Here is a 72,089-nt window from a genome sequence, read left to right as displayed (position 1 = left end):
CGGGTGTACAAGGTCCTCAAAATCTCTCCCAACATTTGTAGGCCACTTAAAGTAATGGACGGTTTGTGTGGGCTGTAACAATATTACGCCATCTGGAAAAGCAGGTTTTGAAAGTCTTTAAGGTGCTGAACAAAAAACCCCACTTCCTCTTAGTCTTCACAGACGGACGCACTTTTTGATAGATGTCCAAAAACCTTCAAAGTCATTCCTGTGAGTGACATTTAAAGCCTGTTACTGACAACACACTCACATGCTATTTTCATAAACACTGCGCGAAGAGAAGCACAAACAGAGGAAGAGAGGAACACAAACATAAGGCAAAGCTCATATAGCAAACATGAAGAGAATGCACTTTAAATATTTGGCTGCAGGCACATGAACAAGTCCTCACACCTACAAATGTGTTTTTTACACAAGGAAAACTCAGCTGCTCATTTTAAAGCTCCACTATACAACATTTACTGGTACTCAATAATTATTCCAGTAATCTATTTCCCTTTCCGGCTCCTCAGCCTTTCCTGGAATCATTGCAGTATAAATGATTGCCTTTCAATATTTCCATATTTGGACTGTAACGCCTAAAGATATCATATTCGGTAATAAAGTACAGGTTTACTGGAAAGGGAACAAACGTTACATTTTTATTTTTGTTGTTGACAAAAGTCAATAATATAGAAAAAGAAAAGTTTTATAAACTCACGTTTTAATGATCCGTTTAGCTAACGTATAATATTTTAGTAGTTACAAATAATAGTGCAGTTAGGAAATACCTTATTCAAAAAAGTACATAAATTAATTACTTTTTTTTTAAAAGTCATTGCTAAATAAATAATTGACACATTTTTTTATTTTTTTTTGGAGAAACTATGAATACATACAAATTAAACATTTAAAGTTTAGATTTATAATAATTAATGGACATTATTTTACAAAATGGACAATATAAAATAACTCCTATGAATTAGAAAAGGGCTAGGATTAAATAAGCTTTGCTTCTTCCTACTCATTTTCAACAAATTTGTAAATTATATGATTTATTATATTTTAACTGTATACGTGTTCGAAATAAATTCAAGTCTTCACCATATTCCGATACAACGAAAAAGCTTTTTTTTTTCAACAAAAAGATTACAAAAAGTATTTTTGTTTTTGTTTTTAAGTAACCAACCTTGAAAGGTGACACACAGGAACAACTCAACGAGGTCAAACTGGTTCAGCACAGCACACTGCTGACATCTGCTGGTGAGAGGCTAGGATTGCAATTTGAAAAAACTCATTAAATCAATCAACCAATAGGGGGAAAAAAATTCTACATAAATGTCGATTTATTAAAGTAAGACCTATATTTTCTAATTGGCTTAATGGTTTACAATTATCAATCAAATATTGGAGGATGCTTAAGAGTACAACAGCCCTTAAATTGGTATCTTTGTTAAAAACATTTAAAGTGATTTAAGTAGCCCCTTTTGTCTTTTTTCATATTTTTTTTATTATTGTTATTTATTATTATTTAATACTCTGTATTTGCTTTTGTTTTCTTTCCTTGACATGTTTCGGTGATGTTGAAAGTGCCTTGACTTTTGTGTGCATTATATATGTGTGTTTGTTGTTCAATAAAAATAAAATAAATTAAATAAATCAATAAAAAATAAATACATAAATAAATCAACCAATCAATTAAATAACTACATTTCATTAATTAATTCTCATTTTTATTCATCTCCTTCATTGATGTGCATTTTTGATCAACAGACAATTAAACTTTAGCAACTAAACACATATTTACACACCTATCCTTGAGAAGGAACAGGATGAAGAAAATCTTATATTTCCTGCAACCTTCAACATAATAAGTAGTCTTACTTAATGGACAGCCCAGATTCACAAGCATACAAACCAAAAAAAAGACATCCAAATATAATGAAAACAAACAAAAAAAAGCAAAACTTCATGAAGTACAAAGCGAACAAAAAAAGTAATATACATCTCACGGAATGCTCCAAAACCAGACAAAAAATAAGTAAAATAATAAATATAAAGCAAAATGTAGACACTTACGGCTGTCCATATGATCTTATTGTTCTGTCTTTATATATTTTTTTCAATTGGAATATATTTCTACAATCTTTTATCTCATTGTAAAGAGAATTCCATAGTGTAACCCCCACCACTGATATACACCTTTGTTTTAAAGTTGTCCTTGAATACTGATGTTGGAAATGACCTTTTCTTCTATGCTCTTCATTCTCAGAAGTGATGACAAACATTTTTTGTAAATTTGCTGGTAATACTTTACTTTTAGCCTTCAACATAACACATAATGTCTGTAACTTTACTAGCTCCTGTTGTTTCAATAAACCACAATTAATAAATATGTTAGTGTGTTCTAGATAATCTGCTTTATGAATAATCCGTATAGCTCTTTTCTGTAGTTGATACGATGCCTTTATGTTACTCTTATATGTGTTCCCCCACACTTCCACACAGTAGCTGATATATGGCAATATAAGTGCACAATACTATAATCTAACACATATTTTACCTTATTTAAAATAAAAATACTCATAGACATCTTTTTCCGTACATGTGCAATATGAGATTTCCATGTCAGACCGTCATCCAGTATCACTCCTAAAAATCTAAGTTCAGAAACCCTTTCAATATCAATTCCATCTATTGAGTTTGATCGTTTCCTCCCTTTTCCTCTTACAAAAAATCCTAAACTTTGTTTTTTTTTAATGTAATGATAATTTATTGACATCAAACCATCTCTGAAGTTTAATCATTTCCTGTTAAATAATGTTTGATAACGTTTTTAAGTCATGTCCTGAACTATACTCCGGGTTGGGGAGGAGATCTTGCCCCAAGTGGAGGAGTTCAAGTACCTCGGAGTCTTGTTCACGAGTGAGGGAAGAGTGCATCGTGAGGTCGACAGGCGGATCAGTGCAGCGTCTTCGGTAATGCGGACGCTGTATCGAACCGTTGTGGTGAAGAAGGAGCTGAGCCGGAAGGCAAAGCTCTCAATTTACCGGTCGATCTACATTCCCATCCTCACTTTTGGTCATGAGCTTTGGGTTATGACCGAAAGGACAAGATCACGGGTACAAGCGGCCGAAATTAGTTTCCTCCGCCGGGTGGCGGGTCTCTCCCTTAGAGATAGGGTGAGAAGCTCTGTCATCCGGGGGGAGCTCAAAGTAAAGCCGCTACTCCTCCACATCCAGAGGAGCCAGATGAGGTGGTTCGGGCATCTGATCAGGATGCCACCCGAACGCCTCCCTAGGGAGGTGTTTCGGGCACGTCCGACCGGCAGGAGGCCAAGGGGAAGACCCAGGACACGTTGGGAAGACTATGTCTCCCGGCTGGCCTGGGAACGCCTCGGGATCCCCCGGGAGGAGCTGGACGAAGTGGCTGGGGAGAGGGAAGTCTGGGCTTCTCTGCTTAGGCTGCTGCCCCCGCGACCCAACCTCGGATAAGCGGAAGAAGATGGATGGATGGATGGAACTATAAAAGTTGGTGTCGTCCGCAAATAATACACATTTCAATACCTCACATATATCATTAATACATACTTGCCAACCCTCCCGTATTCAGCGCCTCTCCCGACAACCTCCCTTCTCCCGACAAACTCCCGGTATTCAGCCGGAGCTGGAGGCCACGCCCCCTCCAGCTCAATGCGGACCTGAGTGGGGACAGCCGTTCTCACGTCCGCTTTCCCAGCAGCTTGCCTGCCCAATGACGTCATAACATCTACGGCTTTTAGAGAGTAGAGTGCACAACAAGCAGAGAGAGTTCTTGGTTTCTTATGTGGGTTTATTGTTAGGCAGTTTCATTAACGTCCTCCCAGCGCGGTAACAACACACAACAACAGCAGTCACATTTAGTCTACTGTAAAGCAGTTCGTCTGCCATAAACAGCAATGTTGTGACACTCTTAAACAGGACAATACTGCCACCTACCGGATAGCCTGCAGAATACTGAAATTCAAGTATGTCTTTTATTTATATGTATAATAAAATTAAAATAAAATATATATATAGCTAGAATTCACTGAAAGTCAAGTATTTCATATATATATATATATATATATATATATATATATATATATATATGTATATATATATATATATATATATATATATATATATATATATATATATATATGTATATATATTATTTATATATATATGTGAAATACTTGATTTGGTGAATTCTAGCTGTAAATATACTCTCCTCTTAACCACGCCCTTGGCCACGCCCCAACCACGCCCCCGCCCCAAACACGCCCCCCCCCCCCCCCCCCGACCACGCCGCCCCCCCACCTCCCGATATTGGAGGTCTCAAGGTTGGCAAGTATGCATTAATATATCAAATAAACAATTTTGGTCCCAAAACCGAACCTTGTGGAATTCCACATTCTAGCATACTACGCCTTATGATCATAGGTGGATTAATGACCGGGCCTACCGGGCCCAGGCCCAGGGGGCCAGAGGCCCCAAGGGGCCAGGCCAACTTGGCCCCGCGGCCGCGACCCAAGCAAAACTACTTTTGCAAAAATAATAATCTTAAGCCCCAAGGGGCCAGGCCAACTTGGCCCCGCGGCCATGATCCATAGAGGGTAAGAGGCCCCAAGGGGCCAGGTCAACTTGGCCCCGCGGCCGCGACCCACAGAGGGCCAGAGGCCCCAAGGGGCCAGGCCAACATGGCCCCGCGGCCATGATCCATAGACGGTCAGAGGCCCCAAGGGGCCAGGCCAACTTGGCCCCGCGGCCACGATCCATAGAGGGTCAGAGGCCCCAGGGGGCCAGGTCAACTTGGCCCCGCGGCCACGATCCATAGACGGTCAGAGGCCCCAAGGGGCCAGGCCAACTTGGCCCCGCGGCCACGACCCACAGAAGGCCAGAGGCCCCAAAGGGCCAGGCCAACTTGGCCCCGCGGCCGCGAGCCACAGAAGGTCAGAGGCCCCAAGGGGCCAGGTCAACTTGGCCCCGCGGCCACGATCCATAGAGGGTAAGAGGCCCCAAGGGGCCAGGTCAACTTGGCCCTGCGGCCGCGACCCACAGAGGGCCTGAGGTCCTAAGGGGTCAGGCCAACTTGGCCCCGCGGCCATGATCCATAGAGGGCCAGAGGCCCCGAGGGGTCAGGCCAACTTGGCCCCGATCCATAGAGGGTCAGAGGCCCCAAGGGGCCAGGCCAACTTGGCCCCGCGGCCACGACCCACAGAGGCCCCAAGGGGCCAGGCAAAATTGGCCCCGCGGCCATGATCCACAGAGGGCCAGAGGCTCTCAATCATTATTATCAAAGCTAATTCTCAAATTGGATGGATCACACAACCTCACTCACATATTCTTTATCAATTATTAAAGGTTGTTTCTGAATTTTGATCACAGAACTTAATGCAAATATTCTTGATTGATTGACAAAGCTCATTCTCAAATTTTGATTACACAACCTTACTCTGACAAATTATCATTATCAAAAAGCTCTATCTCGAATTTGGATCACAGAATCTCACTCAAGTATTCTTAGCTGTGCCCCTCCCCCATCAAGTCTTTCATAAACCGGTCTGTTCTTTTAGAATCTCCTCATTTGGTATTTTGAACTCGTGAGAGACTGCTCAAAATTTGGTTTCCTTTCCCTCAGTTCAGACTCAGAGATAATTTGAAATCATTCAACAAGAAGTTTAACGCGCGCACACACACACACACACACACTTGAGTTGAGCATTACTTGGAAATTCTTATATTTTCCATTTTGCTGTTATTATCAGCATCTTCCCATTTTGTCCTTTTCTTTCGAGAAAGTTTACAGTCTGACATTTGTCACTGCTGTCAGTTAATAACTTTTTGGTCTTTGACCCATTTTGTCATTTTCTCGATTCGATCGTCACTGACCACTCTCTCCTGTCTGGCAGACATCGTTGCTGCCATCATAGCTAGCAAGCTGCCTGCAGCGGGTCATCCCTATGTTCCCCGTCCCTATGTTACCCGGGTCCTATGTTCCCCTCTACCGGGGAACTAAGGACCCTTTTTTAAAAAAAGGGTTCTATGTTCCCCGCTGCGGGGAACGTACAACACTTTTTCCAGAAAAGGGTTCTATGTTCCCCGCTGCTTCCAATGCGCGACTAAGTAAGACGCACGCAGACACGCATGACAGAGACGCGTTTAAGTTGTCGAAGGAAGGAAGTTCGCGTTTGAGTTGCTCTATCTGCTGCCGCACGCCCTGTGACAGGTTAGGTTTAGGGATAGTTTTGGTCAGGGCACAATTTCGCCAAAAAAAAGTGCTCCACAACGCCCTGTGACAGGTTAGGTTTAGGGATGGTTTTGGTCAGGGCACAATTTCGCAATTTCGCCAGATACAATGCAGGGAACATAGGACCCTTTTTTAGAAAAAGGGTCCTAAGTTCCCCGGTCGCATACAAAGACCCAGGAACAACCGGGGAACATAGGACCCGGGGAACATAGGACCCGGGGAACATAGGACCCGGGGAACATAGGCACGCTCCCGCCTGCAGATAGCAACATTTTGGTGTCCTTTGGGAAAATATTTAGAAAGAAGACAAAAGTACACACAGTTGTACAACTATTATCTTTATGATCTTTTTTTTGTTAGTTTCTCTGTTACTGTGTGTGGCCAATTAAGCGACTTTTGGCCATACCTGGCTGGTGACATTTAGCGACTTTCTGGTTGATGTTAAGATTAATAATAGCAACAGTTCTCTTCATCTTAATGCAATTTATTGTGTCTGTCTCTCCACATTTTGCCATTAGGTACTTTGAGCTCTTGTTGGTCAGTCACTCTAAGGTACATTGTTGCTGCCATCATAGCTAGCAAGCTGCCTGCAGATAGCGACATTTTGGTGTCCTTTGAGAAATATTAAGAAAGAAGACAAAAGTACAAGACATTGTACGATTACTATCTTTTTAAAATTATTTGTTTCACTGTGTGATTGACCGACTTTGCCGCTAGATTTCGCGTCTTTTGGCCATACCTGGCTAGCGACTAAAAACATCATTTAGCGACTTTTTGGTTGTGAAGATAAGTGGTAAAAGCAGCTCTTCCTGTTGGTCTTCCCACATTTTGCCATTTGGTACTTTGCACTCTTCTTGGTCACTCCAAGGCATTTGTCCCTGCCTTCAGCTAGTCACTTGGCTCTTTTGGAATATATTTCACTGTAATTGGCTCTCTCTCTCTCTTTCTCCTCAGTACAAATCAGCCTGTTCCCTTGCCATTCATCACTGACCACTCTGCTCTCCTGTCTGTCAGACATTATTGCTGCTTGCAGATAGCTTGGGGTCCTTAGAGAAAATATCAGAAGAGAAAAGTACACAATTATCTTAATTATCTTTTTTATTCAGTCAGTCCTTCAGTGAGTCCCAGTGTGTTGGCGATTAAGCAACGTTGGCATTCAATTAGCGACTTTTGGCCATACATGGCTGGCGACTCAAAAAACTAGAAAAAAAGTACAAAAAGTTGTACAATTAATATCTTTATTATCCTTAATTCCCCTGAATCCTAGAGTGTGTTGCAATTAAGCAACTTTGCTGCTAGGTTTAGCGACTCTTGTTTTGGGCATACCTGGCTAGCGACTACAAACATTATTCAGCAACTTTTTGGCTGTTAAGATTAACGTTAATAAATTAAATCCTAATACAATTTATTGTGTTGGTCTCGCCATCTTGCTATTAGGTACTTTGAATTCTTGTTGGTCTCTGCTAAGGTATCTGGCTGTTGTCTTTGCCTTCAGTTAGTCACTTGGCTCTGGAATATATTTAACTGTACTTGGCTCTCTCTTTCTCCTCAGTACAAATCAGTCTGTTCCCTTGCCATTTAGACATTTTCTTGATTGGATCATCACTGACCACTCTGCTCTCCTGCTGTCTATCAGACATTGTTGCTCCCATCATAGCTAGCAAGCTGCCTTGGTGTCCTTTGTGAAAATATTTAGATAGAAGACTAAAGTGCACAAAGGTGTACAATTATTATCTTTTCAAAATATTTGTTTCACTGTCAGTGTGATTGACCGACTTTGCCGCTAGATTTCGCGTCTTTTGGCCATACCTGGCTAGCGACTGAAAACATCATTTAGCAACTTTTTGGTTGTGAAGATAAGAGGTAAAAGCAGATCTGCCTGTTGGTCTTTCCACATTTTGCCATTTGGTACTTTGCACTCTTGTTGGTCACTCCAAGGCATTTGTCCCTGCCTTCAGCTAGTCACTTGGCTCTTTTGGAATATATTTCACTGTAATTGGCTCTCTCTCTCTTTCTCCTCAGTACAAATCAGTCTGTTCCCTTGCCATTTAGACATTTTCTTGATTCGATCATCACTGACCACTCTGCTCTCCTGCTGTCTATCAGACGAATCAGTTGATTCTCTGCTCTCAATTGTCTATGCTAGTAAGCTGTTATTCTCTGCTTTGGAGTGTTGATGCTGGGTTGCTAGTTTTCTAAATCACCTCACACACTTGAAGGAAGCAGCACCGATCATAAACACACAAACAAACTCACACACACACACACACACACACACACACACACACACACACACATAGTTGGTTTATCTGTTGTGATAGGCAAAGAGCCAATGTGCAAAGAAAGAAGGGAAATATGGATCATAAACGTTTAAGTGGAGGAGCTAGAAAAAAAATTCAGCAAGAAAAGAAAAAAAAGGAATCAGTTTTACGAGAGTGTTCCAAATATCTCCAGCTTCTTCAGTACAAAGACATCTGCTGAAAGCAATTCTATAAATGCTACTGCAAATTCAGCTAAGGTTAGCAATGCACCTGAGCTAGCATGTAGCTCCCAAGATCCTGAGACCACTACAAGTGTAGACACTGAACCAAATGCTTCTGATGCTTATGATTCAACCAATTCAGCAGTAGCCAGTTGCTCGGATGAATGTGAGGTCACTGCACCTCTGGACAGCATAGAAAATGAGCTGAATCTTTCTTCAACACCATCTACAGTGACAACTCTACCTAGTGATCCCGCTAAATGGGCTGAGACCCTCACTGAGTCAATGAAGGAAGTTCTTATTCAAAGAGGTGCAAAATCATTTCACAACCGTCACAGCCATTATCCAGCTTCTGTGAGGAACAGTGGGCTAGGAGGCAAAACCCGATGCCTAAACAATGAACATTTTACTTCACACTTGCCCAATGGACAACGAGTACAAAGAGAGTGGCTGATGTACTCTCCCTCTACTGGTAATGTTTACTGCTTTGCATGCAAACTGTTTTCCCCAAAAACGCATTCTTTTGTGACAGGCTATTGTGATTGGAAACACTCAGAAAGATTTGGTGAACATGAGCGAAGTGCTGAGCACATAACCTGCATGCAAGCAGTCTTGAACCGCGCCAAAGGTGCCACAGTTGATGCAGACCTGTTCAAACAGTTTCAGGCAGAGAGCAGCTATTGGAGGCAGGTGTTACAAAGAGTTGTTGCAGTCATTAAATTCCTTGCAGAAAGGGGCCTTGCATTTAGGGGTAAAAATGAATCGTTAGGGTCTCCTCTCAATGGGAACTACCTTGGTATTCTGGAGGTCCTGGCTGAATTTGATCCCTTTCTAAAGGATCACATCAGAAAGTTTGGGCAGATGGGTCGAGGTAATACCTCATATCTGTCCTCCACCATTTGTGAGGAATTCATTGAATTGATGGGTGCAAAAACCAAACAGGCTATAGCAGATGAACTGCAAGCAAGCAAATACTACTCTATCATTGTGGATTCAACCCCAGATTTATCTCATGTGGACCAATTGACATTCATATTCCGTTTTGTTAGCAAAGAGGGCAGTGTTGTTGAACGCTTTGTGGGTTTTGAGCCCATTACTAGCCATACAGGTGAAAGTTTGGCTAACTGTGTCATGTCTGTGTTGGAAAATCTAGGGTTAGAGCTGTCAAATTGCAGGGGGCAGGCTTATGATAATGCCAGCAACATGTCAGGGAGGTATAATGGGTTGCAGGCTCACTTAAAGAAAAGCAACCCATTAATACACTATATTCCATGTGCAGCTCACTCTTTGAATTTGGTGGGAGTCAACAGCATTGACAGATGTGGAAATGAAGTCTCTAAGTATTTTGACTTGATTCAGTCTATTTACAACTTCACAACTGCATCCACACACCGATGGGACAGGGTATTTGGCAATTCCAACATAGATCTCACACTTAAAGCTTTATCCAACACGCGTTGGAGTTGCCGTGCAGAATCTACCAAAGCACTGTGGCAGAACTACAGTAAAATAAAAGCAGCACTACAGGTTATTTCCACTGATGACACAGAGAAACGAGACACACGAACTGAAGCTGACAGTCTAGTGCGGAAGCTGGATTCACTTGAGATGGCCTTCATGGCAGGCTTTTGGGACACTGTTCTGTCCAGATTTCAGGCCACAAGTCTGCAACTTCAAAAAGCAGACATGGACCTTGGTACAGCAGTTAGATTGCTGGAATCTCTGCGCACCTTTGTTCTCTCCCAAAGAGATCTATTTGATCATTTTGAGCAGAAAGCCTTAAACATGTTGGGTGGCACCCCATCTTACAGGGCTGAACGGACGAGGAAACGTAAAAAGTTTGCTGATGAATCAGCATCCCCAGATGTTGTGCTTGAGGGAAGGCAACTGTTTCAAATAGAGACATTTATTGCCTCTATTGATCAACTGAGTTCAAGCCTTAATCACCGTCTGGAGGCCTACAAACATCTGAACAATTTGTTCAGTGTCCTTTTCTCTTTGGATACAGAGTCCAATGCTTCAGTCCTTCACAAGGCCAAGATTCTCACTGAATCATACCCATCTGACCTCAATGAAAGTCTTGGACAGGAGCTTATACAGTTCAAATATTTTATACAGCTCAACAACACTGATGAGGAGAGGACCCCTTCAGGACTGCTCAAAACAATAATACATTTTGGACTACAGCCTACGTTTCCTAATACATACATTGCGCTACAGATTTTTCTCACTCTACCGGTCAGTAACTGTGAGGGAGAACGCTCATTCTCTCTTTTGTCAAGAGTAAAAAATGAGCTGCGCACAAGAATGACTCAGAAAAGATTAAATGCGTTATCTCTAATGGCAATTGAGAGTGAGCTGACAAGAGAGTTGGACTTCAATGATGTGGTGGATGATTTTGCAAAATTGAAAGCACGAAAGAAACCCCTTGCTTAAAGGTGCACTGTGTAAGATTTTTAGGTTATTTCCAGAATTCACCCATTCACTAATGTTAGGCTACCTGTTTTCATGAATACTTACCACCACCATAAAATTCTAAGTATCCATTATGACTTGGAGAATTGCACTTTTGCCATTTCTGGGAAGTGTCACCTGGATTGTGAAGATAGGATTGACTTTAGGCAGAAGCTTGGTGCTTTCTCTGGCAAACTGAACCTCAAGCTTCATTCTCTGCAGCTTTGCATTCTTGTGCAGACTTTCATCCACAAGGAACTTTTCAACTTCCCCACTATCGTGAAGGGGCCATCAAAAGATTTCAGTGTGTCCAGCATGTCTAGTCTCTTACTCTCCTTTCTTTGAGCCATCTCTTGTTTCTCATCTGCCCTACTCTCGAATTTTGCCTTCATGAATTTACTCCAGTTGAGTTCAACCTCCCTTTTTGCTTGTGCTGCTGCCTTGAAACCTCTGAAGCTCCTGGCTCTTCTGTAAAATTATTGACCTATTGACTGCGTTCAGTGTGCCCAACTTCTTCAGTTTGTAGTCCACCTTGCCACATTGTCTCTCCATCCCAATGTTGTGCACAGGGGTGCCATCAATGTTACTAGCCTGTTCACTGACAGGGTCCATTGGGAAGGTCTCCTCATCCATCCTCTGCCTGGCCAGGACAGTCTTCAGATGGGGCAGCATGAGATCTGTCAGCTGCTTCACTTCATCCAAGTATTCGGCAGCCACGTCTGACACTGAGTTCAGGACATGTCCAGTGCCTGTCCAGCCACTATAGCATTCTTGGAAATGGGCTATCTTGACCTGCATGCAGCCCTTGTACCATGAACTGGCCTACACCTTTCTTTGTGGTGCTCTCCGATGCATGTTATCATTTTACCTTTCTCCTTCTCCTCAAGCTTAACCACAAATAAATACAGACTTTGAGCCTCAATTTGCTGCACAGCTGCCGTTATGCCAATGTGTTTTCCTAAGATATTATTTTATTTTTAATGATAGAAGGGAGGAAAAGGGGGCAAAAATCATGTCCGATTTAGTTTTTTGGGTGGGTTGGGGGGTTTATTTCATGATAGCTACCAACTTCCAATACATAATATCTCTCAAATGACCCAATGCACCATCACTGAAGTGGGCGTAATCATTTTCAAAAATGTTTATTTTTAGGCCATTTATCCCCTCCCCCTGTGTCTGTGTGAAACCTGTGCTTGTCAGTGTCTGTGTGGTATACCTAATAGTGTGTGTGCAGTATGTGCACTCTTCTGTACAGTACAGTGTGCATGTCTGTTCACAGTATACAGTATTTCTTGCATAGTGCGTGCGTGTGTGTGCGCCCACACGCGCGGGGGGTTGAGGGGCCAAGACCATGTCAGGCCCAGGGGGCCAAAATTTCTTAATCCGCCCCTGCTTATGATGTCATTTTAGTATATTTTGCCTTTTTTTTTTTTTGTATAAAATGTGCAACGTCCCCTTTAAGGACTCTAACCGGAAGTCTCCCACCCAATATATAAAATAAACAATTTTGGTCCCAAAACCAAACCTTGTGGAATTCCACATTCTAGCATACTACGCCTTATGATTTAATTTTAATATATTTTGCCTTTTTTTTTTTTTGTATGAAATGTGCAACGTCCCCTTTAAGGACTCTGGCCGGAAGTCGCCCGCCCAATAGCGGCGCGGAAACTAAAACGTTGTTGTTGTTACTAAGCTAGTCTACCTACCAGCAGCTAACGGTAGCCGGTCGACGGCTTCGTTATCTATCTCCTTTAAGCACCGTGTCACTCCTAAAATAACACATTGAGGTGTCTTCTTCCTTCCAGTAGTCCTCGCTTGGCTTCCAGCAGCAGACATGATGACTTCTGTTCTGGTAAGTTCTGTTAAAGCTGATACTCGATAGCTAGCCAGCTAGCTGCCAGCCTGAAAGAAGTTACGTTTGTTGTTCGTAGCGGCATAAAAAACGTTTTCATGTGTAGCTGTGTTTGTGAGGCATTTACGTTTCTGCGTAGAAATGTTCATTTGGGTATTAACATGGAATTATAAGACACTACCTAATGGCAGAATATTCGCTACAGTCGTGTATTTATACGACATACAGTGCAGCTGTTTGTGTGTGACGTCACCTTTATTCCGTTTATCCAGCCATCAATTTTTTACACCTTGTGTGGTGTTCGGGTGTGTGGGACCCGTTTTCATTTTTTATTCAAAGAAAAATTATACAATTAATTAATTTTTCAAACTGAGACTCACTGACTTTGGCTAATTTTCTGTGAAGAACATATATCAGAATACATATTTAATGACCACACACCATACACCCCCCTACACATTTCTATTACATATAAGATGTCCGGGTCCACTGGACCCGGGGCTAAAAGAAGTGTGGAAATTGATGTTCTGTGTACCACACACACACCATTCTTGCCAAACCTCCTGATATTCCCAGGAGACTCCCGAATTTCAGTGCCCCTCCCAAGTCACATAATATATGCGGCTTTCACACACACACATAGGTGAATGCAACGCATACTTGGTCAACAGCCATACAGGTCACACTGAGGGGGACCGTATAAACAACTTTAACACTGTTACAAATATGCGCCACACTGTGAACCCACACCAAACAAGAATGACAAACACATTTCGGTAGAACATCCGCACCGCCACACAACATAAAGACAACAGAACAAATACCCAGAACCCCTTGCAGCACTAACTTTTCCGGGACGCTACAATATACACCCCCCGCTACCACCAAACCCGCCCACCTCAACCCCCCCAAAACCCTGCCGCCCCCAACCCAACTCCCGAATTCGGAGGTCTCAAGGTTGGCAAGTATGGCACGCACACACACACACAGTAGGCCTAGACAGGAGGAGGACCGAGTGTAGGTACACAGAACATCAGAGGGTCAAATGTGTGAGAAAATGAGAGCAGACAGTGTTGACAAACAATGTTGCAACCTTGTGTGGGAACCGCAGGTGCAGAAACACAAAAGAAAAATCCCTGTGGGATGCAGAAACTGGCAGAGAAATTTTCTGTGCAACATTCATATTGTTGTTACTCAGCCAGCGTTTGTGGGTCTGATGGACCCGTTGCATTTTGTGGCTTTTAATGCCTCACAATCAAACACTTTTATGGTAAAATACTGAACAGATGTTTATTGGGATAAGGCGCTAACCGCGGCCCTTCTGGAGCAGGGGTGAAGTGTCTTGCCCAACGACACAACGACCATGACTAGGATGGCGGAAGCTGGAATTGAACCTGGAACCCTCACTCCTGATTTCCACAAGACGCCTCTCGGACCGGCAACACCATCTGCCGTCCGGCAATCCCCACGGTCGTTCTGTTGCGGCTTAACCCTGCAGCGAAATAGTGCAGACTTTTACGAGATCTAGCAAATTTGCTCATAATTCATGTGATAAAGTAAACACTGAATTAAACACCGCGGAACATCTCAAGTTTTGCCGTCAATCAAATGCACAGGTGGGCGCGTCTGTGACTGCATTGACTTGACTAGTGAAAAAGACAAAAGTTTTGCCTTGCAGGACGACCTTTTTTTTTGTAGCAGGCAACAACACAACAGTAGACACAACAACCACAAACCAAGCCCCTGCCTCCCCGGCCCCCGTATCACCTGGCATTTGACACAGGACCCTATGTGCCCGGGATGTGTCTAAATATTCTTTAATTTTGGACCTCCAGAATCAGCATTTGAGTCAACAAGGTGAAATTATGTCTGAAAACCTTTGACAAGTTGACTTCATGTCAGTCCCCGCCCATCTGGACGTTTAAAAGTGTAAAATACGATCCACCATGAAGACGGACTATTTTATTTTAAAAGCAAACCGGATAATTTATTTTGTGTTATTGCATGACTTACTGTCCATCACAACAATATAAGAAGCTCTGCGTATTAGCAATTGGCTCCCGAACGTACCACAGGCTGTGGAAACGGACACGTAGACTTGAATAAAAACAGAAAGAGTCGGCCGGCGTGGCGGTTACACAAGGCTGCCATGACGCGTCTTGTGGATATCAGGGGTTAAATTGCTGGCACGCCCGCTCTCCCATCTGCGCCACACGTTTCCCCCTATTGCTTGGATTATACTTAAGTCAAGTCCGGCAAATTAAATATACGTGGTGGTCAAGCTGGCTCTGTTCTCAATGGGTACTCGGCGCCATTCAGCCTTTCTCAAAGACAAAATGCCCTATGCTTGTTTTTGGCCGTACGAATCATTCAAATCGCGAAAAGCATAAATGTTTCTTCAGAGTACTTTTGAGAGGTAATCAAAAAGGGCAGAAGAGTGCAACATTTTACGAAACGACAACGAGAAAAGCATGCAGCTCACACTCCCATCCAAAGGAGCAATCGAAGAATGCGTGAGTTTGCAGTGGTCACTTCGTTAAAGGTTTGTTTGATGTACTTTTAAGGTTTATTATTTCCCATTTAAGTATTATCTTGATATTATTTGTATTAAACATGTTTGCTATGAGTGTTTCAAAAAGCACCAAGTCTAAAAGAAAGCAAATGTGAGCAAAACCTAAAAGAGTTAAGTTTTTACCAAAGGCAGTAATCATAAATTAATCTTTCAGCACATACACAATATTGACATCTATAGTTATATTTTGATAGGCAGGGGAAACACGCTTCTCGTAAACTGGAACAAACATGCCAGTAGACGCAAAGTTAAATCATGAAATGCAGCCTAACCCGAGCAAAAGTGATGCACATTTATCCGGGTGAGTCTTGAGACCAATTTCCTTGACCCAGCCACACACAAATAAGTTGTAGACCTTCATGCCTTTCCATATTTCCACCTGTTTTGTCGTGTAAAAATGGACAATAGTTTGATATGTTTTGATAAGGGAAGGCGACCGACGTATAGTCCTTGATGGATAAGAGGCATGGAGTGTCTTATTCACTTTTATGCAGATGACTGCCAAATTTACATGCCGATTTCAAAAGGCCACGGCCCCCTGACACCCTTTCTCAACTGTCTATGTGACATCAAGGCTTGGTTAGCCCAGAATGTTTTAATAATGAATGAGGGAAAAACGGAAATTTCAGTTTTTGGTCCGGCCCTCACTGACTTGGGACCATTGCAAAATTATGTGCGTCCCAAAGTCACCAGCCTTGGCGTCACTATAGACAGCGATTTTAAACTTGACAAACAAGTCAATGGCGTTTTAAAATCGTGTTTTTATCATCTTCGTCTTTTAGTAAAGGTAAAACCGTTTTTATCTTTTTACCTTTTTGAACAAGTCGTGCATGCTTTTATTTCAAGTGGCCTGGACTACTGCAATGCACTTTATGCTGGCATTAGCCAAAAAGATCCTCCAGATCCTCCAGCTATACGGTATACCATCAAAGTACGTCAACATCTTCAGAGCCCTGTACCACAACTCCACCTGTCGAGTGAAAACCACCAACAGGACAACCGACGACTTTGACATTGTGACCGGGGTAAGACAGGGTTGCATCTTGTCTCCCTTACTGTTCATCATTGTCATAGACTTTGTCATGAGGAAGTCTGTCGTCGGAGCAAACCTCGGCATTAAGTGGGGAGGGGGCAGACTGGCAGATCTGGACTTTGCGGACGACTTGGCTCTGCTTAGCCATTCCTACGCTGCACTCCAAAAATTTACCAACAATCTGCATGAGCAAGGGGGAAAAGTCGGCCTACGTATAAGCCAAGAGAAGATCAAGGCCATGACCGTCGCACAAGACCAAAACGTTCCACTGCTCACCGTAGGCGAACAAGGCATAGAGTATGTTGAGAACTTCACGTATCTTGGAAGCAACATCTCAAACACTGGAGACGCAGAAAAGGATGTACAGACCAGAATCGGAAAAGCTGCAGGAGTCTTCTAACGCCTCCGGAACATCTGGTCATCAAAATCTATCAGTACGTCCACAAAGCTGCGCCTCTATATGTCAGTGGTCATCCCTACAGTGACCTATGCCTGTGAGACGTGGATGAAGACATCAAGCATTACTAACAAGCTGGATGTGTTCCACCGACGGTGCCTCAGATACATCTTGAGGATCTCATGGAGAGACCACATCACCAATGAAGAGGTGATGAGAAGGGCAGGGGTAGCACCATTGTCTGACATAGTCTCTGACATGAGAAGGAGAATGGCTGGACACGTACTCCGACTGCCAAAAGAGAGACCGGCAAGTGTGGCAATGGACTGGGTGCCAGAAGGGGGAAAGAGGAAGAGAGGACAGCCAAAGAATACGTGGAGACAAACAGCCAAGGAAGACCTGAGAGAGATGGGAGTCAGCTGGCATGGAGCAAGAAGTGACCGGAACAAATTGGGGGGACTTGTCGCCCAATGTTCCAACAGGAATGGGAGGAACTAAGTCTAAGTAAGTAAGCCAAAAAGCTCTCTCCCGGTTGCAGTTAGTCCAGAACGCGGCAGCACGACTTTTAACTGGGGCCAGGAAACGCGAGCATATAACCCCAATTCTTCAGAGTTTGCACTGGCTCCCTGTTCATCTTAGAATTGATTTTAAAACTTTGCTGTTTGTTTTTAAAGCTTTACATGGACTGGCACATCAGTATATTTTAAATTTACACTCTGTTCGCGCTCTGAGGTCCGAAGGCCAGCTCCAGCTCGTGGTGCCCAAGACCAGACTTAAATGTAGGGGAGACAGGGCCTTCTCTGTGGTCGGCCCTAAGCTCTGGAACACTCTGCCCCTCCATGTTCAAACTGCTCCCACAGTGGAGTGTTTTAAGGCTCGTCTTAAGACCCACTTTTATTCTTTGGCTTTTAACACTACGTGAGTTGTGTGGTCCTCAGTCCTCTGTTGTCCTATGTGTTTTTTATAAATTTTGATTTCTATTTACTGTTTTAATTGGTTTTACCCTTTAAAATCGTTTTTAATCATATTTATTTTTATATTGGTTTTATATTCATTTATTTTTTGTTATTATTCAGTCATTGGTGGAGCTAAGGATAATATTTGAATATTGTTTTTAATATTTTTAATATTGTTGTGCAGCAGTTTGGAAACATTTTTGTTGTTTAAATGTGCTATACAAATAAAGTGGATTGAATTTGATTGGATATCACTTGACACATTTTTTGATAAAGTATAGGGATAGATTCTATTGCATAGTTTACATTTTTGCTTGTATCTTCTTGTTGCAGGAAGATTAAAGCCTATTTTGTACTCAGATAGTTTGCGCGCTGTTTGCTGTACAACAGCCAACTTGGATGGGTTGAGCACCACATGTTTTCGCTTCCGGGAAGAAGTCACGTGTGGGTATACAAGCAATTGTCATTAATACAATCTTTAACTAGCATTCTTGCAATAAGTCCTTAAAACAGCAGTGTTTCTGTCTTATATAAATTGTTCAATCTTTCTGTGTGGAGTTTGCATGTTCTCCCCATGACTGCGTGGGTTCCCACCTGGTACTCTGGCTTACTCCCACCTCCAAAAACATAAATTGGCCCTAGTGTGTGAATGTTGTCTGTCTATCTGTGTTGGCCCTGCGATGAGGTGGCGACTTGTCCAGGGTGTACCCCGCCTTCCGCCCGAATGCAGCTGAGATCGGTCGGGTCCAGCAACCCCGCGACCCCGAAAGAGACAAGCGGTAGACTTTTTTGCGCAAGATTCCTAAAGACGACAGACTGCTGCCTTTCATGTAGAACAGGGGTGTGAAACGTACGTCCCGCGAACAGGTTTCATCCGGCCTGCGGGATGAGTTTGCTAAGTATAAAAATGAGCCGACATTTTTTAATGAAAGAAACCGCTGTTCTAAATGTGTCCACTAGCTGTCGCAATAGCAATTCTTGTATCTTTGTAGATTATGCTACATGTGAAAAAAAAAAAACCACATATTAGTGCACCAGTCGAGCGAAATGAGCAAACTACATAAATAACATCCTGTAATTTTATATTGATCATTTTTTCATCTTGATAGATTGAAAATTATTATTCAGAAAGTGTAAACAACGACAAATAAAGATTACTATTAAACGCAACATGTAAGTGTAAAAAAAAACCCCAACAACATTATGATTTCTAAAATTTTCAGAATGTGCTTGTTCTAGTTTTAAACAAAGAAAACAATCTTATGTTGTCTTATTTTTAAGTTATTGCTCAGTGATTTTACCAGTCCGGCCCAACTTGGGAGTAGATTTTTCTCCATGTGGCCCCCGATCTAAAATGAGTTTGACACTCCTGACGTCGAATCTTTGATCTGATATGAACATTTTGCAGCAAATCATTGTAAACAGCAGATTGTTCCTGTCATAAAAAAAAGGATCTTTAATTCGCGTTTTTGCAGTAGACTTAAGTCACATTTCATTCGGTATAGATATACTTGAGGGACATGCAGTTGTATCTATACCGTCGTTATACATGCTAATAAAAGTTATATGTAAGCATCTAACTTTGGTCAAAAGCACCCAGATTGAAGATGCCAACACCAAAAAAATCAATTCTCGACGCCATATTTGTCAAAGTGTCTCATGATGATGCCGAGCTCAAGCTCCACGGTCCCCATAGCCTCGGTGTACAGCCTGTATCTATCCGCTCCGCTGTAGATGAGATCCGGGCTCTTGAGCTGCGGTCCCCCGCCAACAAACGTCTGCGTTAGCTGCTCCTGCCAGGAGCCGAGTGGCCTCCAAGTCCCGCAGCTAACGCGATGGTGTCCGGGGCTGGAGGGAACGTGGCAGTAGCCGTAACCGTAGAGCTGGCAGCGGCCGAAGGAGTCCTGGTGCCAGACCTGCAGGTGAACCTTGGGCCAGCCCTGGAGTCCCTTGGTGGCGTAATGTAAGTCAATAGGGTGGCACCAGTACGCCATGTCTCCCGTTTGGGGGCTATCCACCTGGGTCTGTCCTTGCTTTAAGCCCGAAAGAAGGCGCCATGCTCCTCCAGTGTGAACCCCCCATTTGCAAAACAAGCTGTTGCTGGGGAAGCCAGTAGCTCCAACCAGCTGCCCTATAACGTGCAACTCTGCCATGACACCTACACGTCCATCTATCCCCTCAGCATAAGAGCTGTGTTACGCCAGCGTCAAAGCGTAGGTCTCCTTGGCAACGTCGCTTGTTCAAAGCAAAGGTGCTGTCCAGCGCTTTGCCTGTCAGAAAATACAAAAATACGAAAGAAAAAAAAGTTTCTGTGACACTTGAATGGGAGATCAGTGTCGCCCTTTGTATAAAGAACACTTTTTACAAAACAAGTTGACAACGTGATTGGATTGTGGAATGCGGCGATGGATGTACAAAGGAGAGACCGTGCCTAAGAGACAACAGGCGGGACAGCCCAAGTTAAGAATGACCACTTCTTCGACGCCTACAAACAAATCCAAGCAAAGAAACAGCGCCTCCAGGCGGGTACATAATAGAGCACTTGACATTCTCATTGGGCCAGAACAGTAGGAGCCAAATCAGTGATTTGCCTCTACAAAGCTTGCAATTGTTTTATAGATTTAAAATAAAATTCGCAGTGGTGTTAATGTGCATGCATATATGCTAATGGGTGTCTTGATATATTGCTTACCAACCTTATTTAGTCAAGATGATGAAATGCACACAGTGTCGTACCACTAAGTAAGCATGCCAGTCATTGTCTCTAGAGGTCTTTTTTTTCTTCATTTATTCATTTATTTCAGTCAATGTCATAAAAAGTACAAGGTAGACAACACATAATTTAAATTAATATGATGCAAACAGTAATGTACAGTATGTAAGCATGATGGTCCAGTTTTGCCTGAAAGGGAGTGGGAAGAAGATAATTTATTTAATCCCACCCCCAGTTCTCCATTCAGTGATTATTAATACATTGAGTTTCACTGTTACTTTGTTTAAGGATTATAATACAAAGGTTGTATCATAGTGACATTACCACAGGTAACAATAATTATTACACTGTAACAATAATTTTTTATCAACAATGTAGGAAGAATGAATATACCAACAATGGTAATAGACAACATAGCAACAATGGTAATAGACAGCATAGCAACAATGGTAAGGAAACATTGAGCACATGTTAACACTATGAGACAGAGTACAACAGCAGGTCAAATTAAAGACCCTCATCTCTATATTTGAACCAGACCCGATGTTTGTATAATAGTTTAAATCGATTAATAGTTTGGCATTGCTTGTGTTGTAAGTCCAGTTTGTTCCATAGTTTTACTTCGCATACAGACACAAAAAACATTTACGTGTGGTTTGAGCTCTCGGCAATGAGAAATATCCAAAGCCTCTCAAGTTATGAGCCTGCACTTGTTATAAAAAAACGTTGTAGATTAGGCGGCAATAATTTGTTAAATGCTTTATACAAGACTATTGATGTTTAACAAGATCATCAAGTTTGAGCAACTTTGATTGCATAAACAGATTATGAGTTTGTTCTTAAAAAACACTGTTGTGAATGAGGTCTGGATAATAATCTCTATTGAAACGTGTGTGTGAATGTGTGGACATTACAAGTTCTTCCACTGTGTGTGTAGGTTTTTGCGGGTATTCCGGCATCCTCACAAATCTCAAAAAGCTGGCATAGGCTCTAACTCAGCTGTGACCCTAATGAAGTGGTATAGATGTATTATAACAAGTGCAGTTCTGCATCAGGTTATAATGACAGATTTTAAATACAGCTACTGCATTGGATACCATGTGTATACACGGTTATGAGAAAATATGCAATATGTTGTGAGCTTCAGGCTGCAATCAAATTGATGCTTAGACTGATTGTTTAAAATTTAGGCAATGCAAGAAGGTCCATGGGGTGTCTTAATATTTTCACATGATTGTATTGTGTTTGTTTGTGAGGGGTAATGCTATCTTCAAACCCCTGTACACAAAATAATGAAATATTTGTCCAAACACGCACCCCTACTATGTAGCCTGTGTTATTGAATGTTTAGCCCATTGTGGCAACAACATCACTGCACATTGTTAGTTGCTTCTGAATGTATGCGCTGCATGCAGATAGTAAACGACAACCACAAATGCCAGATTAATTTCTCGGGGGACAAGCACTTTTATATTCAATATCATTAGTAATTGTGAAAAAAATAACATTTTGGAAGGGGTTTAAAAATTCATATGATTTAAAAATATATATATATTCTCTTAAACCACTAATGGTTTTTACTATCCTGTTCCGTGCTGTTCTTGTTATATTTTTTTATTACGAAGATTTTTGCTTTGAACAAGGTTCAAACAGCTAGTTTAGTTTAAAACTTCTCAAACAGCTCAACAAGCACTACAAAACAATCCACTGTATTTTTAGTGTGTTTTGGTGAATCACCATGAAATTTAGTACACTCCTTTAGTATACAATTTGATTATGATTGGTTGGAAAACAAGACATGGTCCCCATCAAGCAAAACGTTTTTGCAGAGCTCCTAGCAACCAATTGTTCATAAGTTAATTATTATCTATCTTAATGAGTATAAATATATATGTATATCGATATCATACTTAGGAATATCGCACATAATTCATCATTTGACTTTACTATGTGTTAATTGTATGTCTTTCCACACAGCCTGATCCGACACTCGAACGAAACTTTAAGGGCCACAAGGACACCGTGACTGGTGTGGACTTCAGCAGCAACATGAAGCAGATTGGTAACGGCTCTCTTTTTTCATTATAAAGTGTTTGGATATTTACTCTATTCACCTCTGCTCCATTTTCCTTTAGCAACAAGCTCAACGGACTGCTGTGTGATGATCTGGAACATGAAACCTCAAAGGCGCGCATATCGTTTTAACGGCCATAAAGACGCTGTCACGTCGGTCCAATTTTCTCCCTCGGGTCACCTCGTAGCCTCCAGTTCCAGAGACAAGACTGTACGCCTTTGGGTGCCCAACATGTATGTTTAAAGACATGGATGAATTTATGAATTATCTTTCAGTACCAGCCATTAATAAACACAACAAGAAACATATTTGTGTGTGTGTGTGTGTGTACAGGAAGGCTGAATCAACCGTATTCAAGGCTCACACTGCCACGGTGCGAAGCGTCAACTTTTCCAGCGACGGCCAGTCTTTGGTGACGGCGTCCGATGACAAGACGGTCAAAGTTTGGACCTTGCACCGGCAAAAGTTCCTCTTCTCTCTCAACCAGCACATCAACTGGGTCCGCTGTGCCAGGTATGAGACACGCACTTACTGTAGATTGCTTTGCAGCCGGTTCCCATGAATAGCAAAATGCTTTCAGTATGGAATATATTTTTTGGGTTTGGTTTCTTAAGAACAGCAGAGTGATCCTGGATATTTGACTCCTATTTTTGCAGCAAGTTCCTGAAACGGGGCGGCGTGGCTCGGTTGGCCGTTACCTCACCCACCTGCGCTCAGTGCCACCCACACTTGTTTAATTGTAACTTGGATCATGGGTTTCACTATGTAAAGCGCTATATAAATATAATTCACTTCACTTAAAACAGCAGAATCATGTCATAGAGGGTCTCTGCTGTCATTTATAGGATCTTTGACTTGCATTTTTATTAAGTCCTTAAATCAGCAAAGTGATTTTTGTTTTTGATTAAATCTTTGACTATTACTAGTACTCCTAAAACAGTAAAATACTGTCATATAGAGGATCCTAAACTAGTATTTTTGCAGAAGGCTCCTAAAAAGCAGAATGGGGACAGATATAGGATATTTGACCAGCACACTGTCAGTTATGTAATTGTTGACTAGTGTTTTTGGCCTAGATTGTCAAAAATAGCAAAATACTCCTGCCTAATGAGACCTCTGACTAGTGTTTTTACAGTTGGTCCTTGATTAGCATTAGGCTTATGTTAACCTTTGTTTTGGTGTATGAATGAATGAATGATCTTTATTGTCATTGTGCATGTACAGGTACAGGTCCAATTAAATTTAGAGGGGCACATGCAGTTTTATTCATGGAACCTTTCATAAAAATGACCAAAAAGTATATGAAGCCTCTCAGCAAGCAGATAGTTTAACCATCCATCCATCCATCTTCTTCCGCTTATCCGAGGCCGGGTCACGGGGGCAACAGCCTAAGCAGAGAAGCCCAGACTTCCCTCTCCCCAGCCACTTCGTCCAGCTCTTCCCGGGGGATCCCGAGGCGTTCCCAGGCCAGCCGGGAGACATAGTCTTCCCAACGTGTCCTGGGTCTTCCCCGTGGCCTCCTCGGATGACAGAGCTTCTCACCCTATCTCTAAGGGAGAGCCCCGCCACCCGGCGGAGGAAACTCATTTCGGCCGCTTGTACCCGTGATCTTGTCCTTTCGGTCATAACCCAAAGCTCATGACCATAGGTGAGGATGGGAACGTAGATCAACCGGTAAATTGAGAGCTTTGCCTTCCGGCTCAGCTCCTTCTTCGATACAGCGTCCGCATTACTGAAGACGCCGCACCAATCCGCCTGTCGATCTCACGATCCACTCTTCCCTCACTCGTGAACAAGACTCCGAGGTACTTGAACTCCTCCACTTGGGGCAGGGTCCCGGAGATGGCACTCCACCCTTTTCCGGGCGAGAACCATGGACTCTGACTTGGAGGTGCTGATTCTCATCCCAGTCGCTTCACACTCAGCTGCAAACCGATCCAGTGAGAGCTGAAGATCCTGGCCAGATGAAGCCATCAGGACCACATCATCTGCAAAAAGCAGAGACCTAATCCTGCAGCCACCAAACCGGATCCCCTCAACGCCTTGACTGCGCCTAGAAATTCTGTCCATAAAAGTTATGAACAGAATCGGTGACAAAGGGCAGCCTTGGCGGAGTCCAACCCTCACCGGAAACGTGTCCGACTTACTGCCGGCAATGCAGACCAAGCTCTGACACTGATCATACAGGGAGCGGACCGCCACAATCAGACAGTCCGATACCCCATACTCTCTGAGCACTCCCCACAGGACTTCCCGAGGGACACGGTCGAATGCCTTCTCCAAGTCCACAAATCACATGTAGACTGGATAGTTTATGACAACACCAAAACATCAAGGAGGCACATTTAACCAAGTATTTTATTCAAAGAAACACCATTATTAGAATTGTAAAAGCCTCTAAAATGAGCAGGATAGGACCCCTTTAAATGACATTGACTCTCTGTTGCAGGTTTTCTCCAGACAATCGCTTGATCATCTCTTCGAGTGACGATAAAACTATTAAATTGTGGGACAAAAACAGTAGGGAATGCATTCACTCTTTTTATGAACATGCAGGGTGAGCACCTTTTCTTAAAATTTTTCGAAGAACTTGCGTAAGTAAAGCGTAACTTTAATGTATGTGTGTTTTCCTGCGTTTCTCCAGTTATGCAAACCATGTGGATTTTCATCCCAGTGGAACATGTGTGGCTGCAGCGAGCACTGACAACTCAGTCAAGTTGTGGGACATCAGATCCCTGAAGATGCTCCAACATTATCAAGGTAGGTACACCTCTTTACAAAAACAATCAGAGCCTTTTTCAGGTCAGTTAAGAGTAGTTCATATTTATGGTGTCGTTTATTTCCATACCAAAATATTTATACTCTTACTTGTTTTAGTTAGCAATCCTAAAAAGATCTTAGCTGTGATTTGAGCTAATAATGAACAATAGTTATCCACTGCTTACACTTACTTTCGTCGCTAAATTATTTTCAAAAAGCGTGGCCCAAGAGTGTGTTCCAACTACATGTGGATCACACTCCCCAGCCTGAGCAGCTTCCCTGGGAAAGTTTTTTTTCCCAGAGTGTTAGAAAGAATGGTACTACTGTTAATTTAACCTTGGCTACAGGAGGTGCAATGTGGTTCTCATCCTGGTCCTGGAACATTGGATATGGTGCACATGCTTTGTGCACTGGGAAAAATTATTTGACCGTGTCCCTTGCAGTATCACGTGAAGGGTGTTCTGGGAGTAATGGATTTGTGGCACACTACTGTACTTGTACAATCGAAACAAGAGCCTGGTTCACATTGTCAGTATTAAGTCGAATTTGTTAACTTTGAATGTTGGCCTCTGCCATGGCTGCTTTTTGTCGCCAGTTCTGTTCATAATTTTTATGAACACAATTTCTAGGCGCAGCCAAGGAATTGAGGGTGTCGACTTTAGGGGCCTTAGGATCACATCTTTGCTATTTGCAGATGATGTGGTCCTGATGACTTTGTCAAACTGTGATCTCCAGTGTTTACTGTGGTGGCACAGCTGAGTGTGAAGCTTCTGGGATGAGACTGAGCACTTTTAAATCTGAGACCATTGTTCGCAGCTGTAAAATGGTTAGTTTGAAACCTTGGGGTTGGGAGCAAGGTGTTTCTCCCAGGTGAAGGAGTTAAAGTATGTCAGGGTCTTATTCACAAGGCAGGAGGGTCCGATGGACAGATGAATCTGCAAAGCATCTGCAGCAATGTGTTCGCTGTATTGTGCCTTCATGGTAAAGAGAGAGCTGAGCCACAAGGCAAAGCCCTCGATCTACTGGTAAATTTACCTTTCTACCCTCAGATATGGTCACCAGCTTCAGGTAGTAACCGAAAGCGCTAGATCCAAGTAAAGAGTAAAAGCGGCCAGAATAAGTTAACTCTGTAGGGTGAAGATGATAATATTTATTGTCAAAATATTCATGTAACTTTATCTTTTTCTTTGTGGTGTATAACTACTGCATCGTACTGAGAGATGTTAGTGTTGTAGACATTACTAGACACCACTCTTCTCTTCTGTCTAGACATGTATTATATCATTCCAACCAGCAGAGAGCGCCCTTGGTTCACTTCTGCAGTGCTCCCAGAATCCACTTACTGCATGCCTTAATGCAGGGGTCACCAACGCGGTGCCCGCGGGCACCAGGTCGCCCGTAAGGACCAGATGAGTCGCCCGCGGGCCTGTTCTAAAAAAAAAAAAAAAACAATAAAAAAAAAAAAACAATTTAAAAAAAAAAAAAAAAAAAAAAAATTAAATCTACATAGTAAAAACACAAGATACACTTTCAATCAGTGCATCAACCCAAACAACCTCCCCCATGCACACTCATCCACACCCACTCACACAAAAGGGGTTATTTCTTTCTGCTACCAATATTCTGGTTCCCACAACATAGACCAGGAGTCACCAACGCGGTGCCCGCAGGCACCAGGTCGCCCGTAAGGACCAGATGAGTCGCCCGCCGGCCTGTTCTAAAAAAAAAAAAAAAAAAAAAAAAATGTAAAAAAAAAAAAATGTAAAAAAAAATAAAAATATTTAATCTACATAGAAAAAACACAAGATACACTTTCAATCAGTGCATCAACCCAAACAACCTCCCCCATGCACACTCATCCACACCCACTCACACAAAAGGGGTTATTTCTTTCTGCTACCAATATTCTGGTTCCCACAACATAGACAACACATCTGCAAGGGACACAGTCCCTGAAGCACACATGATTGTATAGGCTGCTGGTCCACTAACATTTTCATTAATTACTATTTTTTATGTAATTATTTTTATATTGTTTTACTTTCTTTTTTATCCAAGAAAATGTTTTTTATTTATTTATCTTATTTTATTTTATTTTTTAAAAAAGGGCCTTATCTTCAACAGACCAGGTTGCCAATGAAATTAGATTTGTTTAAAGGGTTTTTTAAACCAGGCCCAGTCCAGATAATGTCCAAGTTGGACTCAGCAACACACACCTTCATTCATGTACACAGAAAAAAATTAGGGAACACAACAGATTGCATATAATTTATAAACAAAATTACATTTTCAAAATAAGCATTTATGTACAGTCCAGATTATGTCCAGGTCACTCAAATTAGGGAACACAACAACAGATATCATATAATCTATAAACATAATTATACTTTCAAAATAAGCCTTTGAGGACTTCTCATCTTTTTTTTAATGTTTTTTGGCATCATTATCGTTTTCAACCATGTAACTTTCTAAAGTTAGAAAATACTGAATAAATGTTTTAAAGAAAGTAATACTAAGTGAATATCTGTTTTTGGCCTTAAAAATAAACATTTTACTGAGTACTATAATTAAATTGACTAAATCATGATTGTCAATTACCGGTAACTCTCCTAAAATAACAGAAACCACATTAAGCTTCATAAACAAACCAATCCTTAAACACATTTTTTCAACTTCCACCCAAAACAAAGACACAATATGACAATACAAAAACAAATGCAGGGTGGATTCAGGCTCCTGACAACAAAATCGGCAATCATCTGACTCTGTCATATTCCATAATTTTAACATTTTCCCTGTGGGTAAGAAGTTATAAATAATTTTAATTTGAAAATAACGATTTTGCACATCGATAGTGGTTTTATAGATTAGTTTGAATATGGCATCCCATGGCAACGGGCAGTCAAAAAAGTCCTCCCATTTTCCATTTGTGTTGTATGAGGCAGCCTTCAGAGATTTCTTTATTAAATAAAAATTATATATTTTTCTATTTATTTTAGTTCCTTTTTGCCAACTAGAATTTCTTATTAGAGGTTTACAAACTAATAATTTAGTAGTTCCATAATTAATTATTTGTTTCCATCTTTTCCCAATTACTCCAGTTAGTTGATAAAATGAAAAGCTTGAGCAAGCATCACCATACATAGCTCTAAATTCATCATACTTCATAATTTTACCATTCTCATTGATAATATCATTGACAAAAATGATTCCTCTTTCAAACATATTTTTCCAAAAGAAAGGCTTTCCATCTATTACAATATTAGAGTTCATCCATATTAACTGCTGCAAAATATCGTCTCTTTTTTCTGGCACATAAAATTGAAAACACCACTATGAGTGGATTGTTTCCTTTATGTTTCCCAGCAGACTCTCTGGGAGGGGATCACTTGTAAAAAAGGATACAATTTCTTTTGATACAGTACATGTTTTTTGTCCAACAGGACATTTGTGTACCACTCAATGTTTAAATACATCTTTGGAACAATTGATGCTTTTAAAGACAGACACATAGCTTCAAGGTTGAGAAGTTTCAGGCCCCCATATTCATACTCTTTGTACAAAACCTTTCTTTTAATCTTTTCTGGTTTGCCGTTCCAGACAAAATCGAAGACACTCCGCTCATAAATCTTAAAAAAGTTTTGTGATGGAGCTGGTAATGACAAAAACAAATAAATAAATTGAGGAATAATTAACGAGTTGGCAATAGACATTTTACCATACAAGGTTAGGGATTTCCCTTTCCATAATTGCATAATTTTGTCCAGCTTTCTTAGTCGATTATCATAATTTACTGAGCCTAGATCTTCCAGATTTTCTGGGACAACAACACCAAGTATGTTAACTGGTCCATCTGTCCACAAAACAGGCACTTTGCATTCCATTCGAAAGGACGTTCCCTTTAGATTTCCGATCCTTAACATTTTACATTTATCATAATTAAGCTTAAGGCCAGATTGCTGTGAAAATATGTCCAAAAGATTAAGAAGGTTCCGCAAACAATGAGGAAAAATCTTATCTTTGTGAATCAGCCTTTTCTGACATGAACTTCATCAAGAACAAACACAGAACACGCCTCACTGATGCACATCTGTAAGACTCACTCAGAGTTGCAGTGTCAAGTTACACACCAGAGTACAACACACTAGTTAACAGCATGCAATGCCAGGCTTCCCACTAACTAACAAAGAAACAGATAACAGATTTGGTGTCCATTTCAAAGTGTGACATGATTTAAAAATGTGAGAGTTTACTTTTGTATTTTACATGAGTTATTATTTGTACAAACATGGTGCAAAGTAATTCATGATTTGTTAAAAAATGTTAGTGACTAGCTAGTTAAAATGGGATATTGTGATTTCACAAGACTGTCTTAGAAGTAATCATTTGAAAATGTTCAATTTGAAAAATGTGCACTTAGAGAAAATATAAAAATAAAGTGTTGCATATTGATATTTATCGGTTTCTATATATATTTATTGTGAGAAATCATTAAGATGATCAGTGTTTCCACAAAGATAAATATCATTAATTATTAATAATAACAGAGTTAAAGGTAAATTGAGCAAATTGGCTACTTCTGGCAATTTATTTAAGTGTGTATCTAACTGGTAGCCCTTCGCATTAATCAGTACCCAAGAAGTAGCCCTTGGTTTCAAAAAGGTTGGTGACCCCTGCCTTAATGTATGAAATGTGCACAATGAGTTTGTCAAAAGCTACAATGGAGTACATAAAATAACGGTCTTGTGTTGTGTTGAAGGATACGCATGAAAAGTAAAACTTATTGTGTAGTCTTTATACTGCTCTTATTGTAAATGTTGTTTGAAGTTTTACAATACGTGCTACATTTATGTTTCTTATACAGTTCATCATAATGATTTATTGTGTGTGTGTATGTGTGTTCTCCAGTCCACAGTGGTGTGATGAACAGCTTGTCTTTTCATCCGTCTGGTAATTTCCTTCTCACTGGGTCCAATGATTCGACAACCAAGATACTGGACCTTGTTGAGGGAAAACTGTTGTTCACACTTCACGGACACCAGGTACAACACACAAATATACTGTGTAGGTAAGTCTGAAATTATTCAGAGTCTGGCCAAATGTTGGTGATAAGAACGGAATGTTTTTGCTGCAAATGACACAAAGTAGCAAAAGACTGCTTAGGATAGATGTAGAATATGCTAGATATTTTTTAAATACTTTCAGAGCAATGCAAAAAGGTAAAAAGCACAACAACAAAACAATTGAATATCGCATATCCTAGCATATATGCGATTCGACACTCATGTTCATGCAATTTCAGAGCTGTTTAGTTAAAATAATTATTTATTTGTGGAAAAACTCCCCAATTGTGCTTATCCTCAACAACAATATGCAGTTTGTTTTTTTACCACAAAAAGACATCACATTCATCCTAACTCTGTAAAAATGTATAAATATGTGATAATAAAGCATAAAATACAGCGAACAGTACAGCATACATGTCCTATGTTACGTTCTACATTGAACTTTCTTACAGTCAGGCCTCAAAACATACAGTGAGGTCAACACAAGTTGCTACTGAAATTACATTACGCAAGCAGTGAAGCAGCATTATAACATCTTACCTTCTCTGGCGAGCAAGCAGCAACACACCTGAGCTGCGTAGCACGACCAGCTGCCTAGGAAGATGGAATTGGCAGTTCTAGCGCCAGCCTGATGACCAGGCTAAAGGCTAGACTTTCACCCCGACTCCCTCTGTTCTATTGATCATCTTTTATGATCATTCAGTAATGTTGAGTACATATACATGTTGTCATTTAAAATACCGGTATGTTTATAAGTCTGTGAGGCATACATAGGGCATAAACCTTGTTTGTGCTTCTATACCAGACCTGGGCATTGTACGGCCCGCGGGCCGCATCCGGCCCTTTGCACATCCCTGTCCGGCCCGCGTGAGGCCAATCATAAATTACAAAATAAATTTAAAAAAGTATCTATGTCGAGTGTGCAATACAACGGTGCTGCTTTTGTTTTGAAAAGCGTTATTTGTATTACTTCCGTGTGGACGTATGCGCGTGTGCGATTGTGAGTGAATTGAACGGCGCAATTACAAATGACAAAATAAAGTTTAAAAAACATCTATGTCGTGCGCGCAATACAACTGTGCTGCTTTTATTTTGAAATGTGTTATTTATGCCGTATGTCCGGGGGGAACCTGTGAGGGAAGGTGCATAGAGACAAGTGATGAGACGCTAAAAAAAGAAAAGTTGATGAGGATTGGCGTGTTTCCAACAAGAGATGGACTGCCAAGTATTTCTTTACATAAATTAATGATAAAGCCGTGTGCTTAATGTGTGGTACACAGCTTGCTGTGTTTAAATATCATTTTAATCGCCACTACACAAAGAAACACGAGGGAAAATACCGGAATGTGTCTGATGAAGCGCGCGCAAGGGAGGCTGATGCGTTGATGGTAAAACTGCAAACCCAACAAGGACTTTGTGCCATATTTCACACCCCCAGAGATGCAGCCGTCAGGACAAGTTTCGTCATTTCTCACAAAAGCGCCAGAAAAAGTAAGGCGTTTTCTGACGGAGAGTTTATTAAGGAGTGCTTATTGGACTTTGTTGCGCTGATAATGCCCGGAGACATGGACTGTTTTTCGCTAACTTTGGATGAGAGCTCTGATGCAGTCAATTAAAGAGACAACCACAGGTAATGACTTGTTCACAGAGGTAAATGCGTGTTGGGACAAGCTGGCAGGTGTGACAATCCAATCCACTTTATTTATATAGCACATTTAAACAACAAAATGTTTCCAAAGTGCTGCACAACAATATTAAAAACAATATTCAAATATTATCCTTAGCTCCACCAATGACTGAATAAAAAAAAAAACAATTACATATAAAACCAATATAAAAAACAATATCAAATAAATATGATTAAAAACTATTTTTAACAACAGATGGTTGTCCAAATCTGATGGGGAAAAATGTTGGATAATGCAGGATAAAGTGACCATCAAAAGCAATCTGCTTTTGTATAAAGTTAAGTTAGGTTAAATTAAATTATTATTATTATTATTAATTATTATTATTATTATCATCATTATTATTTATCTTACGGTATATCAAAAATAATATTGAGCAAAATTTAATTGAAATATTGTCGTGTGGCCCTCCAGCAGTGCTCGGGTTGCTTATGCGGCCCCCGGTGAAAATTAATTGCCCACCCCTGTTCTATACATTTGGCTTGTTAGCTTCCTTTATCGCTAGCTAACAACGACGATTGAGGAAAGACAGGGAGGGTTCTGGAGTCGAATCCAATCTAATAATTGTAACGAGGGATGCACAATTAGTTTTTTTCAAGCCGACACCAATACCAACAACTTCCTGCCTCTCTAGACAGAAAATTGATAACTGATTTATATCTTTTGTAATATAATTATTATTTAGAAGCTCAATTTTTTTTTTTGCTCCTTGTGCGATGTTTGCAGAACATTTGGTGCAAATAGCACCCCAAAAGTCTTTCTCTGAAACCGTGAAGAATGGCACACAATCGACGCCAAGGTTATTTGCACTGTGAGCTCAGGTTGTGATTTTTTTTCCCGATGAATGTAGGCTATTAATAGACAGCATGCTGAATTATTGGTGAAGGACTAAGATTGTGTATTAGATAGGGTCGTCCCAAAACCAATATTTTGATACTTTTTGAAATAAAGGGGACCACTATAATGTCACTATTGACTTAATTTTAACAGAAAATATTGATACATTAAAAATAAGTTTCTTATTGCACCTAAAGACAATTTTATAAGATTAGAATTAAAAATAAAAGTCATTAAACACACTGGGCTTTTCTTAATGCACTTAAAGAGTAATTTACAGTTTAATATATTACATAAAGCCTGCCATAATCTATCAATCAATCAATCAATGTTTATTTATATAGCCCTAAATCACTAGTGTCTCAAAGGGCTGTACAAGCCACAACGACATCCTCGGTGTCGAGTGGGTCTGATATAATATTGTGAAAGTCCAACACATCAGCGAAAGTCCAGTCCATGGTGGGGCCAGCGGGAACCATCCCGAGTGGAGACGGGTCAGCAGCGTAGAGATGTCCCCATCTGATGGACAGGTCTACAAACCCCGTTTCCATATGAGTTGGGAAATAGTGTTAGATGTAAATATAAACGGAATACAATGATTTGCAAATCCTTTTCAACCCATATTTAATTGAATGCCTGACAAAAGACGAGATATTTGATGTTCAAACACATAAACTTGATTTTTTTTTGCAAATAATAATTAACTTAGAATTTCATGGCTGCAACACGTGCCAAAGTAGTTGGGAAAGGGCATGTTCAACACTGTGTTACATGGCCTTTCCTTTTAACAACACTCAGTAAACGTTTGGGAACTGGGGAGACACATTTTTTAAGCATCTCAGGTGGAATTCTTTCCAATTCTTGCTTGATGTACAGCTTACCGTAAGTTGTTTAACAGTCTGGGGGTCTCCGTTGTGGTATTTTAGGCTTCATAATGCGCCACACATTTTCAATGGGAGACAGGTCTGGACTACAGGCAGGCCAGTCTAGTACCTGCACTCTTTTACTATGAAGCCACGTTGATGTAACACGTGGCTTAGCATTGTCTTGCTGAAATAAGCAGGGGCGTCCATGGTAACGTTGCTTGGATGGCAACATATGTTGCTCCAAAACCTGTATGTACCTTTCAGCATTAATGGCGCCTTCACAGATGTGTAAGTTACCCATGTCTTGGGCACTAATACACCCCCATGCCATCACAAATGCTGGCTTTTCAACTTTGCGCCTATAACAATCCGGATGGTTCTTTTCCTCTTTGGTCCAGAGGACACGACGTCCACAGTTTCCAAAAATAATTTGAAATGTGGACTCGTCAGACCACAGAACACTTTTCCACTTTGTATCAGTCCATCTTAGATGAGCTCAGGCCCAGCGAAGCCGACGGCGTTTCTGGATGTTGTTGATAAAGGTCCCAACTTCTTTGTCACGTGTTGCTGGCATCAAATTCTAAAGTTAATGATTATTTGCAAAAAAAAAAAAAGTTTATCAGTTTGAACATCAAATATGTTGTCTTTGTAGCATATTCAACTGAATATGGGTTGAAAATGATTTGCAAATCTTTGTATTCCGTTTATATTTACATGTTACACAATTTCCCAACTCATATGGAAACGAGGTTTGTAGGATTAGGTTAGAATAGAATAGAAATATTTATTGACATTGTATTAAATGCATCATGATTTATGGTTTCCACTCTTGGCCTGTGCTTTTTGACAAATACAATAATTAATAAATATTAAAAACTATATTATGGCTAAAACTATACAGACAAGACATGTAGCAAGTAAATCACGCATTGTTAAAGATAAAACAAATCAAATTGTGGGAATTTGTTACAAAGTTCAGTCATTTTACTTGCATTAGTTTACGCTATGTGGGTGTTTTTCACTCCGCTAATAATTGGCAACAAGCCAACTAGCTGTCTGCACATCTATGTATCCATATGTGAACAACGGGAGCTGGTTAACTACATTACCTGTCGCTCTTGAAACTCCTTGTGCAGGTCTAAATCTTGCATATTTAAAACGTCACCTTTATCCTTAGTTTTGAAGCCAAAATACCTCTATTTTGCCATTCTTCCTCTCCGCCCTGTTTCTGCTTGTATACGCTCTGTGTGTGCGTGTTGACTCACTCAACCTTTTGCCTCAGCTCAGCATGGTCACTGCCGCATGGCAGCATGCGTTTGAAAAAAGTAACACTTTTTTTCTAAGAGAGTATAGTACCTTTTTTAATTCATTAGGTACTAGGGTACTCTATAATACTGATACACCATACAACCCTAGTATTAGACGTGAGAGGCATCACTTCTATTTATGTTTGTTAGCCAAACTGTTGCACTGATCCTCATGGTGTTCTTGTAGGAGAACAATGCTTGTTTATTAGACTTTATTTTCATAGAATAAAATGCTTTACGTTTTAAATTGACATTAAAGAGTGAACAATTAGTTTTTCCAAGAATTTTAGTTTTTTTCTGTCAGAAAGTTGTTTTTTTAAAGATCTAACTATATGACAGCATTTTGTGGATGTTTTGTGTTGTAGTTAATTTATGACAATTTTATGCTCAAACTATTTACGAATTTGTCTGGTTTTTATGTTAAACCTATTCTTACGCCCTTGCAGGTAGAAAAAGTCCATACTGTCTTTTGTTTTTTTAATGCAGGTAATTATGTATTCCATTAATTATTATTTTCATGGTGCCATTAACAATGTAAAACGATTCTGGGCTGGCAAAGTAATGAAAACACTGCAAGCCAGGTTGATTATTGCTAAGCAGTAAGTTCGCTGTTCTAAATGTTAACCAGAACTATATATTGAAGTGTGAATTGTGTCAGCTGGAGTCTCAGTTATTAGAAGTCTTGAAGTGTAATGCAATAATTTTTTCAATTAAGTTTTTGTAAACTTCATAGAAAGTAAATTACCTTGAAACATTTTTAATATTATAAATAATGTTGGTTTAAGGTTCAACCCATTCCGCCTATCTTTGTACCAGACCAAATATGTCACTGTGTCAGGGCTGTCCCAGGCTAAATTGGGGCCCTAAGCTGAATTTAATTTTGAGGCCCTCGGGCCCCCATTACAAACAATATTCAAACTTTTTTCTATTATTGTCAAACATATTTATGCTTTTATAGAGGGACTAGTGGTAGAAAATGGATAATCAAATCGGAAATTGATTTGATGAATGTTTTGTACTAAAACGTATTAATGGGAAATACATTGTCCAATAATGTATGTTTTCGTGCAAAACAACACATTTTAAATGATTAAAGCATAAAGTTGAACATGTTTCTGGCACCCCCACTCCCCAAAATCCCTGTACGTAAAATTACCACAGGAGACAACAAAAATGCTTGACGAAATCTTCCATTATATTCTTATCATTTACGGAGCATATGTTTGCGGGGGTCTGAGGGCATCTTGGTAAGGGGTGCCGTATATTATCTTACATTTTTGTCCTTGGCCGATCACACCTATGCAGCATGCACGTTAGAGCAAAGTTGTGCTTGATTTACTCACACTAAGCCAAAAATACTTATTATTAAATAAATAAAAAGTATCAGTTATCAGACCTACAGTACAGGCCAAAAGTTTGGACACACCTTCTCATTCAATGCGTTTTCTATATTTTCATGACTATTTACATTGTAGATTGTCACTGAAGGCATCAAAACTATGAATGAACACATGTGGAGTTATGTACTTAACAAAAATAGGTGAAATAACTAAAAACATGTTTTATATTCTAGTTTCTTCAAAATAGCCACCCTTTGCTCTGATTACTGCTTTGCACACTCTTATACTTCTCTCGATGAGCTTCAAGAGGTAGTCACCTGAAATGGTTTTCACTTCACAGGTGTGCCTTATCAGGGTTGATTAGTGGAATGTTTTGCTTTATCAATGGGGTTGGGACCATCAGTTGTGTTGTGAATGAGAAAGTGTGTCCAAACTTTTGGCCTGTACTGTATATTAATGTTATTTAAATAATCGGTGTGGTGTCATAATTCCTAATATCAGCCTAAAAATGATAGGTTAAAATGTTAAACGTGCACCCTTAATCACAGCAATCACTTTTATTATTTTTTACAAGTGATAGGAGGGTGTTTTGAGCGAGAGGAAGTCAGTGTACAGCGTACAGTGACATCTTGATGCACCAGCATAATCTAGGTCCAAAATCTCAAAAGTAGACTTTTTTTTTTTTAATGGGCGTCTCAATTACTTGAGTTTTTTCACTATTTTTGTGTGGTCTCTGTACGCAACCCCTCAAATAGCTCAATCCATTGTTTGAAGGTACCTATTCACCAGATAACTCAAGTTTAATTCAACATTCGGCTGGTGCATTAATATTTTTTGGCCTGGATGTAAAAAGTGACTCAATAATGTAACACTAGTTGTTCAACAGGTTTGTGTTTGAATGTAGCCATGGTCCTACTTTTACTCATTGTGTCAGCTTTTTGATGACCTTCTACAACTTTGTTTTGCTGAAGACAGTACAGAATTTGTGTTCATTTACTTCTTTTTGTGTGTATGTGTATACAGTTTATTTTAGTACTTGCCAGGCAAACAGCCCACTCATAATGACTCATCTCAGAAACAGAACGTGTTCTTCCTCTGTTCATACAGATCCTCTCCACCTCCTGTTCTTCTTCCTTCTTTGTTTCTGGTCCTTCCGTTTGTCCAACTGCTGCCTGTTTCCTTCAATGTCTGATGTTCTCACATTTTATTTGGCCAGACTGGACTGGTATGAGGTCTAACAACCAGTGAAATCCCATCTTGCACATTTTAGTGTTATATGTGCTAGCTCACTTGTCATGAGTCCTTGCTTTGTTTGGTTCTCTCTCCTGACACCTATGAATTTGTCATCTCATGCACACTCGCCATTTGTGTCATTGTTCTTTTTGGCTCAGCAACGACTGCAGTCTGTTGGAGCTGGGAGCCTTCAGACTACAGTGAAACCTCTAAATTCAAAGGCCCCTCAAGACATAGAACTTGTGGGCCATTCCTCCGAATCTGTGCCATTTGCTTGTTTTAAAGTAGCTTTATTATGATTTTATTTCTACATTTAAAGAACTATTGACTTAATTGTGGAGTACATGTTATGTAGAGCACAATTTGGTCAAAACTTTATATAGATTATGTTTTACAGACCATATTCAAGCTGCTTTCTGACAGTATCTCCAGGATGCGCCGTTTTGTGGTCTGTTTTAGTTACGTGCCTCCACTTCGACAGCGTCTTCTCCCTGTCATTGTTGTAGTTTTTAGTGCTTCCATATGTAGTCTACTGACAAATTAAGTTTGAACTATATGCTACTTTGTATTAGAAATGGCAACAGCGGAGGATGCATGTGCAAGCTAGTCAGCCCCAAAACAAGATCATAGCGAAAAAGAGGAGCTTATTAATTACAATGTGGATCACAATGGTGGACCCGCGCAAAGCACTTTGGGTAAATCTCTACATTGTATGGATAATCTGCTGACGGCACCAATAGGGAAAATGACAGATAGCTTGTTTCCTGGAAGTATGAAAGAAGCTAAGATTGTTTTATAAATATTTCCTCAATGCCTCAACGATTTGATTTAAAATTTTCGGGACCTATCCAGCTTCCAAATCAGGGGTGTCCAAAGTGGGGCTTAGGGACCTTTTATTTTTAAAGGCCCGCGACACATTTGAAAAATAATGTGTAATTGATTACACAAAAAGCATTAAAACGTGGAGTAAAAGAGCAAACAGGTGTAATGTAACGAGAACATTTTGATGTGCTACTAATCTAATAACAAAGTTGCCATGTAGGCAGTTTTTTATTTTGGAACTGTCTTTAAAAAAATAGCCAAATCTATTACAGGCGGTTTTGACAAAAAGGCATAAAACATAGAATTTAAACTTTATGTCAACAGATAGATCTATAGTTGTTCTATAAATATTTAAGCGTTGAAAGTAAAAAAAAATATATATATATCACTTTTAACACTTTAATGAAAGAGACCCTTTTAGGTCCCCGGGACCTTTTAACATTTACCAAAACTGAAGGAAGCCCTAATGGCTACAATATATGTTGTATTGGTTTTGAAAATGAAAAATATCAAAATGGCCCCCGCATGCTTTAATTTTTCAGTGTGCGGACATCAGTGGAAAAAATGTTGGGCACGCCTGTACCAAATACACACCAGCAGGTACCAATAGATAGGAAAGGGTGGTTTTGTATAATAGGGCCCTTTTAACTTTCTCAAAATGTATGTACTTTTTAGTCTTTTTTTCCAACTTTGGATCTAATAATACAAATTGAACTGCTTAAATATGTCCATATCCATCCCAGGCAACTTTATTTAATTTACAAGATACAAGGAGTGAAAGTAACGAGAATTAGTTTTTAGCATAAAATCAGCAAATAAATTAAATACAACTATATAGCATGTATGCTGACAGCATGTTGACACTCAGCACATTACAGTGATTCAACTACAAATTGCATTTTAAAAATAAACAAATATCGAAAAAATGGGCTGGAATGTGCAGCTATTTTGCTGGATGCTGACTATTAATATTATTTAAAATGCAGCTATTGTCCTCCTTGCACAGTAATAAATTAGATACTGATGACAGCGCTGTGTTTAACACTTTTTTTCAACCAAAAATGTTTTCTCTAGTTACAGGGTACAGCATACTTTACTTACTACATACTTGCAAATTAGCCACACATTGGCTGTCCTGTACATGCATTTTTTTCCAGGCTGCCCAATCCCTAAAATATGCCAGAGCTTGAAAAAGGTCATCGGGGTTGAGTGTGTTGACAGAAGACCTTTAGTGTGGGCCATTATTTTCATTTCTAATGGGTGGATGATTGGAGTAAAAAGCTGAAAATGCGCAAATCATAACACAACCAACCTAAAGCTATGGTAATGTACAGCATGTGTGTGTGTATGTCTAGTCATGGCAAGTGCCAGCCTGGCAGCAGGCATTAGTCAGAGCAGAAACAGAACATACTGTCTGTCAGGTTGTTGCGTTGCCACGGTGACAGTGTCTGTTTCTCTCAGGTGCTTCTGGGAAACCATTCCTCACACAAACCGGCCTGTTCATTCCACTCACGTCTACAGAGATCATTGTTGGCACTGACCAACGTTTGACTCTGCCCCTTCCTCTGCATCTCTGCTTTCTTTCTTAGGCCCCCATGCTGGGGAAGTAGTTTGCAGTAAAAATGTCTTGAGGTGTCTTGAAGATGCGATGTGATTGCCTCTCTATTTCTCTGCAGGGTCCTGTAAATAGTGTGGCCTTTTCCAGAACCGGAGAATACTTTGCTTCAGGGGGTTCTGATGAACAGGTCTGATTTAGCCAATTTAAATGTTTCATAGTAACCATTGATATATGTAAGTTACTGTGACCAACGGTGCATTGAACTCTAGGTGATGGTGTGGAAGAGCAACTTTGATGAGTGCAGTGACACAGTCAGGGTGCAGCGGTCCACCTCTTGCCATCACCAGGTGCCACCCGCCAGCTCAGCAGACTCTGTGCATTTCAAATGGCAGACATATGCTTACCAAGGCCAGGTTGGTTCAAACAGTAACACACACACGCACACATTTACACTCACAATAACACGCACACACCAGCTCCCCTTAAATACACAATTGGCGACAGTAGTGCAGAAAAGGGAGTATGTCGGTTTCAGTATATCTACTCAGACTGTAAATATGACTTGCATATACTTTCAAGTAGTGTACAGTTTATTGGAATATATATTTAATGTCCACTGAAAACGATTCACCGCACAACCACTCCTTTATTGTCTAAATAGCTGGCAACACAAATGAGTAGCAAGATTGTGTCTTGCCTATTATCGAGCATGGTACTGGATAGAGGTGGGAATCTTCTGCACCTCACGATTCAATTTGTTTTTTTGCTTTATTTTTTGTGGACTTTTTCTATATGCACTGCAACCACATAATTTCCCCATTGTGGGATAAATAAAGTCTATCCTATCATATCCTGATTCAAGGGCTACGATTCGATTATAAATCCATTATTTACACCTCTATAATTATTATATTATATATTTTTAATATATCACAAATGAAATATATATTCTACATGTATTACATTCAATTAGTAATCATATTAATAACATGTCTACAAGGCTACATATATATGTGTGGATATACCGTATATATGTGTGTACTAGATGCGTTTGAGCTGTAGTAGCCTGCTAAGCGGAAACAATAAATAAAAGTGCGTACTTGGCGAGCAGGCATCCTTAATTAAATGTATTTGCCTTCTAAAACCACAAAATGTTCAGGCATGTTGGACCCAGTTGCCTTAAACGAGCGGCTCAAAGACGTGTGTCGTCTATCTACTCACCGGGGGCCGGACTGTATTGTTATTTTCGTCTTTCCTGACTTATTAATCTACTGGCCAATTTCCTGTTTTTGGCTGGTTACTTTCTGCTGTAACGTGGTTCCTATTAGCCTTCTGTTGAAGTGTACAAAGTATTTATTCTTTTCTTGTTTCACTACTTCACATTCACGCCAGTTAAGCGCTCTGCCCATCATAGCTTTTCCTCTCCAGGCTAACCCAGCTAACACAGAATGTTAGCTAATGGTTCTCCCATGGTTAGTTAAAACCAAACGTTTACAGAACATTCACAATAATACCGCATTTTAGAGCTGTCCGCATTATATTATTCAACATACATAAATAATGGATCGAATAATCGTCCATGTTCTAATCGCGATGCATTGGATAATCGATAATTTTTTAACCTCTGGAGGTGGCGCTCTTGGGCAACATGTGTGGTGCAGGCATTCATAATTTGCGTTTTTTTGGGGGAGGAATAAATCATTCCAACATGTATTGTTGAGCATTTTACAAGTATTCCAACAACCTTTGCAGTTCTGGTGAATTCCATGTCCAAGAGGATTAATGTAGTCCAAGATAATACTCAGACTAAATATTCCCACGTCACACAGGTGTGCTTATTTGTGTTCCCATATGTAGACACTAATGGCTGTGTGTTAACTCATTTTCAGTGGACAATAAATTTATACTGCTATAAAAGCTCTACACCGACTACTCTAAAATATTTCTAATTTTAATCTTGATAGTATTGTCCCTTGAGTAGATGTGATTTAAAAGGCTGCTGAAATGTGCTGAATTGTACGGTTACAGTACATAGCATAATCTCACAAGATTCACACACAGGTTTATGCAAACAAATGCTGTACACTTGTATAAAAATAAACATATTGATGGCACAGATGCCCTCATGTTTAGTGTTTTCATGCCGCCTTCTCCCTCAGAGCACATTGAAGCCTTTGAAGTCTGTGTATTTCTCATTCATACCTCTCATGCAGGGCGACAAATATTCATCTTGCCCTGCACCTTTACTTTGATGTGAAAGCATTTCTGACCTCATGAATTAATTTGAATAGTAAAGTGTGCGAATATTCATACTATATAAAGAATCATGTATAAGTATCAGAATATGATGTAAGGTGATTTGCATACATTCCACTAACATTGCTGCATACACTTAATTTAGTTCTGAGATACCTGAATGGTCAGAGACACAGAATAACAACAACAAAAATAACCTCCTTGCAGAATAGTATGCAATGTTTTAATTTGACATCATATATGTTGTATGCTAACGCAAAACATCAATAAATGCCACAGTCAGTCAGTACTGAAAACAACCAGACAGACATCAAGACCTTTAAGCTGTATATTCTATGTCAGTAATGCAATAGTAGATCATTATCTACAGAAAAATAGTCACTGTATAGTCACACAAATCTATTTTTCCTGTGGCATTTGGTGAGCCATTCTTTGTTGTATTGTGTTTGTGTGTATGTGATTACTGGCAGTAACCGTAACTGGCAGCGATAATATTAACTTAAAAACAACCAGGGCAATTATAACGAGTACTCGTACGGGCTGTCCATTTGACAAGGCTTGAACATTTCCTACCATCTAAACGTCTGTGAGCCTGGTCAAGAGTTGAAAATTCGGTCATGATTCACTCCAGTTCTGTTAGTTCAAATTACAAACTGACAAACCGGTTAAGGAGAAAAAGACAGGTCCGCTTTATCCATGCTTGCATTGTTTTGGGCTGTACAAACCATTCAAATCACCAAAAAGATAAACGTTTTTTCAGGGTTCCTTAAGAGGTAATCAAGAAGGGTGGAAGAGTACAATATTTTACAATAAATGACAAGAAAAGTGGCACACATTCCAGTCCAAGGAAGCAGAGCTGAAGAATGCACAAGTTTGCAGTGATTACTTCGTTAAAGGGGTGTTTGATATACTTTTAACATTAAGTATTTTCCATTTAAAAATTATCTGGATTTTTGCTACAAGTTTTTTTTAAAGCACCAACTTGGCAAGTCTAAATAAAAGAAAGCAAACTTAAAAGAGTTAAGCTTTTACCAAAGGCAGCAAGCATAAATTAAGCTTTCAGTACATACACAATTTTGACATCTATAGTTATATTTTGATATAGACGGGAAAGAACATGCATACTGGTAAATGCTGCATGCAACAGCAACAAGGCAACGTACATGGCTGTAGACGCAAAGTTAAATCATGCAATGCGACCTTACCCGAGCATTAACAATGCATATTTATCCGGGAGAGTCTTGATACCAATTTTCTTGACCCAGCCACACACAAATAAGTTGTAGGCCTCCATGCTTTTCCAAGCTTTCAACTGTTTTGTAGTGTTGAATGACGCCTAGAGCACAAGATAGTTTGATATGTGTGGGAACCCTACCGACAGATAATCCTTGATATCACACGACAAATCATTTTGTCATAAAGTATTGGGATCTATTCTATTGCATAATTAGATTATTTGCCTGTATCTGGTTTTAATGGTAAGATCTAGGCCCTTTGCAGTCTCCGATAGTTTGCACTCTGTTTGCTGCACAACAGTCATCTTGGCTTGGTTGACCACCAAAGTTTTTTACTTTCGGGAAGAAGTCACATTTTGCAAAACAAACAATTCTCTTTAGTTATGTTTATGTTATTAGTAATTCAGTTTATTATTACAGTATACAAAAAACAGTAGACTTTGCTATACATTATATTATTAAGCCTCTGCCACTACCTGTCAGTCAGATACAAACGTGATAGCTGTAAGTTTGATAATTTTATTTTTCTTTAGCCAATAGGCTTACCTAGCGAGATGTTGCTGTAGCTCGCATAGCTACGCTAGTGTTGCTAACCTTTGTGAAAAATAGCATGATGTGGGACCTTTAAAGTTGACCCTAGGCTGTTGAGGTCTGCTTGTAACAGCTTCTCAGTGTGAATAATAGACTTTTCAGAAAAGGTAAACAAGGTCACAGGGCTTTGTGGCCATTAACTTCTGTTTAAATATTGAAATGCATTGTGCGTCGTCAGATATTGCTTTCACACATAAAAGCGGCAGGGTGTCAAAGGCTGGCAGTCAGGGAACCTCAGGGATGGGTTTAGATTTCAACCATTTGGCTGCTGCAGTTTTGCTTACATCAACAAGGGCAAAGCCAAGGTCCTCCTCTCACGCACAACAACACTCTGCATCCTTGTCTCTCTCCGGCCTCTTTAATTGATGCCCTATCTGCAGACCATACGTGATGAGTCGTACATTCTCATGCCCCCTGTGTTAAGTGCTTCAACAAGTCTTTTTTTATGTGTGGATTCAACACATTTAAAATAAAATAGTTATTACAGTATATTTTTTTCAAATGGATGACCTTTATATAAATGGTTATTGCACACAAAACTTTCATTGAATGCCTGAAGTTGTCAGCAATACCTTGCCAACAAATGTAGAAGCAACTTCTGTGAATGTTAAGAACAGTCTCCTCAGACCTCCTGAGGAACTTAATTACTTAAAACCCACTTTCTTGCTGGAAAGGTTATTTAGAATCAGGCATGTCTTCAGAGTAGCTTTAATTAAACCGATAACAAAACTAATTGAAACAATACATAAAGCCTTGGCTTTTGCTTTACAACTCTTCTCTGACATGCACGGTTTCATTGCTACTGGAACTTTCTTGTTTTATTCATTTGGACCGATTGGCTGCAAACAGTCCAGGAGTTACGCCACGTCTCCCTCGAAGTTAGATGGGATAGGTTCAAGCCACGCATGACATTGACTACGTTTCCATGCACTAAATTAGTCTGATTTATCAAATAATTAATTTCAAAATAAGCATTCTACAACCCATGAAAACACCTTAATTTGATGGTGTTTGTCTTTTGAAAAGTCAAATTAACACACTGAGATTATGCGATTGAAAACCAGTTCTTTCAAGTAGGTGTGTGCTGCCGGAGGGACACTTTTGTCTCGGGCATGCGTCAGTTCAACGCCTGGGGTATAACCTGGAAGCGGATGCCATTCAAGCAAAACATTGGCAACAACTGCAACAAGCCGTTGGCAGCATCTAGGAGCACTCGTTTTTAGAATGAAGTGGAAACTGTACATTTGCTTCACAAATTAAAAGAACGTAATATCTTAAAGTGCATCGATAGGAGGAAAAAAAAGTAACTGAGATTTACTTAAAATGGTAGCTAAAGAAATGGAGAATGCCGACTCCATTCGGACACAAGTACGAGTGATTTGGAAGCAGAGAAGCAGGTATATTACAAGGCCAAGAAGAAGGCATAAACAAACCTCTTCACACTGATTAACAATAACTCTGTATTCCGTACAACTGACAAGTTTGTACAAAACAATTAAAAAATATATATATTTGAGGCCGTATCAGAGCACAAACTGTCTTTTCCTTTTGACTTACACTTCCATTAATCCACACATCTTATTAAACTAACTTTGATGTATTTATCAGGTTGTAGTTCATTATTTATAGTAGCTCTTTCATCTGTCGCGAGTCTCGCACACATGTGTATTGTAAGTATTTGAGGAAGGAGAGACAAATTTCACCCTTCTTGCCTAAATGTAGCTGTTTTGTTGTGTTTTTAGTATTAGAATAAAGTCCTTTTTAGATTTTGTGTGAGGAAAGACGGTTGTCCTAATTAAGACAAGGGTTTGGTACCTTTCACATTTGCGCTAATACAGTACCAATTCCCGGTACCTGGGAGTCAATACCTGTACTCAACGGAACCAATTTTTGATATTTCTGTGTGTGTTAATATATGTTAATTGTTGATTATGTAATTTTTAAATGCAACATTTATAAATGAACTGATTATGATAACTGTACTGTTGTTATACATAGTTTTTTAATCATTATATTTATACGTCTCAATTGCTAGGATTATATCGTAGACTTTGCATGCAGTTGCAATTCCAAGATGTTTGATGACAGCAGTAAGTAGACTATGATGTTGCCTAACAAGGAAATAGTCTTTGCCACGAAAAGTTGAATGTCCCAGTCTATTCTTACGTTGCCCCCTATGAAGTCATTGTAAGTATGTGTAAGTATTGTACTTATTACACACTTGCTGTTTGATTGTAAAATACATTTTAATTGTAGTTACCAGTTACCAATTTTAAAGTGTTAAAATCGGCATCTAAAATCGCTAATGCTAATCAGAGGTGTTGAAATATGACGTTTGATTTTACATGAATCAATAGGCTATACAGTCCGATAGTACCGACAAAATTCGGTCAGTGCCTACAAAAGTACCTAATTCGATACCCATCCTTTGTTAAGACTGCTAAGAAGTTACATATTTTATTATTCCACTTCTCTAAGTCTGGGCTGTGGTTTCTTAAGACAGAATTTTCTGCCTCTGGCCACATCCTCAGTATTTGCATCCATCATAACCTGGTGTCCCTCCAGTATATTTTTGTCCTACAATGGAGTGTCCTTCTCGGGTGGTGTCGGACACCCACTTTTTAGGGGTGAACTCATTGCAGAAAGGCTACTCCATCCAGTCACCCCTAAAGTATATCATCCAGGGCAACCAGGTTTGACAACCCACTCCAGAAAATAGGGAAATAAACTTCAGACCCACTGATAGGCTCTGGATTGTGGTACAAATGTATTTGGCACCAAATATTGGTCCCTGACTCCCTGTTTAAAAAGGGACCAATATTTTCAATAGTTTCCCTCCCTGCTATGTTACACCACTATACCATACCGCCTCTGCAATAATCAGGTAGAGATTGACTAATGAAAACAACACATAGACATAAAGGCCACTCATACTGTACCTAGAATCAAATTCAAAGGGAATTCCAGAGAAGCTCATTTGATAGGTTGATCCATTTATGTGCTTTGCTTGCTTGTGGTGTCAAGCTCCATCAAAATTTTCCAGCGATTGCCTGGCTCACCACCAGGAACGGTAAGGCCTATTTGTCTCCCCAAATGAATACTGAGCATGTGTGCGTGAGTGCCACCCATAGCTGACAGGCAGATCGGCTCTCTCTTATCACACCCCCCCTACTCTCCCCCACCCACTATTCATCTCCAGCTTCACATCTGGGGCTTTCTCCCGTTCACGTGTACAGGCAGACGAGCTGCACACTTGCAACAGGCTTCACAGCTCAGCACGCACGCACAGACACACACACACTTTTGTGTGCGTGGTCCACTGCTTGGTTCTAAGATGCCAATCAGAAATTGTAGAGCCGAGACTTCAGTAGTTTTTTTAACTTCTGTTCTTTGTTCCAGCATATATATGTGTATATGCATGCATATATATGTATATGTAAGTGTGTATATGTATATAATATATACATATACATTATGTATACATATACATACAGAATAATTCACATATGTGTGTATATATACATATATGTATATATACATATGCATATATGTATATGTACAAACCCCATTTCCATATGAGTTGGGAAACTGTGTTAGATGTAAATATAAACGGAATAAGAGTGTAAGAATTAAGAGTGTCACAACATTGCTGTTTACGGCAGACGAACTGCTCTACGGTAGACAAAAACGTGACTGCTGTTGTTGTGTGTTGTTACCGCGCTGGGAGGACGTTAATGAAACTGCCTAACAATAAACCCACATAAGAAACCAAGAACTTGCCCTCGATCATTCTACAGTTATAACGTGATTGGGCAAGCACGCTGTTTCTATCGTGGGAAAGCGGACGTGATGTGTATATATATATGTATATATATGTATGTATATATATATATGTGTGTGTGTGTGTGTGTGTGTGTGTGTGTGTGTGTGTGTGAGTGTGTGTGTGTGTGTGTGTATTTATGTATATGTATATACTGTATATGTATATACATATGTATATACAGTATATATGTGTGTATATATGTATATACAGTATGTATATGTGTATATATATATGTGTATATGTATATATATACGTGTATATATGTATATGTATTTATGTATATATATATATGTATGTATGTATGTATGTATATATACATACGTACGTACGTACGTACGTACGTACGTGTGTGTGTGTGTGTATATATATATATATATATATATGTATGTATATATATGTATATACTGTATGTATAAATATATTGCAGGTACCAGACAAGCACTCTACCGAGTTGTGGTGCCTAAATATCTTTAATACAACAAGAACAAATGTTTGAATAGACTTGGGAGTGTCCATTGTATTGAAACTCATTCCACCCTTGTTTTTTCTTCCGGTCTCAGATCATGTTTAACTTATAATAGTAGTGCTAGCTTGTTGAGCGCATGCCAGCTAGCCAAGCTGCATGACTTCAGAGCTTTGGCACCTCAATAAAAATGCCCCTGCAAATGTTATGACTAACACCTGGCTTGAAAGAGCCATAGAATTTGAAAACATTTTCTACTTTCAGGGTTCTCCTGTTTGTATCAAGTTATTTAAAAAAAAAAAAAAAGTAACTGGTTGCTTGTGTCAGTCTCAATTAATAAAAGTGTTATACTTTTGTGTGCTTGTGTAGTGCCGCTAACAGAATTCATAGATGGCTGACTGCTTCAGAATCAAAATTGCGTTTGGTCCACAGAAAATTTTCCGTTGTTGGCTTTTCCACTCCAGGTGATTTATTAGTAGAGATGCTTGCTTTGTGTGCACATACAGATTGTGTTTACATTTGAGCACATCAGGGTGTGTGTGCGTGCGTGCAGGGTGTGTTGGGATTTTAGGACTGGTTGTATAAAAATTGGAAAATACATTTGTTAAATGGTACTTCATTGTTTGAACTTAAGATTTAGGAATTTAATTTGCTTTATTGCTTCCTAACATTGCCCAGGTAGTCAATTTTGTTGATGTTCTCCATTCTGCAAGTAACTTTTGAACTATTAAGCAAAAAAGAAATTGTTTTTTTTTTTATTTCAGAAGAGACTGATTAAAACAGTACACAGTTGTGAAGTCTTTGAACAGATGGAAAACAAACAGAATGGTAATAAATCAGAAGGTCACATGATCTTACTGCTGTTTAATGCATATAATGTGATTTATATGCCAAGGGGTCTCGCCGGATAGTAACCGATTGAGCACTCACGAAGCATAATGGACCACATAATGTTAGGCCACACTTTTCATCATCATCATGTAAACACCACGCAGCGGAAGATGAGGACATCCCTTCAGTAGCTTTCTAGAGACATATAGATTTAACACTTCAACTGTTTTGGGTGGGCTGTGGTGACCACAAAAACTTGGACACTTAATATTGTGTGACTAGTGCTTTGTGGTAGTCACACAATATTAAGTGGGGTTGAAGCAGCTGTTGTTATACAGTGCAAAATAATATGTCTGCAAAAGTTAATTTCATTGTCTTGGTAGGTTGTTTGCCCTAAGCAGATGTGTTCTTCTGTGTATTTGATATCATATCCCTGTTTCTCCCCAGTCTTTTGTGCTAACACTAGTAGATGTTTACAGAGACAATCGTGACCTACATGAAGAGACCCAACAGGGAAATCTTAACAGTGCAGTGGTTTCAAAAAAATATAAAGTTTGCTCAGAGACACAAAACACATGTGAATCTGTTATCTCAAGGAATAATGAATCACTGTTATTATGCTGACCCCAACCTTGCGTAAAATTGACAATACATGCGATTATATGATTGTGATCCATGATCGTATGAAATTTCAGGTCAAACACAGTGATCAGCTGTTAGCATTTATAAACTTGATCAAACACGCGAAAATGTCTGCAATAAAGCTAATCAGAGTCGACCTTTTCTGGTTATCGTAGGGAAGTAAACAGAATCATAGATATGAACAGATTGACCCAACTTGGTGCCAAACACGCAGCTGAGGGGAGCAAAATAATTGTCAGCTGTGACTTGGACTTATCACGGGCCCTATGATTGAACGGAATCACAGAATGGGCTATTTAAAAACGGAATCTACAAATAATAAGAGTGGAAAGCTACGAAAATGTACTTATTGTGTTGGAATGGGAATCTTTGGGCAATTCGATTATGACTACGATTTGGGGGCTACGCTTTGGTTATAAATCGATTATTGATACAGCTATAATTATATTATTAATATATTGTATATTATTCTTATATATTGTAAATTTATTACTTTGGCTACTGAAGTTAGTGGTTTTACGATTTAGTGCGCGCAGCATCTGGAAAACTAGATACGTAAACTGTAGTAGCCTGATAAGTGGGGAAAAAAAAAAAAAGGTCCCTAATTGGCAAACAAGCATTCTTGATTTAATGGTTGTGCCTTCTAAAACTACAGATTGTTAAGACAATTTGACTCCAGTCGCCATAAACTTTCGGCTCTGCTAGTCTTGTACCACTACAAAAACACTTAATACCTACTTAAGCCACCTTTGTGGTCACATGACAAAACACACCCCTTTAGAGGACGCCACTTTCTGAATGTTTTTTTTTTTTAATATGAGAAGTGATACCATTTTTAAATAAACCTACAGTAAAAATTAAGACGTGTGTGATGTAGTAACATACACTTCCTCTAGGAGAAGTGTGCAAAATTATACACAGATTGAGTACATACTGTAAACTCACACCAAATTAAGAAAAAAAAATCACTTTTAAGGACTTTGCTGATTTGTAGTCAGAAAATATTTTTGGAGCATGTAGAATACAGTGCATTTGCAAAGTATTGACATCACTTCACTTTTTCCACATTTTGTTATGTTACAGCCTTATTCCTAAATGGAATAAATTATTTTTTGTCCTCACAATTCTGCACACTTTACCCTGCAATAACAATGTGAAAAAGTTTGTTTCAAAATTTTTGCAAATTTGTTAAAAATAAAAAAATTAAGAAATCACATGTACACAATTATTCACAGTGTTGCTCAATACTTTGTTAATGTACCTTTGGCAGCAATTACAGCCTCAAGTATTTTTTAATATGCCACAAGCTTGGCACACCTATCTTTGGGCATGTTTGTCCATTCCTCTTGCAACACCTATTAAGCTCGGTCAAGTTGAATGGGAATCTCTCCAGAAATGTTCAATCGGACTCAAGTCTGGACTCTGGCTGCAGCACTCAAGGACATTTACAAAGTCGTCCTGAAGCCATTCCTTTGATATCTTGGCTGCTATAATAATAATACATTACATTTCAAAATACCTAAGGACACTTTACAATATACAGATAAAGTAATAAAAATATTATGATAAAACAACAAAGTATAAAATCATCATGTAACAATACATTTAATTGTATGAAGGTAGTCAATATTGCAGAGGTCAGGTGGGAGAGAGTTCCAGAGTTTGGGAGCAGAGTGACTGGAAGCTCTGCTCCCCATGGTGACGAGGCGGGTTGATGGCACAGCAAGGTGTATGGAAGAGGAGGATCTGAGGGAGTGTGCCAGAGTAATGATAGATAGCCTGACAAATTTGAAGGGGTGATGTTGTGGATGGCCTTAAAGGTACAGAGAAAGATGTATTTAATGATTTGCCTGACTGGAAGACAGTGAAGTTTTTGTAGAATGGGGGTGATGTGATGGAATGAGGGGTGTTGGTTATGATCCAGGCAGCAGAGTTATGGACCAACTGGAGCTTGTGAAGGGACTTATTGGATAGGCCGAAGAGAAGGGAGTTACAGTAGCCGATGCAGAAGGTGACCAGACTGAATGAGGATGAAGGCAGCATGGACAGTAGGAGAGGGGCGGAGCCGGTTAATATTGCGGAGATGGAACAGGCAGAGCGAGTAATGTTGTTGATGTAAGAGTGGAATGACGGTGTGCTATCCAAAATGGCACCCAGACTCTTAACCTGAGGGGAGGGAATCACTGGGGAGTTGCCGATAGTTAGGGAGAAACTATTGACTTTAGAAGGTGCAGATTTTGTACCAATGAGAATTACTTTGGTTTTATCACTGTTTAATTTGAGGAAGTTTAAGGTGAACCAGGATTTTATTTCAAATAAGCAGGAGGTGAGGGTGGAAGTGTGGCATTGGCCTTGGTGGAGAAGTAGAGCTGGGTGTCGTCAGCGTAGCAGTGAAAGTGCATGTTAAATATATGTAAGATATGGCCAAAGGGGAGAAGGTAAGTGATTAAGAAAAGGGGTCCCAATGATCAGATGTAAAAGATTTGCGCTGTATGAAATTAGTGTGGCCTGTAAGGTAAGAGTAAGACCAGTCCAGGGGGGTGTTGATGATGCCAATGTATGAGTGTCTATTGAGAAGGATTGAATGAGAGATGATGTCGAAGGCTGCACTCCAGGAGGATGAGGATGGAGAGAAGTCCAGAATCAGCTGCATTGAGGTGGTCGTTGGTGATTTTTAACAGGGCAGTTTCTGCACTCTGACGGGGGTGAAAAACAGATTTGAAAGGTTCATAGAGAGAGTGCCGGGTGGAGGTGCAAAAGTTTTTTCAATGAATTTTGAGATAAAAGCTACATTGGAAATGGGACGGAGGTTATTGTAATTGTTGGGAACTAAACTGGGTTTCTTCCAAATTGGAGAGATGGCTGCTATTTTAAAAAGTGACGGAACAATAACAGTGGAAAGTGAAGAGTGCATAATAGCAGTGATGAGGGGAAGCAGAGAAGAGAGGCATGATTTGACCAGGTGTGAGGGAAGGCATGTGGAGGGCTTGGATTTATTGATGAGGTCTGAAATTTCTACAAAAGTAGATCAAGGCTGACTTTGTTGTGAAGGTTCAGGTAAGCAGAGGCACAGAAGTGGAGCAAAGTTGTTTGTGAATATTTTGAATCTTTTCAGTAAAAAAGAGCATTATGGAGTTGCAGGTGTCAGCTGAGTACAGGTATGGGAGGTGGGGGAGAAGTCCTGAGGTTGAAACATTTTTTTAAATAATGAAGAGAGCGTCTTGGTGTAGCCATTGTTGGAATTGATTAGGCTGGAGTAATAATGTGATTTGGTTTGGATGATAGTCATTGTAATGTAAAGTAGTTTAGTGTGTTTCCTTGTGGATGGTGAGACCAGTCTTTTTATCATTGCTCATGCTGGCAACATTTAGTCTTTAATTTCTGGAGCTTGGGGATGTACCAGGGAGCAGTTGTGGGGAAAGAGACCGACCGGGATTTTACCAGTGTAAGGTAATTTAAAATGCTCCTTAGTTCTTTACTGTAGTTTGTTACCAGTTTATCGGGGGAGGAGAGATGGTCCAGGAAAGATATATTGTCAGTATTGTAACAGGGGGTGTTGATGTTGATATCCTTGAATTCTGGAATTTTATAAGCCGTGTATTATTTGATTGTGCTGAGGGAGAGGGTGACGGTATATGAAAGGAGGAAATGGTCAGATACATGAAGTTCATCAGTTCAACAGCTAGAGGGGGTGATACCAAAACAACAGATTACGTCCAGATATGTCCTTCAGTGTGTGTTGGGAAGTTAATGTATTGATGAAAACCAAAACTGTCCAAGCATGATGAAAAAATGTTGGCGATTTAACCCCCAATTCCAACCCTTGATGCTGAGTGCCAAGCAGGGAGGTAATGAGTCCCATTTTTATAGTCTTCGGTATGACTCGGCCGGGGTTTGAACTCACAAGTAACAATAGTGGGAGTGGGACCAGGAAGTTTAAATACTGTGCCTTCAAATGAGGTGAATATGGGCACAGATAGTGAAATGACTTTCTACGTCTAGCGATAGATGACCACTGCCGCAAGACCTTCTCCCCGGCCGTCCCCACAAGGACGACACATTTAAACAAAGCCAGGAGGAGTGGATTCATTAAGTTGTGAAAAGTCTCTGGGAAGTTGCCATGATTCAGTTACACAGAGGAAGTTAAGCTTGCGGTCCGTGAAGAGATCCTGGATAAGATGTCCCTTGCTCGTAAGTGAGCGGATGTGTGCTTAGGGTCGTTGCCATGTTGAAAGATAAACTGCCGCCCAAATCTGAGTTCAAGAGCCCTCTAGAGCAGGTTTTCATTCATTTAGTCTCCCATTTCCTGCTGCTGAAAAACATCCCCAAAGCATGATTCTCCCACCACCATGCTTCACAATAGGGATGGTATTGGCCTGGTGATGAGCGGTGCCTGATTTCCTCCAAACATGACTCTTGGCAAAGAGTTCAATCTTTGTCCAATCAAACTAGATCATTTTATTTTCTCATGGTCTGCAAGTATTTCAGTTGCATTTTGGCAAACTTTACTAAGGAATGGATTCCGTCTGGCCACTCTACTACACAGGCCTGATTGGTGGATTGCTGTAGAGATGGTTGTCCTTCTAGAAGGTTCTGCCCCTCCACAGAGGAATGCTGTAGCTCTGACAGAGTGACCATGTGGTTCTTGGTCACCTCCCTTACTATGACCCTTCTTCCCCGATTGCTCAGTTTAGACGGCCGGCCAGCTCTGGGAAGAGTCCTGGTGGTTCCAAACTTCTTCCATATACGGGTAATGGAGGCCACTGTGCTCATTGGGACCTTCAAAGCAGCAGATATTTTTCTGTACCCTTCCCCAGATTTGATCGTCTCAAAGGTCTACAGACAATTCCTTCGACTCCATTCTTGGTTTGTGTGTGTGCCTTCATACACAATTAACTGAATTTACCACAGGTGGACTCCAAATAAGCTGTAGGAAATTTTTTGAAGATGATCAGTTGAAACAGGATGCACCTGAACTGACTTTGTACCTTCGTGGCAAAGGCTGTGAATACTTATGTACTTTGGGGTTGTAAGATTTTTATTTGTATTACATTTGCAAAAATCGCTCTAAAAAAACGTTTTCACATTGTCATTATGATGTCTTTTTTTTGTAGAATTCAGAGGAAAAAATAATACTAATAATTATAATAATGGATTAGATTTTATATTGCGCTTTTCTATTATTAGATACTCAAAGCGCTCACAGAGAAGTGGGAACCCATCACAATTTATTCCATTTTGAGTAGGCTGTAACATAACAAAATGTGGAAAAAGTAAAGCGCTGTGAATACTTTCCGGATGCACTGTATGATTATAACGAAATCTATTTGGGCAAGGTGCTCTTTGTCCCCAATCAACCAGTATGTATTCTGATGGACGTTCTGACTTTGGCCTTAATCAACACACCCAGACTGTAAAACATGTTAACAGTGTTATTGTATATTTTTCTACATTTGTTTTTATGTTGAGTAAAAATTCAAAATATAATTTAAAACATTTTCAATTTGCTTTATTTACTACGTATGTTAATAAATACAGTTATTTAATTTAGTTTCTTTAGTTTTAATTACAGATGCTTTAAAAATGGCAAGTTCAGTGCGCTGGTAATTTTAATCTCAGTAATATTTCATTAGTATAACTTGTCTCTAGCTTGCAGTCACATTCTTCATTATAATCAATAGTTACATTTGATTCATGTTTGACCAAAGAAACATCCTACATGATTTTTTAAAATAATTATAAAGACTGAATGTTTTGTGTTTCTTATAGTTTTTCTAAAATAAGGTATACATTTTCATGGTTTATTACACAACGCACCAAAATGTTATTTCAAAAAAGTGCAGCACCCACATTTTGTTATTACAAAAAGTTATTACAAAATGCGTCAATGTTTATTACAAAATGCAAAGGTTATTATTAGTTATATATATTAGGTAGGTAAAAAGATCAATGGAAAACTTGCAATATTAATGCTTGATTTGGTTTCAAAATAATGCTGACAATGATATTGTTTCTCTGCATTTGTGGGACAATATAAGACCTTTGAGTGTCTAGAAAAGCGCTATGAAAATCAAATTTATTATTATTATTATTATTATTTAAGAGTGGAGTTGAGCTCGAGTGGGACACCTCACCACTCATCATTCACTCACTGTTTCCTCTGCCTCTTGTACTGTTTTTTCAGCCACCTGAACCAGCCAAAAGCTCGAGCAGTTCCTCCTCCAGCCACACAAGGGTCCAAGTAACCCCTGAAGAAAGTGTTCCCTCGAGTCTTACCAACACACTAGAGAGCATAATGGGTCAACTGAATATACTCACGCAGGTAAGGCGGACGTCGTGTTCATTATTCGGTGGCTGGCAGTGAGTACTTAAAGGAGTCTTTTGCAACTTGCTCACAGTTCCATTTTTCAAAACAAACAATATAACAAACACCACCGGCTAGCTTATGTTACCATTAGTGTTGTAAGAGAACACATTTGATTTAAAACTGTCTATATTCTTTACAATTACTGAGTTTACGTGATAAAAAAAAATTCCAGCCCCCAAAAATAAGTGGTGCTTACGGCTGTCACTCACCCTGTCTTGGCAACACATACACACGTGCACACATACAAAAACAGAAGCAACGAACAAATTGCAGTATTGTTGTTATCACTGAATATACAATCAATGACAGCTAACTAAATCGCTATCTACATCGCTATCATTAGCTAACAAAATCCAAGCGTGTTACGTACAAATTGAATTATGTCTTAAAGCCGTAAGAAGGCGGGATAAAAGGTAAGGCAAGGCAAGTTTATATGTATAGCACAATACACATGGTAATTCAAAGTGATTTACAAAAAATAACAATCAAATAATCATAATTCAAATTCTCAAAATCGTAGAATAAAATCATAAAAACAATGCAAATTTAAATTAAAGATTGTAAATAAAATACTTTCAGCTGTCATATGCACAATTAAGAGTGTTTTGGCCTGGATTTGAACATTGCCAATGTTGTCAAAATCTTTTAGGAGACTATTACAGATTTTAGGAGCAAGAAATTGAATCACAGTCTCACCATGTTTCGTCGGGACTCTGGGCACCAGCATTGGGCTACTCCCTGAGGTTTTCAGAGCCCAAGATGGTTCATATGGTTCTAACATGTCGAAGATGTACTTTAACACACGACCATGAAAAAAATTGTACACAAGCAGAGCTGTTATAAAGTTTACTCTCTGAGTAACAGGAAGCCAGTGCAGTGGCCTAAGCGCTAGACTAATATAGTCATATTCCCTGGTTCTAGTGAGGACTCTAGCTGCAGCATTCTGGATGTACTGCAGCTGCTTTACAGGTTGTTTAGAGAGCCCAGTGAGAAGGTCATTACAGTAGTGTAACCTACTGGAGGCAAAGGCATGGATTAGCCTTTCTAAGTTTGTTTTGAACATTATTACCTTGATTTTGGCAATGTTATTCAGGTGGAGAAAAGCTGCTGATGTGATGTAATGTGGCTGTTAAAGTTCAAGTCTGAATCCATTATTACCCCTGCATTTTTAACCTTATTACTCGGTTTCAGGGAGAGGTTTTCAAGGTGACTAATAGCAGTTTATCTTTGCTTTTGTGGGCCACAGACAATTATTTCAGTTTTGTCTTAGTTCAGCCAGCCGTCAGTAAATAATGCTTTGAGTCTCTAGAGAAAAAGCGCTATATAAATATACTTCACTTCGCTTCAAATACATTGGTAAGTTAGCGCCCTCTAGGCATCTGTGTAAATGTTGCAAACAGCCCCTTTAACTTCAGCTTGCCACCCACTCACACACTTTGAGAACAAAAGCTTCCTTTTTACTTTTCAACTTGTAGGCCAGAGATGCTTTCAGCCGCTCAGAAAACAAAAAATGATTACATAAGCGATCCCATGGAATATAGAACTGAATCTGACTGATTAATCTTATATACCAACCAATCACATACACACAATATAGACAAATATGTACTGAGTGCATTGTAAGCTCTTGGTGTTGTTTTATCCATATTTGATTAATGAATAATTATTCTGAGAAGGTGTTTCTAGAACACTTTTCCTGTCTTTTCAGCAATGTATTATGTCAGGATTACTTTTAGATGGCTTTGTTCTTCCATGTTTTGTTCCAGTTAGCTTCTCTGAGAGTGCAAGCCGAAATATATTCCTTACACTTCTGTGTAAACCTTTTAAAGAAGACAGAACCTAATGAAATATGGTAAGGAAGAACAAATAAAAAGCATATATGGTGTACCCGTGGGGAAAAAAAAGCCACACAAATAAAAGGCAGACACAAAATGGTCTTACAAATGTCAAACTGGGTGTTGAATGAGAACATGCCACAGAGACTCCTTTAAGTAAAACATATGGGCAGACATGTGTAGAAACCTGCATAGGATTCAGGAAAAAAATGCAGCCAGTAGTTCATGAGATGCAGGCTAAGACACGCTTTGTCACCCATTCACATTTTCTCACTAACACTTGCTCCCTGAAAGTCTGGATGCCTGGAATCTTTGACACAATTCAGGGTTACTAAAAAGATATGGTGGCCATGACAATACAATAACCCAGCTATCTAGCAAGCGAAAGCATAGATGCCAATTCATATTTCTTTGCTTCAGCATTCAGCTCTCTGCAACTCTCACAGTCAAGGAATCTGAGGGAGGCGGATTAATTATTCAGCATACGACAAAGGCTTCCAAAGGCACAATTTGCTGTCTTGGCTGTTTTTTTTAACTTGTCTGCTCTCGACTAGCCCCCGGGTCCCTGTCTTATCCCTATTGGTAGTTAAAGAGGAAGTGCACTTTTTTGGTAATTTTTGGGAATCATTCACAATCCCTACGTGAGAAAAGAACACACGTTTTACTATTTTTAATGCATTCTAATTCGTAAAATATGGCCAGTATGAGGTGGCTTACAATGCAGCTAATGGGAGTACACTATTCCACCCATAAAGCCCTCTTAAAAAACATCCAAAAACCGCCAACAATTTACATCTCATGACCTGAATATTAGCCAAGTATTAGCAATATTGTTATTATACGTGCTAACGCAGGCAAACTATATTTAGAGGCGCTGTGATCACAGAGAGCTAACTAGCTTATGCTGCTATATTGACATATTGAGACGGTGAGCTTCTGCACTGCCTCTGAGCTGGTGAAAGTTATTTCTACATTATAAATAATGCCTTTCAACTGGATAGTAGAAGGATGGGGCAATAAACCAAGAAGTTGGTCAACTTTGACATCCAACTTATACCCTTAGATGTTGAGAGAGACACAAAAAGACGCTTGTTTGCGGCATTCTTATTTTTTTGTTTTAACCCTTTATGAGGATTATGATTAGTTTTTTATCTAAACGGAAATATATAAACATTCCATCAGTTGGCATCCTAGTGAGAGCAGACGTTGTACAGTAAAGGATTGTTTTATTATGTCCATAGTTTGTATTTCTTGTTTAGCACTTAGCAATAGTGCTGCATGATGCTTAGTGTGTCACTAAAGCTGGATTTGTTTAGCATTCTCCTTATATTCAGGCTGAAATATATAAGGTTCTGGATCATCGTTTTGTCCCACAGTAGTTTGCCATGGGTAATAGTGTTGTTATCGTTAAGGGAAAAGCAAATGTGATGCGTCTGTGAAACCCTTCCAAGGTTTCTCGTTGTTCCCATTGGGTTGAGTTTTGAAGCTAAAGACAGGCATTAAAGCTACAGACACACAAAGGCACTTTTTTTTTTAGCTAATTTCAGTATCAATGTTAAAATTTTGGACAATACTGTTCTTGTACACTACTGTAGGACCTCTGAGACTTTTTAATAGTAAAATTAGGGAACTTTAAAAACAATCCTCTGTAATGGCCCCTTGGAGGCTTTTTGATAAGTGACTTCCCTTCAAACATTTGGACTTGATGGTCTGTCATTGGGCCATACCAAAGTGATGACACATTTGGTGTAACAAAGACCCAGTAAGGCTGAAGGCGGTGTGCATTCAAGAGTAAAAAAACAAAACTCCTGGCTCTGTTTTAGGAGCAAACATCTTTGGTTCCTTGCAGGGGAAAACTATAGGCTAGTATCGTGTGGCTGTCGCCCGAGGACACTTTCACAACCACACACACGCACGCAAACGACGTTAGCAGGACTGAGGATTGGGGCCATATCAGGTTGGTAAGATAAACAGGGTATTATTGATTTAGAGAACAGAGGCAGGGAGAGTAAGGATATACGAGCCTTTTTGCTCGACTTGGTTGGATGAAATAGCAGGAGATGTCTTGTGTGTATGATGAACCCAAAGAATAGGCCTCATACAACACAACTGATATGTTAGACTACAAAATACAGGCAGATTTCAACGATTTGCACATGTGTTAAAGGGGCTGTTTGCAACTTGCTTACATAATAAAAACATTTTACAGCCCGGGAAAAATAATTGGTGTTTCCGGCTGTCACTCATCCTGTCGCGTCAACACATACACGCATATCCCGATTTTTCAGACCATAAGACGCACCGGATTAAAAGGCGCACTGCTGATGAGAGGGTCTATTCAGGTCTATTTTTATACAAGAGGCGCACCGGATTATAAAGCGCATTAAAGGGGTCATATTATGATTTTTTTCTAAATGTGAAACCCCTACTTGTGGTCTACATAACATTTGATGGTGGTTCTTTGGTCAAAATGTTGCATAGATTGTTTTACAGACCATCTTCAAGTCACCTTCTGACAGTCGCTTCAGGATGCGCCAATTTGTGGGTGGTCTTATTTACGTGGCTCACCTTCGACAGCGTCTTCTCCCTATCATTTTTGTTGTAGCGGTGTAGCGTGCAAGGACGGGAGTGGAAGAAGTGTCAAAAGATGGCGCTAACTGTTTTAATGACATTCAGACTTTACTTAAATCAATAACAGAGTAGCATCTCATCCGTGGCTCACTAGTGCAACAACAACGCCGGAAATGTGTCCGGTGAAATACCGTCCGATAACCAATAACTAAAGTTCCTTGGGTGAATAATGTAAACCCACTACGCCGGTAGTTTTTAGCGCTTTTATAGCGAGTCTACTGACATATATAAGTTAGAACTTTACGCTACTTTATATTAGAAATGGCAACAGCGGGGAATGAATACCCTGTAACAAGAAGATAGAGAAAAAGAAGGAACTTGTCGGCACCGACTACGATGGCGGACACATGCACATTTTCAGGACTTTTGCAGATCCCAAATACACATCAGCAGGTACCAGAAGGTAAGAAAAGTTGTTTTTGCGTAATATTGCGAAACAGAAAGCCAGATAATGTCTGCTAATAGGTGCCATTTTGCGGTCCTTATACACAGACACCATAATAATACTCATATGTTGAAGCACAGTACGTCTGACTACAGTAGCCGTAATGCGCCGATCCATCAAGCGGTGCGGCTTCATAGCTTACCAAAGTCGTACTGAAACATTTTGACAGATTTTTGAGCGCCGTATGTGTAGTGTTCTATATTCTCAATGGAACATTTAAAGTTTTGGTGTTGTTTACTGGTGTCATATTGCAGTCTACACGCATCTCTTATGTGTGTCTGCTATCTATTGGTCTCACTTATCATTACACCATGTACCAAATAAAATAGCTTTGAGGTCGGTAAGCACAACCAGAATTATTCCGTACATCAGGCGCATTGGGTTATAAGGCGCACTGTCGATTTTTTAAAAAATTAAAAGGATTTTAAGTGCGCCTTATACGAAAAAATATGGTATATTCAATGACAACTCACACTAACTATCCAAATTTCTATCATTAACTAACAACACCCAAAGCGAATGCGCTTGCGTGTGTTACATACGTCCTACATAATTACATCATTACATCCTACTTTCCGTAAGGCGGCGGAATCTAATACTTAAAATACATTAAAAGGTAGCGCCTCCTAGCCATCCTTGTAGATGTTGCAAACAGTCCCTTTAAATGTTGTGTGTAGATGGTTCTCATAAATTTCAGGTTTAACACAAAGAAAAACTTCATGGAATGGATTTTCAAGTGTGAAAAGGCAGCACGTTATGTAAGCGTACCATCTAGTTCATTCAATCAATCAATCAATCATTCAGTAGTCTTTCATTGAAAATGTACTTATCTGATGCTTTGTTTCAAAACAGGTTGGTCCATTTCCCCTTGTGGCTGTTAAATTTTGAGAATTAGACCCTGGAAGCAGGGACATAGGCAGCGGTTACAGTTCAACGTAAATATAGTCTTTAATCCACAAAAGAAGGGGGAAAAAAGAGGTGACAAAAGTGCAATAAGGAAACACAAATGCACCACCACAAAAACAAAGAAAGTAGGTCCCATAAACAACATACTGGCAGGAAAACCTTCAAGTGAGCAAAAACTAGCAAAGGCTAGCTTTAGACCGCTAGCAACAAGACAGACAAGAATTATAATACACTAAACTCCTGGAGAACACACAAAGAAAATATGAAGAAAGTAATAGGGCATCATGACGAGAAGATGAACGTTGAGTAATGTATGTCAAAATCTTTTGAGCTTATCGATAAATATGATTGTGGATACGAAGCAGGTGTGGTGATGTGACCAAAACCTGTGGTGTTTGAAACAGAAATACGAGTAAGGACAAAATAAAACCGATAAAAAAATAAGGTAACAGAACGTAGCAGACTAACACAATATCTCTATCATCTCATCTCATTGCTGCATATTGCAGAAAAGTCTGATAAAAGCTCTGTTGAATATCAAACCAAAAATCACAGGGCAAAAAATCTGATTATACTCTGATTATGTCATGGTTCTGATGTATTCATTTCAGGACAGTTGCATAATGACTTAAGTCAATTTTGCTTCTTCTGTATGCCTAGACTGGGATAGTCAAAGACCCTTAGTGTTGTCTTTCGTTTAATTTGGTTTAGTTGTGTGTGTACGTGTGCGGGTGGGAGGTGGTTAAATGACATTTGATCTGATGAATAATCTTTCCTAAGTGCACATAATTTAATTGGTACTGACAGTATTTAAGGTTCCCCCCTAATGGTTTCAGTCGATACAAATTGATGAAAAATAAGCCAATATATTGCACAATTCAGAACCACTTAATATGTCCTTTAAATGTGGTCTTTCGTAATACGAATGGCTATGTTGCATCTTGATAAGAATTTAGGGGGCGTTCACACTTTGCCGATTTAGACGGCGGTTTGACGATTCGCTTTGCTCCACCCTAGACCATGTTGGCCCCGAACACAAAACCTTGTCACCCATCACTCATCCGTCATGATCCCTGAGAGTGTTTAATAATAATAAACATGTAAAAACATTTTGTGGCGGTATTAGCGGTTCAAAATGGACCATTTTCAAAACGCCTTTTGCCGTCTAAAGAACAGCAGCCTCCGTGTTTGAACTGCAAGATCAAGAATAATATTGTGTTAACACTGCCACAATCCGCCAGTCACATTTTCCTCCCAGACCTTTACAATGTGAAGACAGTAACGACACAGAAGTGGCGGAGCAACATGGTGGTATTGCTGTTGATGTGGAGTAGAAGGTGGCAGACTCCGCCGCCTTTGGAGAGGTCCCTGATTCTACCGCGCCAATCTGTGTTGGCGCTGTGTTCAAAACATATTGAAAGAGGCTTTGTGCCATTTTTCAGACACTGTTCACATCGGTTTGAAAAACACCATGAATCACCATCCTAAAATGGCAATGTGAGAACGTGAACGCCCCATTACTTATAAAACGGTCCAAAAATTAAGTACTTAGGTTTGCAACTGGCAACAAAATGATCCCGACCAGCATGGTTGACATGCTGTGCTAAGAATGGCTACAAAACATTTGACAGTTTCTAACCATGGTGCAATCTTGTAATAGTTGTATAACGGTATACTTTTCACAACAAAAGAGAACAGACAGAAGGATACATTTTTTTGATGCATTTTCAACTAAACGCACAAGACCACGCAAGACACTTCGACATCGTCTTCTGTTCACTGTACCAACATCTTACATGCCGCACTGTGCTCGTCACCAGGCAACACAAGTGAGAGATTTAGAGTCACTGTCTGCCTTCTTTCAGACGATTTTTGCAGAACCGTTGTTGTAATTATTATTCCCTAGATGTCAGTTTGGGATCGTTATTATACTGTCTAGCTTTTTGCAATTAGCTCTCATTGTTCCCTTGTCCTACATGTCTTCTAGTTTTACTCGACGTAAAAAAACAGAATCAGCAGCTGAGGAAAAGTTAAATGACGGAAGACCAAAATAACAGACATTTTTTACTGCAGTAACTGTTGGAACTAACAAAGGAAAAAAATTATCTTTGAAAATGCAAACTTAATGGTACTAACGTGTATTTGTTGGTTGGCTTGGAAATTTGGAGCCATTCAACTTTGTATGGATCACTGCAGTTACAGTATCTCACAAAAGACCGTACACACCACATATTTCAGCAAGCATCTTTATTAGTATATCTTTTTAAAGCACAAAACAGCGTGTGTAGCAGTATAAATTTACTCTCAACTGAAAATATAATTCTGTCCTGTTGACAGTCAAGGTGTGGGGCTACACAAGTTCTGCTGGGAACTGGGTGTCAAGGTTCATTGAGGCAATTTATTCAGTTCAACCTGTTCTGTGAAATTATGAAAGCTGAATATGAGAAAGTTGGTGTCTTGCTGAGGAAGATAATGGAGTGGACAAATTTGTCTCCTCCACACTTGAAATAGCTGCCAACTCATCCGGATTTTGTGGAAGACTTCCTGAAATTTCAATTGTCTACAGATATCCTAACCCAATTAAATATTTCCCGGATTGTGACGTTTGTGTGAGTGTGGGCAAAAAAATCAGCAGCAGTCAGGCCCGGCCCTAACCAATCTGGCGCCCTAGGCAAGATTTTAGGTGGCGCCCTCCCACATCGGCAGTGAAGTGTATATACTCACAAGAAACCTAATAGCTTTGTCTTTGACCTTTTTTTTTTAACTTAAAGATAGCAAATTAACAATCAGAATTGTTAACAAGATAAAAAAAACTATAGATAAATAAATGAATACAAAAAATAAAAAATGAATATATGAAATACAATATTTTTTACATACATAAACACAAAATAAAACGTGTCAACAAGTTGCATAAAGTAAATTAAAAATACAATATAAATAAGGCACTGCACAAAACAAGATATCAAACCAGTATGACTTTAACAACTATATTACAAAAAAAGGGGATCCAACAGAGTTCTCTATTTGTGCTTTTTAATATAGCATTAACTAGAATGACTTACAAATTACTGTACACCAGGAAGTACTGTAATTACCTAGCGTTACATTATTATTTTCCATAACAATTTAGCCCCCACCACAATATTAACCTGACGTTAAAACAGAACTAGCTATTTATTGATTAGGAATTGCCGAATCATGTAACATTAGCTTAATGCTAAAGGTTACTATCACATTCTGTAACAGACAAATCATTTCATGTAGGCTAACGTTACCTACCTGCTAGCTCTGTCTTTTTCTCGTTTCTCCTCCTCTTCTTTTCTCTTTTTTGTTCCCTGGGCACCTGACAGTTTTGGCCGTTTTGACATCTTGTGTTGATTTTTTTATGTGGTGACGTCCAAAAAGAGTCGTGATACGGGAAGGGAGGGGGCGCACCGTGCGGGGGCGTAATGTTGTAAGAAATAATATTTCTATTAAATAGGCTTTACTTTGCATTTTAATTAACGTGGGATTATTTTATGCATTTAGAAATAATAGTACCAACTTTTTTATTTTTTTCCTCCAACATTTGTGGCACTGGCGTGGCGCCCCCTGATGGACGGCGCCCTTAGCATTTGCCTATACGGCCTATGCCACGGGCCGGCCCTGGCAGCAGTACAGCTGGCCAGCATATAGCATCAATCACTAGCAACCTACTAAACCCATTGGCTCTGACCACACATAAATGATAAATGGGTTATACTTGTATAGCGCTTTTCTACCTTCAAGGTACTCAAAGCGCTTTGACAGTATTTCCACATTTACCCATTCACATGCACATTCACACACTGATGGCGGGAGCTGCCATGCAAGGCGCTAACCAGCAGCCATCAGGAGCAAGGGTGAAGTGTCTTGCCCAAGGACACAACGGACGTGACTAGGAAGGTAGAAGGTGGGGATTGAACCCCAAAAACCAGCAACACTCCGAATGCTGGCACAGCCACTCTACCAACTTCGCCACGCCGTCATGACATGAGCTATGTCAAGCACAAAGACAAACCTAAAGCCAAAGGTGGAACAACAAAGGTCCAAGGCTTCTTGTTCTACATCACTTGGAACCATTTAACCAGTGGCCCAGTTGAATAGCACAGAAGTTAAAAACTTACTTGCTAACATTTTTGCAGAAGATTTCTAAAAGCAGAACACTCCACAGAGCAACTTTGTATTTGTTGTTTTTACATTAGGACCTTAAAACAGATCACGCCTGTGGAAGCTCAATGACTAGTGTTTTTTACAAGTAGTTTTTTTTCTAAATAGCAGAGCGTTCCTGTCACATAAAGGATCTTTGACTAGCATAAAATATAACGTTTTGACTATACAGTGTTATCCATTTGATGAGATAAAAACATGGACGTTTTACATTTCATGTAAGTAAGTACGTTTTATTTATAAAGCGCTTTTCACCGATACAATCACAAAGCGCTGTACAAAACATAGGTGAATTAAAACTACAATTCAAAACAGGGGCAACTTCATAAAACAGATAAAAAGTGGATTAAAAAAGATAGTGTTAAGGTTCATTAACTAAAGGCTTCACTAAAAAGAGAATTCTTCAAATGAGTATCATTAAATATACTTTAAGGGTACCTATAATGTAAAACCATTTTTTCATACCTATTAGTACCAGTTTTTGTGTATTTGGGATCTGCATAGGTCACAAACATTTGAAATCAAACCATGGAGGCATTATTGAGATAATTATAAAACAATACTGCCTTTCTTCATACTTTCTTCAAACAAGCCATTTGGAATTTGCACAACTTGTGACATTCTTCCAACATGTGACATCAGCAGATATCTTCATATATGGTAGAGGTTTACTCAAAGAGCTTTGTGCGAGTCTTCCATTTTAGTCTAACGTTGCAGTCAATAAGTTCCTTCTTTTTTGCTATCATCTTGTTGTAGGGCAGACCCACTCGTATATGCACATGCATCCCTTGCTGTTGCCATTTATAATGTAAAGTAGCGTGTAGTTCTAACTTATATCTGTAAGTAGACTCGATATGAAAGAGCTAAAAACTACCAACATGGCTGTCGGGGAGAAGACACAGTCGAAGTGGACGCACGTAAATAAGACCACCCAAAAGAACAGGACATCCTGAAGAGACGCTCAGAAAGCGGTTTTGAAAATGGTCTGTAAAACATAATCTATGCAACAATTTGACCAAAGAACCAACATTACTGCTACATGTTATATAGACCACAAGGAAGTGTTTTAAATGTCGAAAAAATATATAATATGACCCCTTTAAGGTACATATCATGGGCCCTAGTCCTTAGCTTTCTGGATATCTATCCATCCATCCATTTTCTACCGCTTGTCCCTTTTTCGGGGGCGCTGGAGCCTATCTCTGCTGCATTCGGGCGGTAGGCGTTCAGTTAAATACTCCTTAAAGCTAGAGTTAAATATCCTGATTTCCTTTTTCTATTTTATTATGTTTTAAAAAATGTTAACTGGTTTGTTTTTACTACAACATGGACGTATGTATTCAGCAAGTATAAACTGAATTCTAAAACTCCCATTTGCAATCAGATGATTATTAAATTGATAAGGGTGCATTACAAGTACATATTATTATTAAAACTGTCAAGTTTCTGTCAGAAATATGATTAGTGGGGCTGGCAATAATTTGATTCCATAGCGGAATTTTACGCATTCTAATGCATTAGAAAAAAATAAATCCATCCATTAACAGTGTGGTCAGTCACTTACCTTGGTGTCAGGAGATCTACTGGATTGCAAACGCCAATTGTTGGCAGCTATGACTTGAACCCAATTGATTTCCTTTGGGGCATCCTTAAGCGGGAGGAAGGAAGGTGGAGAAGCACAGGGTGTATAACATTCACTAGTCATCATGGAGGTGTGGAAGATGATTCCACTAACAGCCTTTGCAGCTCTGCTCAATGCCATGTCCTCGAGGATCAAAACAGTGCTACATAACAAGGATATCACTACATTTTCACACTGAGGACACGATTCAAAAATGTTCACTCTGAGGGGTACTTACTTGTGTTGCTATATTTAGTCATGTTGACTCATTTTTAGTGGATAGTCCATATGTACTGCTTGACAAGCTGTACACTAACTACCCTTAAGTATTGTAGAATCCAGAGCATCAATGTCATCTTCTAGGTTTATACTCCGAATGAGACTTTTCCTCGACAACATAGTTTTCTTATACGCACACTGCCTCATTCAGACGTACAATAACATCTATTATGTGGTCGTTAGTATCAAGCTGATGCTGCACATCCTTGTCAAACATGCCATCCTTCTTCCCCTGATCTTCCTTTCCCATCTCTTCTCATTCTGTCGCTCTTCCCCATGCAGACAGTCTCCATCTTGGAACATCGGCTGACGCTGACAGAAGACAAACTGAAGCAGTCTTTACAGGACCAGACGGTGTCTCAAATTCAAGCGTTTACAGACGAGGCGGACTGGACACCAGCCCCGTACCCAGCTGATAAAGACCTTGTCCTCGCAGATGACTCTTAGAGAAGTCGTTTGTGGCAAACAGTGGTGACTTCCAACAGTGTCTGTTCTGCTGATAAAGTATCTTGAGTGTGTGTCTGCAGTAGGCAACATTTCGTACTTGCCTATGCGACACACGTCTGTTTTTAGATGTCTCTTTGCAGGCAACAAGGGCAACCGTAAGCTCTTCTTCGTCAAAACACACAGGAAAATCGGATTAACCAAACATTAAAAGCCTAAAGCTATTGCCTCATTCATTGCACTTAAAGACTCCTCTTTGAAATTCACACCCAAATTTGAACATTTCATGTCTGGATACAAAGGAAAATGCATCAAAGTACAGTGCCTTCAGAACAGAGGAATTAATGCATTTGAAAAGTAAAATCAAAATTTTCAGACCGCAGAAACAGACTCTTACGGGTTTGGCATTTATTTAAACCACCAGATTTTTCCCTTTAACTTATCGTAGCGGTTGTTTTTGTATTTGTTTTTAACTCCTGACTTTTACTGTTACCCCTACTTGATAATAAACAGAATCCAGATGCTATTTGCTAACTTTTGTATGCCCATGTTTGTTGTCATTGTTATTGCCAGAGCGATGAGGTCACCACTTGCTTCCTTCTACAATTGGTCCACATCGTGACATTGACTATGTTTGTTGTCCGCTTAGCAGAGATGTGAACAGCGTGAGTCGTGAGTTTTGTCATCCCCAAGCTCGCAGTGAGTCACTTTCACCTCTATCTTTGCCAAAGCTTTGGAACCACCATGAACAATGCTTGTAAATATTCTCAATCCTCTAGGTCATTGTATTCTCAGTCTTGTTGTGGCATGCCACAAGGTTAGAGGATAAACCATTGAGTCCTACACCAACCCCTCAAGCTAAAGCTGTCATATAGATAGTCCTTGAACCGATGGAATCTGCTCAAATGAGAGGCTAAATGTCTTAAAGACGACCTGAACAGTCAAGTTGTGATGAATTAACAAAGCCTTGATACCACCATGTACAGGCAGATAATCCTCCGCTCACCACCATACAGAGTGACATGCTAAACCTAATCCATAAATAGTAGCACATAATTATATATGTATCAGTAGGCCAGGGTTGTCAAAAGTGCGGCCCAAGGAAAATGATAGAATCACTAATCTTGGAGGGTGTTCATTCAGTTGTTTCATGAAGAAAAAAATAAAACAGACTACACACTAAAAATGTATTATTTCAAATGGCAACTTTCTAGCTTTAAGAAACTAAAAAAAATAATAATTTGGTGGTAACAGTTAAATTTTTTGTGAAAATAATTATAGAATCACTCAATTCTGAGGAAATAGTTATAAAATAACCCTGTAAATTTTCATTTCCAAAGCTAAAACTTTATGCAATCAAGAAAAACAAACAAAAACTACACAGCTGTAGTGTATGTTGCACAACACAGTATGTTGCACTACCTCAGAGCTTGCGGTCTCTGAGGCATGGATTTAACGAGTGATAAACAGTAATCATTATCAATCTTGCGCCAACTTTCTCTGATTGCTGTTGTCGGATCAGCTTTGCAGGTTGGAGTCTTGTCATGGACCATTTTCTTCAATTTCCACCACAGATTTTTAATTGGATTGACATACGGATTAATTGCAGGCCATGACCTTGACTTTGTGTATCTTTCTTCAGGGAAAGTGTTTAGAATTTTTGCTCTATGGTAACATTTATTATCATCTTGAAAATGATGTCATTAACCCCAAACATACTTTGGATTGATGGAATAAGAAAAGTGTCCAAAATGTCAACGTAAACGGGTGCATTTATTGAAAATGTAATAGTAGTTTAGTCTTTATTTGAAGGGACAATGCACAGAAACATTAAGCTCAAAGACAGATATGTTCTGTACCAGATTATAGCTAAATAGCTAATTTCCATCTGCAGTCCCTGGCTACCTAAATTAAAGGGATACAAAAATCATGCAATACAATTATGACAATAAAAACATACTATAGCATGTTTTTAAATTAAGAAAAGTCATAAAATGCCCTTTCATGTACACATACTTAATATACAATACAACCACACCTCATTTACATCATCACACAGACAATACATGCTTTTGTTCACATCTGTCATCATTTGTAAAAACAACCATGATTTTAACAGACACACCTCACAATTTACAATAAAAATGCTCTCATGGATAAATATAATACACATTAGGTTGATGTGTCAAACATAATGCCCACCTTAGTGACCGTGTGAGCAGCTTTGATTGCTCCAAAGCCACCTTTTAACTTCAATTGTGAATGAAGAGTAATCTGTTATACTTTTCAAGTTTGTTGTGAGGTCGTTCCATTCCTTTATGGCTCTATATGAAAAGGCTGATTGTGCAAAAGAGGTTTTACATCTGGGTACACTACACTGCCCCCTGGTGGAGGCTCGTGTGTTTCTAGTTGTCACAGCAGATGTAAACTGGACAAAGTGCTTAAGTGGCGCTGGTGCAGTGTTATTTAGGATTTAGATTTAATGACAGCCCCAGTGCAATCACCTGACTTTCAGCCCTATATCATCAATGACTGTGGAAATGTGCATGTTTTTTTCAGGCAGTCGTTTTAATAAATCTCATTGAAACGGCACCAAACAAAAGTTCCGGCATATACCTTGCCCATTTGCAGATTGACGATTTGTCCCTGAATATGATTTTTAACCAGTCATCCTATAGTGCACAATTGCGTTTCCTTAACCCGAACCCGTTTAGATGTTAAAGACAGCTATTGTTTAGCTTTTCTGTACTATATCCCATTTCCTTTTGGTGGCTTCTTACAGTTTGGTCACAGACTGTAACTTAAATTTCTGCCCAATTGTTCTTTTTGTTTTGCTGTACGTTTTCTGTTTTCAAGACATTGCGTTAAGTTTTCTAAGCTTTTATGTTTTTTTTACAATGAGAATGACTTTTATTGCCCAAGTATGTTTAACACACAAATAATTTGACTTGGTACTGTGCCTTCTTTGCTCAATGCAAGAAACAAAAAAACGTTAGAACTACGAGAGCTTTTCCTTGATCTACCTGTATGCTTGCCCTTTACAACATTCCCATGTTGTTTGTACTTGGTCCAGATTTTAGACTGTGAAAAATCTTTTGCAACATTGCATGATGATTTACCTTCTTTAAGAAGTTTGATAATCCTCTCCTTTGTTCCAATTGACATCTGTTGAGTTGGAGCCATGATTCATGTCAAGCCACCTGATGCAACAGCTCTCCAAGGTGTTAACACTCCTTTTTAACTGCAGACTAATGAACATATTTCCTCTAA

General features: G+C 39.6%; 2 protein-coding genes across 2 annotated transcripts; one reads left to right on the top strand and one right to left on the bottom strand.

Moving 5' to 3' along the window:
• Window positions 1–12,691: 12,691 nt before the first annotated feature.
• LOC133643551 (POC1 centriolar protein homolog A-like) lies at window positions 12,692–69,338 on the top strand. Its single transcript, XM_062038187.1, has 11 exons — window positions 12,692–13,037; window positions 22,686–22,770; window positions 22,844–23,015; window positions 23,116–23,295; window positions 25,232–25,339; window positions 25,427–25,542; window positions 30,451–30,584; window positions 40,378–40,446; window positions 40,529–40,672; window positions 56,285–56,422; window positions 68,658–69,338. Exons 1-11 carry the CDS (start codon window positions 13,020–13,022, stop codon window positions 68,820–68,822), a joined length of 1,329 nt encoding a protein of 442 aa, XP_061894171.1. The 5' UTR covers window positions 12,692–13,019; the 3' UTR covers window positions 68,823–69,338.
• Window positions 19,434–20,464, bottom strand: LOC133643198 (B9 domain-containing protein 2). The gene has a single exon (XM_062037621.1). It carries the CDS (start codon window positions 20,146–20,148, stop codon window positions 19,621–19,623), a length of 528 nt encoding a protein of 175 aa, XP_061893605.1. The 5' UTR covers window positions 20,149–20,464; the 3' UTR covers window positions 19,434–19,620.
• Window positions 69,339–72,089: the final 2,751 nt, after the last annotated feature.

Source organism: Entelurus aequoreus, linkage group LG26, assembly GCF_033978785.1.
Source record: "Entelurus aequoreus isolate RoL-2023_Sb linkage group LG26, RoL_Eaeq_v1.1, whole genome shotgun sequence".
Classification (NCBI taxonomy): Eukaryota; Metazoa; Chordata; class Actinopteri; order Syngnathiformes; family Syngnathidae; genus Entelurus; species Entelurus aequoreus.
Note: the sequence above shows the minus strand (reverse complement) of the source record. Positions and strands in the feature narration are given on the sequence as shown.

Excerpts from the sequence above, each read along its gene's own strand:
- LOC133643551 (XM_062038187.1), top strand. Across the intron at positions 22,771-22,843 it reads CAGCAACATGAAGCAGATTG|CAACAAGCTCAACGGACTGC; the intron begins GTAACGGCTCTC and ends ATTTTCCTTTAG. Across the intron at positions 56,423-68,657 it reads AACTGAATATACTCACGCAG|ACAGTCTCCATCTTGGAACA; the intron begins GTAAGGCGGACG and ends TTCCCCATGCAG.
- LOC133643198 (XM_062037621.1), bottom strand. The coding sequence starts at position 20,148 with ATGGCAGAGTTGCACGTTATAGGGCAGCTGGTTGGAGCTACTGGCTTC.